Genomic DNA, 72,089 nt, shown 5'->3' on the forward strand with positions numbered 1-72,089 from the left:
TGTGAAGGGGTTTTCATCTATTGCATCCCCGATGACCAGGTTGACCCAGAAGGGTGCCCAGTTCAGCTGGTCGGACGAGTGTGAGGTGAACTTTCAGAAGCTCAAGACAGTTTTGACTATGGTGCTAGTGTTGGTTTTGCCAATAGGTTCAGGGCCATATAGAGTTTATTGTAATGCATCTCGAATTGGACTTGGTGCAGTGTTGATGTAGGATGGTAAGGTTATTGCATATGCTTCACGTCAGTTGAAGATTCATGAGAAGAACTATCCAGTTCATGATTTGGAGTTAGCAACCATTGTTCACGCATTGAAGATTTGGAGGCATTATCTATATGGCATGTCATGTGAGGTGTTCACGGATCACAAGAGTTTGCAATACTTGTTCAAGCAGAAGGAGCAAAATTTGAGGTAAAGAAGGTGGTTGGAGCTATTAAAGGACTATGATATCACCATCTTATATCATCCGGGAAAGGCCAATGTGGTGGCCGATGCTTTGAGTGGGAAGTCATCCAGAATGGGCAGTCTTGCGTATATTCCGGTCTGTGAGAAACCGTTTGCTTTGGATGTTCAGGCTTTGACCAATCAGTTTGTGAGGTTGGATGTTTCTGAGCCCAGCTGTGTATTACCTTGCATAGTCGCTTGTTCTTATTTATTGGAGCATATCCGAGATCGGCAGTATGATGATCCTCATTTGTGTGTCCTTAGGGACATGGTGTAGCACGGGGGTGCCAAGCAGGTTACATTAGGATATGATAGAGTTTTAAGGCTGCAGGGTCGAGTTTGTGTGCCTAATGTGGATGGGCTCCGAGAGTTAATTTTAGAGGAGGCCCACAGTTCCCAGTACTCTATTCATCCGGGCACCGTTAAGATGTATCAGGATTTGTGGCAGCATTATTGGTAGAGGAGAATTAAGAAGGACATTGTTGCACATATGGCTTGATGTTTGAATTGTCAACAGGTTAAGTGCGAGCATTAGAGGCCTGGTGGTTTGTTCCAAAAGATTGAGATTCCTAAGTGGAAGTGGGAGCGTATCACTATGGACTTCGTTGTTGGACTCCCACGGACTCAGAGGAAGTTCGATGCAATGTGGGTTATTGTTGATAGGCTGACCAAGTTAGCACATTTCATTCCGGCGGCAATCTCCTATTCTTCCGAGAGGTTAGCTGAGATCTATATTCGGGAGGCTCTTGGGATTAGTTTTTGCCTTTAGCAAAGTTTGCCTACAATAACAGCTACTAGTCGAGCACCCAGATGGCTCCTTATGAGGCTTTATATGGTAGGCAGTGTCGGTCGCCGGTTGGATGGTTTGAGCCGGGAGAGGCTCAGTTGTTGGGTACGGATCTAGTACAGGATGCCTTAGACAAGGTCAGGATTATTCAGGATAGGCTTCATACAGCTCAGTCCAGGTAAAAGAGTTATGCCGACCATGAGGTTCGTGATTTGGCATTCATGGTCGGTAAGTGGGTGTTGCTTCGAGTGTCGCCTATGAAGGGCGTGATGAGATTTGGGAAGAGGGGCAAGCTTAGCCCTAGATTCATTGGCCCGTTTGAGATTCTTGATCGAGTAGGAGGGGTGGCTTATAGACTTGCGTTGCTGCCGAGATTAACAGTCGTGCATCTAGTATTTCATGTGTCTATACTTCGGAGTATCATGGTGATCCATCCTACGTGTTAGATTTCAGCACTATCCAGTTGGACAAGGACTTGTCCTATGAGGAGGAGCCGGTAGCTATTCTGGACTGGCAGGTTTGCTAGTTGAGATCGAAGAGTTTCCCTTCTGTTTGTGTTCAGTAGAGAGGTCAGCCTGCTGAGGCATCGACCTGGGAGTCCGAGACTGATATGAGGAGCCGTTATCCTTATCTTTCCCCGACTCATGTACTTCCTTCTTATGTCCGTTCGAGGTCGAACCGTTATTTTAGAGGTAGAGAATATGGTGACCCAAAAGGTCATCACTTATTTTAGAAATAAATTCTGTGTTCCGAGGCCTTAAAAACCTCTTTTTGTCTCACCTCGATTTACGTGCGCAGTTCGGGCGCGTAGCCGGAAAGCCATTATGTGAAAATCTGTGAAAACTGATAAATTTTGCCTTTGAAATGAATTTAAGTTGACATCGGTCAATATTTTGGGTAAATGGACCCGGACTCGTGATTTGACGGTCCCGGAGGGTCCGTAGGAAAATATGGGACTTGGGCATATGCCCGAAAATGAATTCCGAGGTACCAAGACTTAGAAATCAATTTTTGAAAGAAATTGTTTTGCTAAATTATTTATGAAATAAAGAAAAGAATTAATGTTTGAAACCATTGGTATCGGGCCCATATTTTGGTTCCGGAGCCCGGTACAAACTTGTTAAAGTATTTAAATGATAACTGTGAAATTTAGTGAAAAATGGAGTTTATTTGACGTGATTTGGACCTCTAATTGAAGAGTTATGAACTTTAGGTGTTCTTGATGAAAATGATGAGTTTTGAGGTTAAATTCATAGTTTTACATGTTATTTTCATGATTTAATTGTACGAGCAAGTCTGTATGATGTTTTTAGGTTGGTGTGCATGTTTGTTTTGAAGCCTCGAGGGATCGGGTGAGTTTTGGATAGGCCACGAAGTGGAATTGAACTTAGGAAGTTGTAGGTTTTCAGCTGGTATGTTGCAGGTCTACAGGCTTCGCAAATGCGAAGCCTGGCTCGCAAGTGCGATACCCGACCTGGGCTGCCTTAGTCGCAAATGTGACTTCTTTATCGTAAATACGACATCGTATTTGCGAAAATTCTCTCGCAAATGTGAAGGTGACCGGAAATTAAACTGGGTTGCAAATGAGGCATTATCTTCGCAATTGTGAAGAGGTCAGTTTTCTGAGAGGTTCGCAATTGCAAACCCTGGTCGCAATTGCCATATCTACAACCTGCAAATTCATAACTTAGCCGAAAATCTTTCATTTTTCAAACCCTTTCAAAACCAAAACACTCTTGGGCGATTTTTCAAAGACAAGTACTCTTCCAAACCGATTGTAAGTCATTTCTAACTCGTTTTCTTCAATCCTTAACATCTTTTCTTATGATTTCAACTCAAATCAAAGGTTTTCATGGAGGAAATTGGGTGTTTTGGCTAGAACCTAGGTTTTTCAAATTTTGGGGATTTGGACCTCGATTTGAGGTCTGATTTCAAAACAAATTATATATTTGGGTTCGTGGGGGAATGGGTAATCGGGTTTTGGTTTGAACCTTGGGTTTTGACCATGTAGGCCCGGGGGCGATTTTTGACTTTTTGGGAAAAACTCTAGAAAATCTATTTTCATGCATTGGAATTGATTCATTTAGAATTTATTGATATAGTTAAGTAACGTGTTGCTAGATATGAGCGAATTGGTGGTAGAATCAAGAGGTAAAACGATAGTTGAGACTTGAATTGTGTTCGTGGCATCGAGGTAAATGTTTGGTCTAACCTTAGCTTGAGGGATTAGGAGTTGTGTCCTATTTGCTGCGTGTTATTTATTGAGTACGATGTATAGGCATGGTGGCGAGTATCCATATGTTGGTGTCAAGCATGCCCGTGAGTCTTATACTATAATTAATGTGATTCCGTTGTATTATTCCTGCCTTACGTGATGATTTCTATTGTTGAGCAAAGCTTGTGGAAGTAATACTGGTATTTGAATATTGAAGAGCGTTGGCTCAAGTTGTAAAATAAATTGTGGAAGTATAATTGGAAATTGAACCTTTTGTGAAGTAAGTTGTGAAGTAAATGTGATAAAGAGAAGATGATGGTTATATTGTCTCCCTTGCCGGTATGTAGTTGCTTTTAACGCTATCTCCCTTGCCGGGATGTTGATGCTTTTGATATTGTTCCCTCGCCGGGATTTGATTGTTGTACTATTGTTCCCTTGCTGAGATTTTATTGTGATTTTATTTATTTCTTTGCCCTTATTGCTTGTGATTGTTGTTTGGGTGAGGAAGAGTATTAAAGCACGAAGGGTGATGTCGTGCATTGTTTTGGTAAGAGAGTGTTAAAGCACGAAGGGTGATGTCGTGCCGCATGATGTACCATTTCGTGCCTTTATACGAGTGATAATGCACGAAGGATCATTCCGTGTAAAAACACGAAGTGTGATGCCGTACACTTGTCCCTAACTTTTCTGATTCTTGCTGATAATTGAGTTATGGCGTTCTTTACGTTTATTTACTGATTTTCTTTTGTTACTTGATTTTATCGTAATGTTATTGATTCCCTTTCCCTAATTGCTTTGTGATTGTTGCTTGGGGGAGGAAGAGTGTAAAGCACAAAGGATGATGTCGTGCATTATTTTGGTGAGAGAGTGTTAAAGCACAAAGGGTGATGCCGTGTATTATTTTGGTGGGAGAGTGTTAAAGCACAAAGGGTGATGTCGTGCACTTGTCTTTCATTTCCTGATTTTTATTGATAACTGAGTTATGGTTCTTTTACAGTTAATTGTTGGTTTTCTGTTGATACTTGTTGTACCCCGCAGCATGATTCCCCCTTCCTATTTTTAGTTGAACTGTGGTGATCCTCATATTTATTTGTTGTTCTTCTGTTATTATTCGATGTCCCCGCAGCATGTTTCCCCCACCCATCCTTAACTGTACATTTCTGCTTTATTTTCCACTATATATATTTAACTGCATAGGTTTATTTGGTAGTCTGGTCCTAGCCTCATCACTACTTCGCCGAGGTTAGGCTAGGCACTTACCAGCACATGGGGTCGGTTGTGTTGATACTACACTCTGCACTGTGTGCAGATCCCGGTACTGGATCATACAGACCGTAGCTTTGGGTTGCTGCCTTCAGTCCATTCGGAGATCCAAGGTAGTCCTGTAGGTGTTCGCAGCCCCTGGCGTCTCGCTCTATCCCTTCATCCTGTTTCATTTACGTATTTCAGAAGTAGTGTTATATTTATTTTTCGGACATTGTTTGTAGTATTCCTAGACCGTCTGTGAAGTTGTAACACCAGTTCTAGGTAGTCTTTGTTTAAGAAATTGTATTGGAAATATTTTTATGGTTTTATTTGTTTTCTTCCGCTTGATTAAATTCCGCTATTTATAAACCGTTGGTTCATAATTGTTAAAGGATTAAAATTGGGAAAATGGTAAATTGTTCAAACGGTTGGCTTGCCTAGCTTTCACTAGTAGGCGCCATCATGACTCCCAAGGGTGGGAAATCTGGGTCGTGACATTGATAGACTTGTGAATATCCTAATAATTAGTATATATAATTTATCATCAATATATTTATTTAGAAATTGATTCATCGGCTTATAACTTGCCCAGATGCATCATTGAATATTAAAAACAAAATGTCTGACCTATATCTATTAGTAGTAAAAACAAAACGTCTCGGCCTATATCGATTAATCTATGCATGCATTATTAGTGATAAATGAATGTGTGACGACCCGACTAGTCGTCTCATGAGCTACCGCTCCATTTCCCCCCCCCCATTTCTACTTCTTATTGCTTTGTCCATCGATTCTATATATAATCAGGTTGGTTGGCTCGGGTTCGGAAAGGATTTGGTAAGGTTTGAGACACTTAGTCTCTTTTGAGGAAGCTTAAGTTGGAAAAGTCAACCGGATGTTGACTTATGTGTTAGAGGACTCAAATGTGATTTCTGATGGTTTGGATAGCTTCGGGAGGTGATTTGGGACTTAGGAGCGTGATCGAAATGAGTTTTGGAGGTTCGGAGTAGATTTAGGCTTGAATTGGCGAAGTTGATATTTTGGCGATTTCCGGTTGATAGGTGAGATTTTGATATAGGGGTCAGAATAGAATTCCGAGAGTTGCAGTAGTTCCGTGGCGTCATTTGGGAGGTTTGTGCAAAATTTTAGGTCATTCGGACGTGGTCTGGTTGGGTTATTGATCAAAAACGTAATTTAGAAGATTTTGGAAACCTAGGCTTGAATCCGATGTGTTTTGGTTGATTCGAAGTTGTTTGAGGTGTTTTAAAGATTGGTATAAGTTATAATAAGATTTTAGGTTATGTTTGAGCTTTTTGTTGAGGTCCTAGGGGCCTCAGGGCGATTTTAGATGGTTGACGGAGAGTTTGAGATTTTGTTAAAGGTGTAGATTTTTCTGCTTCTGATATTTCTGCACCTGTGGATTGGGGACCACAGGTGCGATGCCGCAGGTGCGAGGAAGGGAGACGCAGAAGCAAAAAGGAGCTAGGGAGGCAAAAACCGCAGAAGCGGTTAGGAGGACCGCATCTGCGATGGCGCAAGTGCGGATATTGTATCGTAGATGCGGAAAATAGGAACATAAGTGAGGACCGCAGAAGCGGGAAATTGGCCGTAGATGTGAAAATGCCTGGGCCATAATGTATATATTTCTTCCTTTGCGATTTTCAGAGGGTTTCATGATTTTAAAAGCGAATTTCTGGAGTTTTGGGTGATTTTGATGAGAGAATTCAAGGGAAATTCATTGAGGTAAGGATTTTGGACCTAAAAACTCGTTTCTATGGTATTATTTCATGGATTAGACTTGTAACTAATGGAATTTAAGGATCAAAGTTTGGGGAAGCTAGGGCTTGGAAACTTAGACCTTTGATTGAGGATTTGAAGGACCATTTGAGGTCGGATTTCAGAACTTTTGATATGTATGTATGAACTCGTGGTGAGATAAGGAATCTATTGATGTAAAAATTATCGAATTCCGAGACGTGGGCCTGGGGGTCATGTTTTAGTAATTTTGGGATTTGTGTTGTATATTGATAATTTTTGCTTGGGCCTCATTCCCTTAGCATATTTTGACGCCTTGATTTTGATTTTGGATAGTTTCGATGCGAGTGGAGGCCGATTCGAGGGGCAAAGGCATCACGGGCTAGAGATTGATTGAGGTGAGTAATGATTGTAAATGATGTCCTGAGGGTATGAAACCCCGGATTGTACATCGTTGTGCTATATTGAGGTGACACACATGCTAGATGACGAGCGTGGGGTCGTGCACTGTTGGGGTTTGTGACTTTGTCCATCCTGGATGACTATTTTACCGCGTATTTGACTGAAAACTATTTGCTATCATCGTGTTTTGGGCTGAATGCCATATTTGGGCTTTGTGCCAACTATTCTAACCCTTAGGGGATTTTTATTGATATTTCCTCACTATTTTGACTTTATACTTGAACTCAGTCATGCTATATTCCACTGTTTTCATAACTCAGCCATGTTTACTCTGTTTTAACACTTAAATGATCTTTTAAATGATATTTTGGGCTGAGAATCTTGTTTTACTGTTGCTCGAGTGGCTTGTGAGTATTTTTGACTGAGTAAGGCCGAGGGCTTATGTTGTGAGGAAACATTGACTATGATTATGAGGCCGAGGGTCTGAGATTTATACGCCACGAGATGCCTTGTTGATATGTGGCCGAGAGCCTAGTCATGATGCCACGAGAAGGCTTAATATTGCGCTTGGGCCGTAAGGGGCCCCTCCAGGAGTCTGCACACCCCCAGTGAGTGCGGGTACCCATTGTGATGTGAGAGATAGCTCGAGGGGCTGGTGTTGTTCTGTGATATTTCCTGAGGGGCGATCCTTTATGTGTTTATATTTCCTATCTGCCTGTCATTTGCTTGCTTAAATTGTTAAAAAGTCATTTTTATGAAGCTTTAAACGGAACTCAATAATTTTGCACATCTTTACTGCTTCACTATCTTACCGGCTTTTACTACTTCCTTATAGTCTATAATGTGCCTTACGTGGTTTCTTACTTTCAGTTTTTATTTATGATTATTACTCACTGAGTTGGAGTACTCGTTTTACTCCCTGCACCCCGTGTGTAGATTCAGGCGTTGCTGATCCTGCTAGCGAGAGTTGAGAGCTCCAGGTAGATTTTGTAGTTCACGAGGTAGCTGCTTAGTGTCCGCAGTCCCATGCTTCTCCCCCTTATCACATTTCTTTATCTTTCTCAGTTATTCTGTAATAGCTTGGTAGACATTTCAGACTTGTAGTGTATCGATAGATTGCTCATGACTAGTGACACCCCGATATCAGGCTGTGTTGGGTTTTATTTCCGCAAACTGTAATGTTCACCACTTACTTTTGGATTATTTACTACGTTTTAGACTTAATTCTTATTGTTTAATTGCTTAAAATTGAAATGGGAAAGTGTCGGCTGGCCTTGTTTTCACGAGAGGCGCCATCACGACCGGGTCCGGGTTTAGGGTCATGACAAGTTGGTGTCAGAGCCTAGGTTACATAGGTCTCACAAGTCATAAGCAGGTTTAGTAGAGTCTCACGGATCGGTACGAAGATGTCTGTATTTATCCTTGAGAGGCTGCAGAACCTTTAGGAAAAACTTCATATTCTTGAAATTTTTGTCGTGCGACTTTGTTGATCGGAGTACTAAACTTCTGCTATTTTATTCTCTCACAGATGGTGAGGACACGTGCTACCGGTCAGGACGGACGACCACCAGTACCACCAGTTGTGGCCACTAGAGGCCGAGGAAGCGGTCATGGTAGAGGCGGAGGTGTGGCTCGCACAACAGCTCGGGCAGCACCTGCAGATCCACCAGCCGCCCTAGTTTAGGATCAGGTCCCATTTATGGACGCTCCAACAAAACCAGTTTAGGCACCAGCTGTGCCCATTGTGATTCCGGGTCTTCAGGAGGCCTTGGCTCAGATCTTATCAGTTTGCACTGGCCTAGATTAGGCGGTTTTAGTTACCACAGCCGCAACTACTTCTGAGGCCGGGGGAGGCACTCAGACTCCTACCGCTCGGACACCTGAGCAGGTCGTGCAGGGACTTCAGACGTCGGGGACACATCTAGCCCAGCCAATTGCAGCTGCTCAGGACTATGTAGTTCCTTCCATACCAGAGTACGAGCAGCGTAGGTTGGAGAGGTTTGGTAGACTTCAGCCTCCGACCTTCGGTGGTGCAGAGGGCGAGGATGCCCAGGGTTTCTTGGATAGGTGTCAGAGGATGCTTCGTACAACGGGTATTCTGGAGACCAGCGGGGTTGCTTTCACTACTTATCAGTCTTCTAGAGCTGCCTTCACTTGGTGGGAGGCTTTTGACAGGTGTAAGCCTGTTGGTGCAACACCCCTTACTTGGCAGCAGTTCTCCATACTCTTTCTGGAGAAGTATGTGCCGCAGTCTCACAGAGAGGAGCTACGTAGGGAGTTTGAGTGGTTGCGTCAGGGAGAAATGACTGTGACATAGTATGAGATGAGGTCCTCTGAACTAGCTCGTCATACTATTTGGTTGGTTCTGATAGATAGAGAGAGGATAGGGAGGCTAAGAGGCCTCGAAAATCTGGTAGTTATAGTGGTGCTCCTTCGAGAGGTTAGTTTCAGCACGGCAGAGGCCATCCATTCAGGCATGCTCATCCAACACGCCCAGGTTATCATGGAGCGTCATCGAGTCATGGTTCTCACAGTTCTCATCAGGGCCAGTCATCACTTAGTGCCCTTCCAGCTCAGAGTTCGTCCCGTGCTCCATTAGTTCAGGGCTCTTCTATGCCGAGTGCATCTGCTAGTCATTCCTGTGCGAGGGGTTCCCTTCAGTCCCCTTCTCCAGCACCTGGGAGTTGTTATAAGTGTGGAGAAATGGGTCATATGTGGAGGCAGTGCCCTCGTCATTTTGCGGGTTCATCTCATCAGAGAGGTCAGCCATCAGCTTCAGCGCCAGTACTTCATCACCACCCACCCAGCCAGCTAGGGGTGAAGGTCAGTCAGCTAGAGGCCGTCCTAGAGGGGGAGGTCGATCAGGTGGCGGTCAGGCCCGTTTCTATGCACTTCCAGCTAGACCCGATACTATTGCTTCTGATGCTGTTATTACAGGTATTGTTTTAGTATGCCACAGAGATGCCTCTATATTATTTGATCCCGGTTCCACCTTTTCTTATGTGTCATCATACTTTGCTCACTATTTGGATACGCCCTGTGAGTCTCTTGTTTCACATGTTCATGTATCTATCCCGGTGGGCGATACTATTATTGTAGACCGTGCGTACTGGTCGTGTGTGGTGACTATTGGGGGTCTGGAGACCCGAGTGGATCTTTTATTATTATGTATGGTGGATTTTGATGTCATTGTGGGCATGGATTGTCTATCTCAGTGTCGTGTTATTCTGGACTGTCATATTAAGACGGTGACATTGGCTATACCGGGTGTGCCATGGATTGAGTGGCGAGGTTTGACTGATTATGTTCCAGTAGAGTGATCTCATTCTTGAAAGCCCAGTGTATGGTTGGGAAGGGTTTTCTTTCGTATCTAGCCTTTGTGAGGGATGTCGATGCAAAGACTCCCAGTATTGATTCTGTTCCAGTTATGAGGGATTTTCCTGATGTGTTTCATGCAGACCTGCCGAGCATGCCACCGGACAGGGATATGAATTTTGGTATTGACCTGATGCCGGGGTACTCAGTCTATTTCTATTCTATCGTATCGTATGGCATCAACGGAGTTGAAGGAGTTAAAGGAGTAGTTTCAGGAACTTCTTGATAAGGGGTTCATTCGACCTAGTGTGTCACCTTGGGCGCCGGTTCTATTTGTGAAGAATAAGTGTGGCACTATGAGGATGTGCATTGATTATAGCCAATTGAATAAATTAAAGTAACAGTTAAGAACAAATATCATTTGCCTTGCATTGATGATTTATTCGACCAGCTTCAGGGAACGAGAGTGTTCTCCAAGATTTATCTCCATTCGGATTATCACTAGTTGAAGATCAGGGACTCGGATATTCTTAAGACGGCTTTCAGGACCCAATATGGTCATTATGAGTTCTTGGTGATGTCTTTTGGGCTGACCAATGCCCACCAGCATTCATGCATTTGATGAACAGCGTGTTCCGGCCTTATCTTGACTCGTTTGTCATAGTCTTCATTGATAATATTCTGATGTATTCGCGTAGTCAGGAGGAGCACGCGGAGCATTTGAGAGTTGTATCGCAGAGAATGATGGAGGAGAAGATTTACGCAAAATTCCCCAAGTGTGAGTTTGGCTCAGTTCAGTGGCTTTCGTGGGGCACGTGGTGTCCAGCGAGGGTATTCAGGTTGATTCGAAGAAGATAAAGGCGGTTCAGAGTTGGCCCAGACCATCCTCAGCCACAAAGATTCGCAGCTTTCTTGGTCTGGCAGGCTCTTATCGCCGATTTGTTCAAGGATTTTCATCCATCGCATCGCCCTTGACCAAGTTGACTCAGAAGGGTGCTTCATTTTTATGGTCGAATGAGTGTGAGGAGAGCTTTCAGAAGCTCGAGACAGTTTTGACCACAGCTCCAGTGTTAGTTTTGCCATCAACTTCAGATTCATATACCATGTATTGTGATGCTTCAAGAGTTAGTATTGGTTGTGTATTGATGTAGGAGGGTAGAGTTATTGCTTATGATTCTCGTCAGTTGAAGCCCCATGAGAAGAACTACCACGTTCATGATTTGGAGTTGGCTGCCATAGTTCACGCGTTGAAGATTTGGAGGCATTACTTGTATGGTGTGTCTTGTGAGGTGTTTACTGATCATCATAGTCTCTAGCACTTGTTCAAACAGAAATATCTCAATTTGAGGCAGCGGAGGTGGTTGGAGTTGCTTAAGGATTATGATATCACTATATTGTACCATCCGTGAAAGGCCAATGTGGTGGCCGGTGCTTTAAGCCAAAAGACAGTGAGTATGGGTAGTTTGGCATATATTCCAGTTGAGGAGAGACCTCTTGCAGTTGATGTTTAGGCCTTGGCCAATCGGTTCGTGAGGTTAGATATTTTGGAGCCCAGTCAGGTATTGGCTTGCGTGGTTTCTCGGTCTTCCTTATATGATCGCATCAGAGAGCGCCAGTATGATGATCCGCATTTGCTTGTCCTTAAGGATAGAGTTCAGCATGATGATGCCAGAGATGTGACTATTGGAAATGATAGGGTGTTGAGGATGCAGGGCAGGATTTGTGTGCCAATGTGGATGGGCTTCGGGAGTTAGTTCTGGAGGAGGCCCATAGCTCGCGGTATTCCATTCATCCGGGTGCCGCGAAGATGTATCAGGATTTGAGGTAGCACTATTGGTGGAGGAGAATGAAGAAAGACATTGTGGAATTTGTAGCTTGGTGTCTCAATTGCCAGCAGGTGAAATATGAGCATTAGAGATTGGGTGGCTTGCTTCAGCGGATGGATATTCCAGAGTGAAAGTGGAGAGGATCACTGTGGACTTTGTAGTTGGACTTCCACGAACTTTGAAGAAGTTCGATGCTATTTGGGTGATTGTGGATCGGCTGACCAAGTCCGCGCACTTCATTCCTGTGTGTACTACCTATTCTTCAGAGCGGTTGGCAAAGATCTATATCCGGGAGATTGTTCGTTTGCATGGTGTCCCAGTTTCCATCATCTCAGATAGGGGCACTTAGTTTACTTCTTAGGTTTGGAGGTCTGTGCAACGATAGTTGGGTACTCAGGTTGAGTTGAGCATAACTTTTCACCCTCAGACGGACTAGTAGTACAAGCGCACTATTCAGATATTGGAGGACATGTTGCGTGCTTGTGTCATTGATTTCGGAGGGTCATGGGATCAGTTTCTACCGCTTTCAGAGTTTGCTTATAACAACAGCTACCAGTCGAGTATTCAGATGGCTCCATCTGAGGCTTTGTATGGGAGACGATGTAGATCTCCAGTTGGTTGGTTTGAGCCGGGTGAGGCTAGGCTATTGGGGACAGACTTGGTGCATGATGCCTTAGAAAAGGTGAAGGTGATTCAGGAGAGGCTTCGTACAGTGCAGTCGAGACAAAAGGGTTACGCTGACAAGAAGGTTTGATATGTGTCCTACATGGTTGGCGAGAAGGTTCTGTTGAAGGTTTCGCTCATGAAAGGTGTTATGAGATTTGGGAAGAAAGAGAAATTGAGTCCGCGGTTCATTGGGCCTTTTGAGGTGCTTCAGAGGATTGGGAAGGTGGCTTATGAGCGTGCTTTGCTACCCAGCTTATCGAGTATGCCCCCGGTATTTCATGTTTCCATGCTTCGGAAGTATATTGGGGATCCGTCTCATGTTCTGGATTTCAGTACGGTCTAGTTGGATGGTGGTTTGACTTATGATGTGGAGCCAACAGCTATTTTGGAGCATCAGGTTCGAAAGTTGAGGTCAAAAGATATAGCTTCAGTGAAAGTGCAGTAGAGAGGTTGGCCCATGGAGGAGGCTACCTAGGAGATCGAGCAGGAGATGCGGAGCAGATATCCTCATCTGTTTGAGGCTTCAGGTATGTTTCTTGACTCGTTTGAGGACGAATGTTTGTTTAAGTTGGGGAGGATGTGACGACCCGACCAGTCGTCTCATAAGTTACCGCTTCGTTCCCCCCTCCCATTTCTGCTTCTAATTGCTTTGTCCATCAGTTCTATATGTGATCGGGTTGGTTGACTCGAGTTCAGAAAGGATTTGGTAAGGTTTGAGACACTTAGTCTCTTTTGAGGAAGCTTAAGTTGAAAAAGTCAACCGGATGTTGACTTATGTGTTAGAGGGCTCGAATATGAGTTTTGATGGTTCGGATAGCTTCGGGAGGTGATTTGGGACTTAGGAACGTGATTGGAATGAGTTTTGGAGGTTCGGAGTAAATTTAGTCTTGAATTGGTGAAGTTGATATTTTGGCGAAGTTGATATTTTGGCGATTACCGGTTGATAGGTGAAATTTTGATATAGGGGTCGGAATGGAATTATGAGAGTTGAAGTAGTTCTGTGGTGTCATTTGGGAGGTGTGTGCAAAGTTTCAGGTCATTTGGACGTGGTTTGGTTGGGTTTTTGATCAAAAGCGTAATTTGGAAGATTTTGAAAACTTAGGCTTGAATCTGATGTGTTTTGGTTGATTCGGTGTTGTTTGAGGTATTTTGAAGATTGGTATAAGTTTGAATAAGGTTTTGGGTTATGTTTGAGATTTTGGTTGAGGTCCCGGGGGCCTCGGGGTGATTTCGGATGGTTGATGGAGAGTTTGAGATTTTATTGAAGGTGTAGATTTTTCTACTTCTGGTATTTCCGCACTTGCGGATTGGGGACCGCAGGTGGGATGCCGCAGGTGCGAGGAAGGGAGCCGCAGAAGCAGAAAGGAGCTAGGGAGGTAGAAATCGCAGAAGCGGTTAGGAGGACCGCACCTACGATGGTGCAGGTGCGGATATTGTATCGCATATGCGGAAAATAGGAACTTAAGTGAGGACCGCAGATGCGGTGGTTTTGACCGCAGAAGCGGGAAATTGGCCGCAAATGCGAAAATGCCTGGGCCAGAATGTATATATTTCTTCCTTCGCGATTTTCATAGGGTTTCATCATTTTAAAAGTGAATTTCTGGAATTTTGGGTGATTTTGAGGAGAGAATTCAAGGGAACTTCATTGAGGTAAGGATTTTGGACCTAAAAACTCGTTTCTATAGTATTATTTCACGGATTAGACTTGTAATTAATGGAATTTAAGGATCAAAGTTTGGGGAAACTAGGGCTTGAAAACTTAGACCTTTGATTGAGGATTTGGAAGACCATTTGAGGTCGGATTTCAGAACTTTTGATATGTATAAACTCGTGGGGAGATAAGAAATATATAAATGTAAAAATTATTGAATTCCGAAACGTGGTCCCGGGGGTTGGATTTTGGTAATTTTGGGATTTGTGTTGTATATTGATTATTTTCGCTTGGGCTTCGTTCCCTTAGCATATTTTGACGCCGTGATTCTGATTTTGGATAGATTCGACGCGAGTGGAGGCCGATTCGAGGGGCAAAGGCATCGCGGGCTAGAGATTTGACCAGATTGAGGTGAGTAATGATTGTAAATGATGTCCTGAGGGTATAAAACCTCGGATTACACATCGTTGTGCTATATTGAGGTGACGCACACGCTAGATGATGAGCGTGGGGTCATGCACTGTTGGGGATTGTGACTTAGTCCATCCCAAATGACTATTTTACTGTGTATTTAACTGAAAACTATTTACTATCATCATGTTTTGGGCTGAATGCCATGTTTGGGCTTCGTGCCAACTATTTGAACCCTTAGGAGATTTTTATTGATATTTCCTTTATTATTTTGACTTTATACTTGAACTCAGTCATGCTATATTCCATTGTTTTCATAACTCAACCATGTTTACTGTGTTTTAACACTTAAATGATATTTTGGGCTGAGAATCATGTTTTACTATTGCCTGAGTGGCTTGTGAGGATTTTTGACTGAGTAAGGTCGAGGGCCTATGTTGTGAGGAAACATTGACTATGATTATGAGGCCGAGGACCTGAGATTTATACGCCACGAGATGGCTTGTTGATATGAGGTCGAGAGCCTAGTGATGATGCCACGAGATAGCTTGATATTGCACTTGGGCCGTAAGGGGGCCCTCCAGGAGTCTACACACCCCCAGTGAGCGCGGATACCCATTGTGATGTGAGAGATAGCCCGAGGGGCTGGTGTTGTTCTGTGATATTTCCCGAGGTGCAATCCTTTATGTGTTTATCTTTCCTATCTGTCTGTCATTTGCATGCTTAAATTGTTAAAAAGTCATTTTTATGAAGTTTTAAACGGAACTCATTAATTTTGCACATCTTTACTACTTTACTATCTTACCGGCTTTTACTGCTTCCTTATAGTCTATAATGTGCCTTACATGGTTTTTTGCTTTCAATCTTTATTTATGATTATTACTCTCTGAGTTGGAGTACTCACTTTACTCTCTGCACCCCGTATGTAGATTCAGACGTTGCTGATCTTGCTAGCGAGAGTTGAGATCTCCCGGCAAATTTCGGAGTTCACGAAGTAGTTGCTTGGCGTCCGAAGTCTCGTGCTTCTCCCTCTTATCTCATTTCTTTCTCTTTCTCAGTTATTTTGTAATAGCTTGGTAGACATTTCAGACTTGTAGTGTATCGATAGATTGCTCATGAATAGTGACACCCCGATATCGGGCTGTGTTGGGTTTTATTTTCACAAACTGTAATGTTCATTGCTTGCTTTTGGATTATTTACTACGTTTTAGACTTAATTCTTATTGTTTAATTGCTTAAAACTGAAATGGGAAAGTGTCGGCTGACCTTATATTCATGAGAGGCGCCATCACGATCGGGTCCGGATTTAGGGTCGTGACAGAATGTAATCTCTGTTATAATACAACTAATGAATACAGTAACATATACAATAACATGCTATATATGTAGTTAAAGTATTACAATGAAGTGGTTGTGTGTGTGTGTGTGTATACACTTTGATAGTCGTATATATATAACATGAAGCGCTAGGAACACAGGGCCGAGTTCTTTTAGGGATTGATAGACTTGTAAATTGATTCATCGACTTATATCTTATTTAGATGCATCGATGACTATTAAAAACAAAATATTTTGACCTATATCGATTAATATAAAAAACAAAACGTCTGGACCAAAAATAGAATAATATTATATTGGTTTATCAATTGATTAATTATTCGTATGTACGTAATAATGTATAAGATTGATCATCAATTACAATATAGTTTATTTGTGTGTGTTAAATTACTCATATACTTAAATATAACTTAAAAATTTACTTACATAGATGTTATTATAATCTATTAAAAGTAATTATCTAGTTAATATAAATTTTTGTAAAGATTTTGCTTATAGTTTATAATTATTTAAAATAGTTGTAGTTAAATAAAATAAATATTTATAGTACAGTTGACATTTTTTATAGTTTATAATAATTTTTTATAGCTTATAATATTTTAAAAAATAAAAACGAAAAAAAGAATTTAGTTTTTTTTTTAAAACCGACCAAAGTTGGTCGGTATTTGGTCAAACGGTCAACACTTTATGTACCGACCAAATTACCGACCAATGTTGGTCGGTAATTCTGAAAAATAGACTGAAATACGGGTTTTCCCCCCATTTCTCTTATTTTCTTCCCCAAAATTTCCCTAACTCCTCCCTCAGTACCTTCCCCTCCCCTTCTCTATTTCCCTCACACAAATCCCATTCCCCACCCCATGTAGCCACCGCCCGTCGCCATCGCCGGAGCTGCCGCTGCCACTGCTTTTAGGACTGCTGCCCCTCTCCTTCTCCACCTAAAAATTCTAGGTTTGAATTACAACCCATTTCTTTGTTATTTCTAGTTGTTGTTTCAATTAGTTGAACATTGTATTTTAGTGTTTCAATTCTTTGAACATTGTATTTTATTGAGGACTGGTGTTTAGGTCTTGTTTTAATTAGTTTTGTTTATTGATTTTATTAACTAATTAGTTTAATTAATCTTAAATAGTTTAGTAAGGTTGGAATTATACTTTGTATAGTCTTGAATAGTTTAGTTAGAATGTAGGGTTTAGGATTTGTAGTTGAACTTTTAGTTTATGAATTGGACCTTTTGGATATGAATTAAATTTTTAGTTTATGAATTGAACTTTTTGGATATGAATTGAACTTTTAGTTTATAAATTGAAATTTTAGGATTTGTAGTTGAACTTTTAGTTTATGAATTGGACCTTTTGGATATGAATTGAATTTTTAGTTTATGAATTGAACTTTTAGTTTATGAATTGAACTTTTAGTTTATGAATTGAAATTTTAGTTTATAAATTGAAATTTTAGGATAGGAAGTGAACTTTTAGGATTTGTAGTTGAACTTTTAGTTCATGAATTGAACTTTTAGTTTATAAATTGAAATTTTAGGATCTGAATTGAACTTTTAGGATATGAATTGAACTTTTAGGATATGAATTGAACTTTTAGGATATGAATTGGACTTTTAGTTTATAAATTAAAATTTTAGGATATGAATTGGACTTTCTAGGATAATAATTAACTAAAAAAAGATTATGATATGAATTAACTAAATTAATTAGTTCTTGTTTTATTTGTATAGATGGAACATCGTACTTGGATGTACAATAGGAATTATCCTAATCATCGGGGATTGCAAGAGGATTTTTTAGAAGGAGTTGATAACTTTATTAGACATGTAATGTCACTTCCACCTTACCAAAGTGAAGGAGTAATTAGGTGCCCTTGTGTCAGATGTGACTGTATGAAGTTTGAAAAACCGAAGGTAGTTAAGCTTCATTTTTATAGGAAGGGGTTTATAGAGAATTACTTTGTGTGGACTAATCATGGAGAGATCGCTGGTATCCATGGGATATTTCATAACATGATTATTGGTGAAAGTAGTTGATCGGTGGAGAATACAAATCGTGATTCTAGAATTCATGATATGGTTACGAATGCTTTTGGGATGCACTTCAGGGGTGAGCCCAATGAAAATGTGAACAAACTCCTAATGATGACGTAAAATATTTTTATGAACAGTTAGAGGGAGCTAGCCGTCCACTATGTAAAGAAAGTCCGCACTCCGAGCTGTCTGTTGCAGTTAGATTACTAAGTATAAAATCTGATTGGAATATTTCTCAAGCCATGGACTCTTTCATTGACCTTATGATGAACTAGTTGACCCTAATATCAAGTTATCTGGTGATTTCTTTAAGGCAAAGATATTGGTTTCTAAGTTAGGACTTTTGTCAATGAGAATTGATTGTTGTGAAGATGGTTACATATTATATTATAAAGATGATGCAACTTTAAACAGTTGAAAATTTTGCAAAAAGCCTCGTTTCAAAAGGCTTTCCAGCGGGAATATGGTCGCTATCAAGGCGATGCATCATTTACCTCTTATACCTAGGTTAAAGAGGTTATATGCGTCGATGAGTTCTGCTCCCCATATGATATGACACTTTGAAAATAGAAGACAATCTGGTGTAATGTATCATCCTTCAGATGGAGAAGCTTGGAAGCACTTTGATAGGACATATCCAGATTTTGCTAGTGAACCAAGGAACATTCGGTTAGGTCTGTGTGCGGATGGCTTCACGCCTTTTTCTATATCTGCGACACCATATTCATGTTGGCATGTCTTTCTTACACCTTATAATCTACCACCTGAGTTGTGCATGACTAGTCCATATATATTCTTAAATTGTATTATCCCCGGTTCACGTAATCCGAAAATTTTGATTGATGTATATTTCCAACCTTTGATTGATGAGCTAGAACAATTATGGTATGATGGTGTTGAAACATATGACATATCAACCAAGCAGAATTTCAATTTGTGTGCTAATTTAATGTGGACTATTAACGATTTTCCTGCGTATGTAATGTTGTCTGGGTGGATGACTGCCGGAAAACTAGCTTGTCCTTACTGCATGGAAAATAGTAAAACGCTCACTTTGAAACATGGCCGAAAACAATCATGGTTTGATTGTCATCGTCAATTCTTGCCTCATGATCATGAGTTTAGAAGGATGAAAAATGCATTCAAAAAAGATGAAATATGATTCCCCCCTCCGATACTTTCAGGTGAGGAAATTTGGGAGAGGTCCAGAACTTCAGTAAAGTTACTAAAGCTCCACCTTATAGATTCTCCGGATACGGTGTTACTCATAATTGGACGAAACAGAGTATATTTTGGGGGTTGCCTTATTGGAAGGATAATCTTCTTCGTCACAACCTTGATGTCATGCATATTGAGAAGAATTATTTTGACAATTTGTTCAATACAGTGATGGATGTTAAAGGTAAGACAAAGGATAACCCGAAGGCTAGAATGGACTTACAAGAATATTGCAGGTGGCCTGAATTATACTTGCAGACAACAAATAATGGTAAGGTGTTCAAGCCCAAAGCAAGTTACACATTCACTTTGGAGGAAAGACGGCAAATTTGTGATTTGGTTACGAAATTGAAGATGCCTGAGAGTTATGCATCGAATGTTGGAAAAAAAGTAGATAAGGAGATAGGGAAGTTGAGCCATTTGAAAAGTCATGACTGCCATATTTTCATGGAGACCTTAGTGTCTATTGCATTTTGTGGTTTGCCTGAAAGAATCTGGAAACCCATCACAGAGATTAGTTTATTTTTCAAAGACTTGTGTTCTACCACATTAAGGGAAGAAAACCTACTCCGGATGGATCAAAACATTCGTGTAACTTCTAGTAAGATGGAAAAGATATTTCCATGTGATTTTTTTGATGTGATGGAACACCTTCCAATCCACCTTGTACACAAGGCATAACTTGGAGGGCATGTTCAATGCAGATGGATGTATCCCTTTGAGAGGTAATATTATAAGTTTGATGTAAGTTTCTGTTTTATTTGAATGTTTTTGGCTAACATGACATTGTATAGGACAATTGGCAAATGCAAACAATTTGTTAAGCAGAGGAATAGGATTGAAGGATCTATATGCGAAGCTTATCTTGCAAAGGAAACTGCTCATTTTTGTTCTTATTATTTTGAGAGTAACGTGCCATGTTCTAGGAATAGGCCCAATAGGCACACAATCAAATGTGTGAATGATCCATTATATCCGCCAATGTCCATATTCAATTAACCAGGCCGATGTTCTAAGGATAAGAGAAGTTTGAGTGATATGGAGTACAAGTCAGCTACACTTCATGTGTTGCTAAATTGTCCCGAAGTTGTACCATTTCTCAAGTAAGTATTGATTTATTAGTTATATAAAATTTACTGTGATTACATCTCGATGCAACTACTAAAAATATTTGATGTGTCACAGTCACTTCGTGGGTCAATTTGGCCATGATGCTGTATATACGAGATTTGATACGTGGTTCAAACAATTTGTAAGTTTATCTAGATAATGTTCTAATACTATGTAGGTAAATAATGTTTGTAAGTTATGCTAACTTATGATTTTTTTAATACTATGTAGGTAAATGATCCAAATAATGGTGCAAATCAATTTTTGATAGATATATCTTGGGGACCTAGGCTTCAGGTCACAACAATGTCTAAGTACGTAGTGAATGGTTATAAGTTTCATATAGAAGATTGCTCTAAAAATAAAAATAACAACAACAACGGGGTGTGGGTTCAAGGTGGTGATGGCAACCAAGTTGGAGATATTGATTATTATGGTGTGCTCAAAGAAATAATAGAACTAGAATATACAGGTTGGCCATATAAGAAATTGATACTCTTTAGATGCAAGTGGTTTGACCCAAATCCAACAAAAGATAAAAGAGTACACAACTAATACAACATAATTGAGGTTAATCATACGAGGGAGTATGATCGCTATGATCCTTTCATAATTGCACATAATGTTAGACAAGTGTATTATGCTCCCTATCCATTGTGGCAGAATAAGTTCGATTGGTGGGTTGTAATAAAAACTAAGCCTTTAGGTAGGGTGGTAGTCGAGAATGTGTTAGATGTTGCATATTAAAAAAATATCTCTAGTGTTCATCAAATAGTGGACGATCAGCTGGAAAATAATTTGGACCATCCTGAATACATATTGGAAGAAGTTGATATAAATGAAGTAAGAATTATAGAAAATGAAGACGAAGAATCAACTGATGAAGCTCAAACAAGTGAGGACGATGAATTCTCGAACGAGGAAAAATACGTCGATGAGCTTTAAAAAGTTGGTTTTTTAAATAACTCTCGTTTTATAGCTAGTTTATTATATGTTTCAATCTAAATATGTATTATATTATGTAGATGGCAATCAAGGGTTAAGGTAACAATAACCCTAGTGGTTCTCGGGGTCGAGAAAAGGGTAGGAAGGGAAAGAGAAGGGTAGAAAATAATACTCCATCTGCTCCACCCTCTTCAGAGATGCCTATGCCTATGTCTTATCCTCCACCCGATGGCTATACTGAGCTGCCATAGCATCACGAGCCCTACAACTTCATGGAGACACCAGGTTTTTCATCACAGGGCCATAGGACTATACGTCCAACATACAGTCCAGCTTCCTCACAACCACGTGGATCACAGCCATCTACATCGCATGGATCACATCCATCCATGTCACAGCCACATGGATCATAGCCACTCGGGTCACAGCCATCAGTATCACAGCCACTTGGGGTCCATCCAGCTATATCACAGTCACAGGGATCGCATCCATCTTCATCATCGACTCCATCTATTTCAGGCCTTCGCCTGCGAGGTAATAGCTCTAACTCCCTACACCGTCCACACATGCCTCTCATATACATTCTTCGGACGATGATGCTGATGATGACGAGGAGGTGAATTATGATTGATATGGCAGGATCATCATAGTCCCTGAGGCTGATGGGTAAGAGTTATTTGTTATTTTTGTTTTTATTGTTTTGTAAAGTTTTTACTAAGATATTAATGTGTTTTTATTGTTAAATTGCAGGTTCATCCCAAGTAATAAGACTATGAGGATAATCACCAAAGCCTTCAGAAAGCTTTATGATGGTCCTTATGCAACTTGGACTGATTTTCCATTCTCGCTGAAGGAGCAAATTTTCAATCAATTTAAGGTATAAATATTTTTTTAAGCAGTTTAATAATTTATATTTATGATATTTTCATATAATATTTAACTTTTGAAATACAGAGCAAGTGTGTATAGGAACACCGCTATAGCGTGGAAGTTGCTGCAAATTTCCATCACAAAGCTCGCAAGCGATTGTCGCATACTTTCTCCGAAGCTAGAAATAAGAACAAGAAGCCTAACTGGTTACTTCAAAATTTATCAAATGATACGCAAAGGCAATAGCTTACCGAAAAGTTCTTAGAGAACAGCGAAAAAGGAAAGAAAGCTCGTGCATCTGAGAAGGGAGGCTCCTTGCACACTGGAGGTGCGATCAGCCTAGAGACAATAAAAAGAAGATTGGTACGTAATTTCTTAAATTATTTTAATTTTCAAACTATATCTATTCTGTTTATTAACTAAATTAATTATATTTTCAGGAAAAGAAGTTGGGGCGTCCAATGAACCACGAGGAGCTATTCAAGGAGACGCATATTGTAAAGAAGAAGAAAGAGACGGATCAAGAAAGGTAGGTCGAGGACCGGGCCTCGACTGTATATGTAAGCTTTCACTTTTCTTTAAGTATTTTAATTTACTTTTATATAAATTTTGAAATACTAATTCAATTTAAATCTTTGTATAGGGTCGCTACCAAACTAACGTGGAGGAATTCATCCGCACTCAGCCAGCTGGTGAATCGGACGAGCCAACCCAACCTTCGGACGAGGATGCTGAAAGAATATGGATAGAGTCTGCTGGTGGTCCAAAATGAGGGGAAGGTATACGGGCTTCCTACTAAGAAATTCCATTGCTATAAGTGTGGAATGCAAAGAATAGGGACTGCCTCGCAAGGCGAGCAACTTGATGGGGAGAGCCTTTCCGCTATGCGGGAGACTGTGACAAAGCTAACATCCGAGCTAGAAGCGGTCAAGGAAAGAGAAAGGGTTAGAGATGCTCAGTTCCTTGGCATGCAAGCTCAGATCAGAACTCTCCTATCTACTGGAGCTTTTCCGTTGTCCCGGTCTCGTGAGTTATTGCCAGAGGCTCGACTTGAACATGAGCATTCCTTCCGTCATCCCCATGATCGTTCCTCCCGTCCTCCCTGTGGTCGTTCTTCCCGTCCTCCACAAGACCTTTCTCGACACTGTCTTTTAGATGAAAGTTCATCAGACGGTGATGATGATGTTGTACAAAACACTCCTTGACTTTTATATACTTTAAATTAGACAAATAGAATCGGTTTTGAACTAGTTGTAATAAGTTTTAACTTGGTTTTGGATTTTTTTAGTTCTGTTGAACTTTAATTTGTTAGTTTTAATGTATTTATTGAATTGTGTTGTTGTTGTTGTTGTTGTTATTATTGTGATGTTGTTGTTGTTGTGATGTTGTTGTTGTTATTGTTGTTGTTGTTGTGTTGTTATTGTTGTATTGTTTTTGTTGTTGTTTAGGAATTTTAGTATGTTGGCAGGTGGTGTAGCTGCCAAAACAGGCATTTTATGCCAGAATTAAAACCCAGAAAACCGACCAAAGTTGGTTGATTCTTAATTAAAAAAAATAATCTGCTGATTAGCAACCAACCTTGGTCGCTTAAGTTTAAAAAAAATAAAAAATAAAAAATTACCGACCAAAGTTGGTCGGTTATTGGACAAGGATTACCCAGATTTCAATTTTACCGACCAACTTTGGTCGGTATGGTTAAATTTTAATTTTTTTAAAAAAATATATATTTTACTTTACCGATCAACTTTGGTCGGTAATTTTTAAATTTTAATAATTAATAACATAACGTAATTTAAATATACCGACCAACTTTGGTTGATAAAATTAAATTATTAAAATATTATTACCGACCAAAGTTGGTCGGTATGTGCTTTAAATTGCACAGTTAGTCCTTTTACCTTTGCGACCAACCTTGGTCAGTAATTAGCGATCAACCTTGGCCGGTATACTAGAACGGCCACCAAAATAGCGACCAAGCGTGTTTGGACGTTGGTCACTTTTTTGGGTCGCTAATTACCGGATTTCTAGTAGTGGAAGAAAAACTAGTTAGAAGCCTCCTCCCAGCGTGGTGTGTGTTCCTCCACATGAATTCTCCTTCAAAGTATGTTAGATCCCCATCAAATTAGGTTTAGAACCTCTTTTGTACGAGTTGGGGTCGTTTAGGACCGAAATAACCTTGTCCTACACGAATTTGGACAAAATTCACGTACCCAGCGTCAGTGGCGGAGGCAGGATCTCCACGAAGGGGGTTCAAAAAAAAATTGTATCTAGTGGGAATTGATGTAGATTTTGAACCCCCTTGACCACTAAACTACACTTTTAGATTGTGTTAAGGGGGTTCAAAACTTAATATATAGAGGTAAAAAATAAATTTTGTCTTATATATACAATGTATTTTTTCGGCGAAGGGGGTTCTAGTGAATCCCGTGCGCCCCCTAAATCCGCCCCTGCCCAGCGTCCAGGGCGCTGGCGCTGGCGCCGGAGGCAGTAGCGTTTCAATTCTTTCCGTCTCCAATTCTTTCGATTCTTCTTTTGAATTGTAAAATTTTCCTTTGTTGTCTCCACTTGGGGGACAAAACCCAAGGGTGTCCCCTTTTTTTATTATTTTAATTTTCTTTCTTTTTCTTTCGTGTTTTATTCAATTTTGCTCCACATCTTTTTATCTTCACACCGTTTTATTTATATACAGTTAAAACATAATATTAAGCACATAAAACGATAATATAACAATACTCAAATGACGATTAAAAGTACTAAAATATAAGATAATAATGGGTAAATATATGTATTTTTGGCCGAACATTACTTGTTGACATATTTTCATGGGATATGACGTGACAACTAGTTATATTTTACTTCCTTAATTGATATTTACTTTGCAAATTTAGATTAGTTGGATCATTAAATTTTAGATATTGAATGTTTAAAGAGGAAAAGAACATGACTAGCTCACTCAAATAGTCAACTTCATTTGAACTAATTATATATTAGAACCTAAAAGAATAACATATTTAGGTAAATTGGAGATAGGATCGTGCTAGCTTTTCGTTTTTGAATAAACTCTAAAACAAATTGTATATGAAAAGGTAAAATACAAGTATCATTTTGAACAAAAGGAAAAAGTAAGTCTCACATATAACTTTCCTCTTGATAGCTGAGTTTCATATTGGGCCTATGAAATGGGCTCGACAATTTTGAAGGGAAAATTATACAGTATAACCTATGTAAATAAGGGCAAATATTAAAAGAAATTATTCATCTGTTAGCTGCAAAAATATATAAAATTTGTATATAACATATAAATATATATATATATATATATATATATATATATATATATATATATATATATATATACACACACACACACACACACACACACATACATTCACACATATATATACATATACATACATACATACATACATACATACACACACTTTTTTCTACTATTATTTTGAGAATAGCTATACAGTATTATTTTTTTTAAAAATAATAGCCGAAAAAATGTATATAGTTTTGTATATTAATGTATAACATGCAAAAAAAAATACATACTTGCTAATAGACTGGCCAAATATGTAACTTGCTTAATTGTGAATGTATCTTTGTACAGCCTTTTCAACAGAAAAGCCCACACAAAAGCCCATTGGAGATGCTGAAAGCTTTGTTCTGGACCAACTTATCCCTTACTTCTTCTACATTTCAAAGACTGCTAAAAAATTATATGGGACAGCCATATTGTGCGATGGTATTTAAGTTGTAGCCAGTTTTGTAAAAGATTTGCACAGCGTTAAAATTATATAGGATAACTTTAACTTTCGATGAGATGGTCACACCTTGAACATAGTGGCAAAACCAGAAATTTCAACAAAGGTGTTTAAATTTGAAAGACGTAGAAAATAATTCCCCGACAAAGGGCGTTCAATATATATTATATACATCTAAAACCTAATCTTATATATATCTATATATATAGTGTATTTTTCGACGAAGGATGGTTAATTGACCATTCTTAGCATAATATAACAAAGTTGAAGCATGAGGCAAACTGTATGGACCAAATTGGTATTTTTTTACGAAGGACGGTTAATTGACCATCCTTAGCACAATGTAACAAAGTTGAAGCACGAGGCAAACTGTATGGACCAAATTGGTATTTTTCGACGAAGGATAGTTAATTGACCATCCTTAGCACAATGTAACAAAGTTGAAGCACGAGGCAAACTGTATGGACCAAATTGGTATTTTTCGACGAAGGATAGTTAATTGACCATCCTTAGCACAATGTAACAAAGTTGAAGCATGAGGCAAACTGGACAAAATTGGTACCAAAAAAACATCTCTATATAATACTATTGATTGAAATAGATTCAGTTTATAGAATAGGCAAAACAAAAATTAGAATGCTACAACATTATTATCGTTTTGGCAAAGAAAATGAAGTCAAAGATGTTAAACTACTGTAGAACAAGCTGCATCAAATAGCCTTCATTCCACATTAAGGTAATTAGCACACATTAATTCACACAAACATGATTTGGAATATATATACAACACAAGCCTCCTTCTCTTTTGTGCATATAATTCCATATCATGACATGCACCACCAATATAATAAATAGTTGGCCCCTCCAACTCTAATTACGTACGACGAGGAGGTAAGATTTTATGTCCCCTCCTTCATGCAGAAGGTGGTTTTTTTATTGTAATCCTCGTACATGTGAGGTTTATTAGTAGATATTACGCGAAATACTTAGCTTTATAGTGATACAAGAGATGTTAATGATACTTCATTTCCTCTTGTTTGCATGTTCATCACAATCAAGAAGTTCCTCGAGCAACTTATCATCCAGATACTCAAGTTCAAGAACTTGCTCGTTTCTTTCCTGTACTGAAGATGAAGCCATTGAAGAAGAACCCGTGTTGAAATGAGAAGAACTACTAGGCAAATTATACTCCTCAGGAAAATTAAGAATTGCCAAATTTCCCCTCATAGAATAAGCAGCTTTATCATAAGCCCTAGCTGCTTCTTCTGCAGTAGTAAATGTCCCGAGCCAAACACGAACCCCTCCTTGTCGCGAAGTATCGCGAATTTCAGCAGCAAATTTCCCCCATGGCCTCTTTCTAACACCTCTATATTTCACCTCTTCAGTATTGTCCTTAATTTTGCCTCTTTCGTCCATGTTCAGTGTTTTTTCATGCAATAATATGGTTTAATTTTCAAGGTGGCTAATTTATAAAGGGTACATTTTTGCAAAAAAGGTGTTATAGTTTGGCAAAAAGAATGGCTGAGAATGAAATAGGTGGAATATCTGAGGGACCAAATGTGTTCAGATTAGAAAAGAACCTTCTATAGAGACCAAAAAGTTATGATGCAGTGTATCTGATTTGGTCAAATGATGGCTATAGAAACTGATCGACTCTACTTTTTATTCTTTTGCATGTCTTAATTTCATGTTTCTACTTTTGTTTCAAATAGTATATATAAATTTTATACACAGATAACGTATATTTTTTTTTTCGGTTTCCCATTCGGTGTCTGTACCGCATTGGAGCCTGACTATATCTGGATTCGCACCGCGTAGGGTCCCATTCGGGGGGAAGCGCTCCCTAATAAGGATTTTTCAATACCTAGGGCTAGAATCCGAGAACTCTGGTTAAGGGAGGAGCAGTCTCATCCACTACACCACATCCTTTGGTGGTACGTATAGTTTTATATACATATAATGTAATTTTTTTTTACACTTTCAATGTAGTTAACCTATTATACCATGATCGTTATTGTTTTATCAGTGACCGATTATATGTTTTTTTTCTTCTCAATTAATAATACTTGTTGAGAAAAAGTGTAAAAGTAATATTTAGTACAAAAATTCACATGTAATTGTATCGTTTGATGAATACAATATTTGGATAGATTGTATCATTTGCCGTTATTTCATGATATCATGCACCAACAATATAAAGAATAAATTTACAATATTATAAAGAAAGATTATTATACGGGAAAAATTTATTATATAAAAAAATAGGATAAATGATAAAATAACGTTATTTAATAATAGTGAACGGTGAGATGAGAGAAAAAGATAAGATAACGATGCAACCACACCAAATTGGTCGTTACATAAAGTGGCACATTTCGTCGTTATGTAACGACGAATTTAACGATACGATACAATAAAATTTAAGTAACAACCAAAACAAACATCGTATTTAATGTAATAATACGATACAATAAAATAGGTTACGACCATCCAAACAAGCGGTTAGAATATTAACCACGATCCGATCCTCTTTGTTTAACTTTATGCGACATTTTTTTTTCTTTAATAGTTTGGTCCAAAAACAATAACATTGTTCTATATTTAAAAATAATTTCACCTTAAATTTCTGTAACCATAAAAATGTCATAGTATCATAAGTTTCAAAAGTTTTTCTACTTAAATGAAACAGGTTCACGTAAAATGAAATTAACGGAATATATTAAAACACAAAACAACTGGCTAGGAGTATAACATTGTTCAGTTAATTAGAATATGATGCACATTCAGGTTAATTGTACATTGCATTGATAGTGAGGTCATATGCCTATGCACTTAGCTCTTACGTATAGTAAAAAAAAAAAAAAAAATACTAGCCTTTTTCCCCCTACAAAAAGCAAAAATAATTTATAACTGTTGTGCGCATATATTCATAGTTATACCTTATAACTATATAATGAACTAAAATAGGGAAAGGATCATTAATGGGGAAGCATTTTAGTTATTTTAGTGGATTTTAATGGTAACGTGCATGGAATAAGATGAATTAGTACATAAACTGTACACTAATAATCAAATATTAAAATTAGATTCGTTTATATGTGAGCTATATATGAAGTCTTGGCTTACACAAATGCTATAAAAGAGTTGTGGAGTAGGGTGAATTATTTAAATTATAATGCACTTACGTCAATTAAAAAAATTGTACCATATGGAATCCCATTGATGGAACAGTCATATGATTTATTCGAGCTCTTTACATTGAATTGCACATATCTATATGTAGCTAAGCTTGTTTCAGTGTATTAGCGTGATTTGCTTAGTTAGGAGTTTTTCTTTTATTTCTTATCATATGTTCGATACATGTTCATATTCGACTTAAAGTATGTATATTTATATGCACATTGCTTCGTATTTTAATATTTTGTAGATTTCGGATGTTTAATATAATGATTTGAGCTAATTAGTGATATTTTTATGTATAGGAATCATCGCAAGCAATTTGGGACGAAGATGTGCGAATTGAAGCGAAAAGGGGACTAAACTAGAAAAAGCCATAATGTAGCATCACAGGCATCGTGGAGCGCTACCTGTGGCACACAAAACAAATCCTCCAAATTTCCAGCACCGGGGCTAGCGCCCCACACTGCCTTGGGCGCTGGTGGCGTGAAGTTGTCCTATTTCGTCCAGGACTTGGTTATTTCGACCCCAAGACGCTCCCAACTCGTATAAAAGCAAACCTAAATCTATTTTGGCAGGAGGGACGCGACTTTGAGAGAGAAACACAAGTACGAAATTTTCAGGAGCATGGAATTCATCAATTCTTCCATTCTTCCTCTAGTATTCATAGCTTTTATGTTTGAAAACAATATTTTGATGATTGTTTTGAACATGAGTGGCTAAGAACCTCATTATTCTGGGGTTATGGGTTGTTCTTGACTATTGTAAATTGACGGTTAATTGTTTTTCTTGACTTTATCATAGTAATTTGTTTATTCAATCTTGCACTTAATTATTCTATTGCGTAGCTAACAATAGAGTATTATCTACGAATTTATAGTTGAACTCGAAAATGAAAACTATAAATTGCATATATGATTGAATAGAGTAAGTTCTTGAATCCGAGCATCAGAGAATAGATTCGTGATTAGGATAGACATATTCTAGTTGCCTTACTTGGTTATTTTTGCAGAAAATATACATGTGTTCTTGTCAAGTTTCATTCTATAGACATTTAGTCTTTGGTTTGCTTGAATAGGCGAGCGAAGCGTCGAAAGAACTTCGTGAGCATAATAAATACCCTGCTAATCAACAAATTAGATAAGTCAAGTGATTATATCAACCCAAAAAACGCAATAGGAGATACACGAATCCCATAACCTTGGAATATCCCCATTTCACTGAATTCTTTTGTGACGACCCGGCCGGTCGTCTCATGAGTTACCGCTCAGTTTTCCCCATTTTCAGCTTCCTTATGTTTCATTATCCATATCTTGTGTAATCGAGTTGATTTGAAGTGATTTTAATAAGAAATAAGACATTTAGTCTCTTTTAAGAAGGCTTAAGTTTGAGAAATCAACCGGATGTTGACTTATGTGTTAGAGGGTTCGGATGTGAGTTCCGATGGTTCGGTTAGCTTCGGGAGGTGATTTGTGACTTAGGAGGGTGATCAAACGTGGTTTTGGAGGTACGGTGTAGAATTAGGCTTGAATTGGCGAAGTTAGTATTTTGGCGAATTCCGGTTGATAGGTGAGATTTTGATCCAAGGGTCGGAATGGAATTCCGAGAGTTTCTGTAGTTTCGTTATGTCATTTTGGACTTGTCTGCAAATATTTGAGGTCATTCGGATGTGGTTTGGTTGGGTTTTTGATCAAAAATAGAATTTGGAAGTTCTTGAGATTCATAGGCTTGAATTCGATGTGATTTGATGATTTTTGGTGTTAGTCGAGGTGTTTTGATGATTGGAACGAGATTAAATAATGTTTAGGATGCGTTAGTACTTTTGGTTGAGGTCCCGGGGACCTCGGGTATGTTTCGGGTGAGTTTTGAGCTAGTACGGACACCCCAGAACTTAGAAAAATGGAGGGAGCAGCAGTTGTGGCGCGGACCGCGCTCCTTTCCGCGCTGGGCGCGCTGACCAGCGCTGACTGCGTCAAAATGGCCGCGGCCGCGGTCACTAAAGACTGCAGGCTGCTGGTTCTACTCCAGAAGCTCATATCTTTTGATCCACAAGTAATTTTGAGGTGATTCAAAAACGAAAGTTGTATCCCTTCGTGTCTAGTTTTCAGAAAGGTAAAGATATTGCAATTTGGACACCTGTAGCGAAGGTTATTACTGAAGCCTGTCACTGCAGTCAAAAAGCTGCGCGGCCGCATTCATTTTTGCGCGGACCCCGCTGATTTTGCACGGACCGCGGTCATTTGTATGCGGTCAGTGGTGTCGGAATCCGAAGGGTACTATATAAATACGAGGTTTTGAGTTTTATTTAATGTTTTGACCTAGAGAGCTCGGATTTTGGTGATTTTTCGAAGGTTTTTCAAGGAACTCATCGGGGTAAGTGATTTTAACTCAGATTTGGCTAGAATACATGAATCTATCACTGAATTCATCATTTAATTCGTGATTTGAGATGGAATTTGGGAAGAAAATTGTGAAACCTTTCAAAAGTGTAAAATGATGATTTGAAGGACCAAATGGTATCGGAATTGGATAATTTTGGTATGGTTAGACTCGTGAGGGCATGAGGATTCTAAAAATGTAAATTTTACCCGATTCCAAGATGTGGGCCGGGGCTCGGGTTTTGCTAATTTCGAGATTCTTGATATTTTTCGATTGTTTTCGATTGGGTATTGTCCCCTTAGCATATTGTGATGTATTCGCTCTGATTTTGGTTAGATTCGACACGCGTGGAGGCCGATTGGAGGGGCAAAGGCGTCGCGAGCTAGAGATTTCACCGGTTCGAGGTGAGTAATGATTGTAAATGATGTCCTGCGGGTTTGAAACCCCGGATTGCACATCGTAGTGCTATATTGAGGCAAGATACGCGTTGGATGATGAGCGTGGTGTCTTTTACTACTGGGGGTTGTGACTTGGTCCATCCCGATTGATGATTTTAACGAATATTTGACTGAAATTTATTTGTTATCATCATGATTTGGGCTGATTGCCATATTTGGGCTTCGTGCCAGCTAATTGAACCCTTCGGGAATTTTTTTTATCATTGTTTCCTCACTATTTGACTTATTACTTGAACTCAGTCCTGTTTATATCTACTCTTTTACAAACTCAGCTACTTTTACTCAGACTTGAAACTTAAATGATATTTCTAAATGATGTTTTGGCTGAGAACTACTGTTTTACTAATGCCCGAGGGGCTTGTGATGAGTTTCGGACTGAGTGAGGCCGAGGGCCATATGTGAGGATATATTGAGAGACATGAGGCCGAGGGCCTGTGATACTTTATATGCTGATGTGAGGATATGCTGAGTGATGATGTCACGAGGTGGCTTGATATAGCGCTTGGGCCGTAAGGGGCCCCTCCGGAGTCTGCACACCCACAGTGAGCGAGGGTACCCATGTGATGTGAAACAGTGGTAACAATGACACTGTATGATGCAATTTGGTCAGGTAACAATGGCTGACCATTATGCTGAGTGATGATTTGAAACAGTGGTAACAATGACACTGTATGATTCAATTGGGTCAGGTAACAATGGCTGACCATTATGCTGAGTGATTGTGAGGTAGTCTGATGGGGCTGATACTGTACTGAGAGTGAGCCCGAGGGGCTAATACTATGCCGAGCGATTGATACTGTGCCCGAGGGGCGGATTTTTTTTACTTGTTATTTACCTGTTAAATCACCTGTTTTACTTGTTTTCAAAAGGAATACCATTTGATTTCTTCACTGACTTGCTTCTTTAAGTGATTTTTACTGCTCGATATGGAATTGTTTTGTGCCTTTATGTGTTTTCATACTTTCAGCCATTATTTGTAATTATTACTCACTGAGTCGGAGTACTCACATTACTCCCTGCTCCATGTGTGCAGATTCAGGCATCGCAAAGTCCATTCCTGAGCGCTGATTCCTTCCAGGCTAGGTAGTGATTTGGAGTTACGAGGTAGTTGTTGACGTCCGCAGCCCCTTGTCTCTCTTATCCTCTACCATTTATGTTTCCTTCAGACTGTTGTATCGAATTTCGTACTTAGTAGACCTATAGCAGATTCTGTAGTAGCTCATGACTTGTGACACCCCGGTTTGGGCTATGTCGGGATGGTTTCTACTGCTATTTTCGTTAAATTCCGCAATTTATGAAGATTATAATATATGTTATTACTGTTTATGAAACTTAACTGTTTACAAAAGGTGTTTTGTTTGGTCTGGTTGGCCTTGTCTTCGCGAGAGGCGCCATCACGACCGGGTTTGGAAATTAGGTCGTGACAAGTTGGTATCAGAGCCTAGGTTACTTAGGTCTCACGAGTCATGAGCAGGTTTAGTAGAGTCTCGCGTATCGGTACGGAGACGTCTGTATTTATCCTCGAGGGGCTGCAGAACCTTTAGGAAAAAAAAATTCATATCCTTGAAACTCTCATCGTGCGAACTTGTTGGTCCGAGTACTAAACTTCTGATATCCCAATTTCTCACAGATGGTGAGGACGCGAACTACCGGACGAGGTGGATGACCACCAATGCCACCCACTGAGGCCACCAGAGGCCATGGGCACGGTCGTGGACGTGGCAGAGGTAGAGCAGTGAGGGCAGCACCTGTTGATGCACCGGCTGCCCCGGCTCTGGATCAGGCTCCCACTATGGATGCTCCAGCAGCACCAGTTCAGGCACCAGTTATGCCTATCATGGTTTCGGGTCTTCAGGAGGCCTTGGCACAAATCTTGTCAGTTTGCACTGGCCTGGGTCAGGTAATTTCAGCCACTACAGCAGCAGCTACTTCACAGGCCGGGGGAGGCAATCAGACCCCCGCTGCTCGCACACCTGAGTAGGTAGTGCAGGGACTACAGACACCGGGGGCACCTCCAGCTCAGCCGGTTGCACCAGCTCAGGAGTTTATTGTGCCAGTTATGCCGGATGACGAGCAGCGTCGTCTTGAGAGGTTTGGTAGACTCCAGCCTCCGTCATTCAGTGGTACCGAGGGCGAGGATGCCCAGGGTTTTCTTGATAAGTGTCAGCGGATGCTCCGTACAACCGGGATTCTTGAGACTAATGGTGTGGCATTTACCACATTTTAGTTTACTGAGGCTGCCTTCACATGGTGGGAGGCGTATGAGAGGCGTAGGCCGGTTGGAGCAGCGCCCCTTACTTGGCAGCAGTTCTCCACTCTCTTCTTGGAGAAGTATGTGCCGCAGTCCCGCAGAGAGGAGCTGCGTAGACAGTTTGAGTGGTTGTGACATGGGGATATGACTGTGTCACAGTATGAGTCGAGGTTTTCTGAGTTGGCTCGTCATGCCATCTGGATGGTTCCGATAGATCGTGAGAGGATCAGGAGATTTGTTGATGGCCTCAACTATTACCTCCGTATTCTTATGACCCGAGAGAGGGTGTTGGGTGCTACATTCGAGGAGGTGGTCGATATCGCTCGTGATATTGAGACGGTTCGCCGTCAGGATCGGGAGGAAAGGGAGGCCAAGAGGCCTCGAGGATCTGGCAGTTACAGTGGTGCTTCTTCGAGGGGCCAGTTTCAACATGGTAGAGGCCGTTCTTTCAGGCATGCTCAGTCAGCCCGCCCAGAGTATCGTGGGGCATCTTCGGGTCATGGTCATCATGGATCTCAGCGGGGCCAGTCATCACTCAGTGCCCTTCTAGCCCAGAGTTCATCTCATGCCCCGTCAGCTCAGGGTTTTTCTATGCCGAGTGCATCAGCTGGTCACTCCAGTGCGAGGGGTTCCCTTCAGTCCCCTTCTCCAGCACCTAGGAGTTGTTATGAGTGTGGAGAGTTTGGACATGTGTGGAGGTAGTGTCCTCGTCGTATGGCTAGTTCATCTCAGCAGAGGGGTCAGCCCTCGACTTCTGCTCTAGTTACTTCACCACTCGCCCAGCCAGCTAGGGGTGGAGGTCAGGCAGCCAGGGGTCGCCCCAGAGGGGGGAGGTCGATCAGGGGGCAGTCAGGCCCGTTTCTATGCACTTCCTGGCAGGCCAGATGCTATTGCTTCAGATGCTGTCATTACAGGTATTGTTTCAGTCTGCCACAGAGATGCCTCTGTATTATTTGATCCCGGTTCTACCTTTTCTTATGTGTTATCATACTTTGCTCATTATTTGGGTACGCCCCGTGAGCTTCTTGCTTTACCTATTCATGTATCTACCCCAGTGGGCGATACCGTTGTTGTGGACCGTGTGTACCGGTCATGTGTGGTGACTATTGGGGGTCTGGAGACCCGAGTGGATCTATTGCTATTGAGCATGGTGGATTTTGATCTCATTTTGGGCATGGATTGGCTATCTCCGTGTCGTGCTATTGTAGACTATCATGCTAAGACAGTCACTTTGGCTATACCGGGTGTACCGCGAATCGAGTGGCATGGTGTGACTGATTATATCCCTAGTAGAGTGATCTCTTTCTTGAAGGCCCAGCGTATGGTTGGGAAGGGTTGTCTTTCATATCTAGCATTGGTGAGGGATGTTGGAGCTGAGACTCCTAGTCTTGATTCTGTCCCAGTCGTGAGGGATTTTCCCGATATTTTTCCTGCAGACCTACTGGGCGTGCCACCGGACAGGGATATTGATTTTTATATTGACCTGGTGCCGGACACTCAGCCCATTTCTATTCTGCCGTATCGTATGGCTCCAGCAGAGTTGAAGGAATTGAAAGAATAGCTCCAGGAACTCCTAAATAAGGGGTTCATTCGGCCTAGTGTGTCCCCTTGGGGTGCACCGATTTTGTTTGTAAAGACGAAGGATGGAACAATGAGAATGTGCATTGATTATAGGCAATTGAACAAAGTAACGATCAAGAACAAGTATCCTTTGCCTCGCATTGATGATTTATTTGATCAGCTTCAGGGATCGAGGGTGTTCTCCAAGATTGATCTCCGTTCGGGATATCACCAGTTGAAGATCAGGGATATTCTTAAGACTGCTTTCAGGACCAGATATGGTCATTATGAGTTTCTCGTTATGTCCTTCGGGCTAACCAATGCCCCACAGCATTCATGCATTTGATGAACAGTGTATTTTGGCCTTATCTGGATTCGTTCGTTATTGTATTCATTGATGATATTCTGGTGTACTCGCATAGTCAGGAGGAACACGCGGAGCATTTGAGAGTTGTGTTGCAGAGATTGAGGGAGGAGAAACTTTATGCAAAATTCTCTAAGTGTGAGTTCTGGCTCAGTTCAGTGGCTTTCTTGGGGCACGTGGTGTCCAGTGAGGGTATACAGGTTGATCCGAAGAAGATAGAGGCGGTTCAGAGTTGGCCTAGACCATCCTCAGCCACAGAGATTCGTAGCTTTCTTGGATTAGCAGGCTATTATCACCGGTTTGTTCCGGGATTTTCATCCATTGCATCACCCTTGACCAAGTTGATTCAAAAGGGTGCTCCATTCGTATGGTCGGAAGAGTGTGAGGAGAGCTTTCAGAAGCTCAAGACAGCCTTGACCACAGCTCCAGTATTGGTTTTTCCATCAGCTTTGGGTTCATATACTGTGTATTGTGATGCTTTAAGAGTTGAGATTGGTTGTGTGTTGATGCAGGAGGGTAGGGTTATTGCTTATGCTTCTCGGCAGTTGAAGCCCCATGAGAAGAACTACCCCGTTCATGATTTGGAGTTGGCTGCCATAGTTCACGCATTGAAGATTTGGAGGTATTACTTGTATGGCGTATCTTATGAGGTGTTCACTGATCATCGCAGTCTTCAGCATTTGTTCAAGCAGAAGGACCTTAATTTGAGGCAATGGAGATGGTTGGAATTGCTTAAGGATTATGATATCACTATTTGTACCATCCGGGAAAGGCCAATGTAGTGGCCGATGCTTTGAGCCAAAAGGCAGTGAGTATGGGGAGTTTGGCATATATTCCAGCTGGGGAGAGACCTCTTGTAGTTGATGTTCAAGCCTTGGCCAATCGGTTCGTGAGGTTGGATATTTCAGAGCCCAATCGGGTGTTGGCTTGTGTGGTTTCTCGATCTTCTTTATATGATCGCATCAGAGAGCACCAGTATGATGATCCGCATTTGCTTGTCCTTAGGGACAGAGTCCAGCACGATGATGCCAGAGATGTGACCGTCGGTGATGATGGTGTGTTGAGGATGCAGGGGCGGATTTGTGTGCCCAATGTGGATGGGCTTAGAGAGCTGATTCTGGAGGAGGCCCATAGCTCGCGGTATTCCATTCATCCGGGTGCCGCGAAGATGTATCAGGATTTGAGGCAACACTACTGGTGGAGAAGAATGAAGAAAGATATTGTGGGATTTGTAGCTTGGTGTCTCAACTGTCAGCAGGTGAAGTATGAGCATCAGAGACCGGGCGGCTTGTTGCAGCAGATGGTTATTCCCGAGTGGAAGTGGGAGAGAATCACTATGGACTTTGTGGTTGGACTTCCTCGGACTTTGAAGAGGTTCGATGCTATTTGGGTGATTGTGGATCGGCTGACCAAGTCTGCGCACTTCATTCCTGTGTGTACTACCTATTCTTCAGAGCAGTTGGCAGGGATTTATATCCGGGAGATTGTTCGGTTGCATGGCGTTCCTGTTTCCATCATCTCAGATAGAGGTACTCAGTTTACTTCGCAGTTTTGGAGAGTCGTGCAGAGAGAGTTGGGTACTCAGGTGGAGTTGAGCACCACGTTTCATCCTCAAACGAACGGGCAGTCCGAGCGTACTATTCAAATATTGGAGGATATGTTGCGTGCTTGTGTTATTGACTTTGGAGGTTCATGGGATAAGTTTCTACCACTTGCAGAGTTTGCCTACAACAACAGCTACCAGTCGAGTATTCAGATGGCTCCATATGAGGCTTTGTACGGAAGGCGGTGTAGATCTCCGGTTGGTTGGTTCGAGCCCGGCGAGGCTAGACTATTGGGGACAGATTTTGTTCAGGATGCCTTAGAGAAGGTTAAGGTGATCCAGGAGAGGCTTCGTACAGCGCAGTCACGTCAGAAGAGTTATGCGGACCGGAAGGTTCGAGATGTGTCCTACATGGTCAATGAGAAGGTCTTGCTAAAGGTTTCGCCCATGAAGGGTGTTATAAGATTTGGTAAGAAAGGCAAGTTGAGTCCTCGGTTCATTGGGCCTTTCGAGGTGCTTCAGAGGATTGGGGAGGTGGCTTATGAGCTTGCTTTGCCACCTAGTCTGTCGAGTGTGCATCTGGTATTTTATGTTTCTATGCTCCGGAAGTATATTGGGGATTCGTTTCATGTTTTGGACTACAACACGGTTTAGTTGGATGATGATTTGACCTTTGATGTGGAGCCAGTAGCTATTTTGGGTCGCCAGGTTCGGAAGTTGAGGTCAAAGGATATAGCTTCAGTGAAGGTGCAGTGGAGAGGTCGGCCCGTGGAGGAGGCTACCTGGGAGGCTGAGCGTGAGATACGGAGCAGATATCCTCATATGTTTGAGGCTTCAAGTGTTTCTTGACTCGTTCGAGGACGAACGTTTGTTTAAGTTGGGGAGGATGTGACGACCCGGCCCGTCATCTCATGAGTTACCGCTCAGTTTTCCCCATTTTCAGCTTCCTTGTGTTTCATTATCCATATCTTGTGTAATCGAGTTGATTTGAAGTGATTTTAATAAGAAATAAGACATTTAGTCTCTTTTAAGAAGGCTTAAGTTGGAGAAATCAACCGGATGTTGACTTATTTGTTAGAGGGTTCGGATGTGAGTTCCGATGGTTCGGTTAGCTTCGGGAGGTGATTTCTGACTTAGGAGGGTGATCAAACGTGGTTTTGGAGGTACGGTGTAGAATTTGGCTTGAATTGGCGAAGTTAGTATTTTGGCGAATTCCGGTTGATAGGTGAGATTTTGATCCAAGGGTCGGAATGGAATTCCGAGAGTTTCTGTAGTTTCGTTATGTCATTTTGGACTTGTCTGCAAAAATTTGAGGTCATTCGGATGTGGTTTGGTTGGGTTTTTGATCAAAAATAGAATTTAGAAGTTCTTGAGATTCATAGGCTTGAATTCGATGTGATTTGATGATTTTTGGTGTTAGTCGAGGTGTTTTGATGATTGGAACGAGATTGAATAATGTTTAGGATGCGTTAGTACTTTTGGTTGAGGTCCTGGGGACCTCGGGTATGTTTCGGGTGAGTTTTGAGCGAGTACGGACACCCCGGAACTTAGAAAAATGGAGGGAGCAGCAGTTGTGGTGCGGACCGCGCTCCTTTCCGCGCTGGGCGCGTTGACCAGCGCTGACTGCGTCAAAATGGCCGCGGCCGCGGTCACTGAAGACTGCAGGTTGCTGGTTCTACTTCGGAAGCTCATATCTTTTGATCCACAAGTAATTTTGAGGTGATTCAAAAACGAAAGTTGTAGCCCTTCGTGTCTAGTTTCCAGAAAGGTAAAGATATTGCAATTTGGACACCTGTAGAGAAGGTTATAGCCAAAATATCGAAGTCTGTCACTGCAGTCAAAAAGCTGCGCGGCCGCATTCATTTTTGCGCGTACCCCGCTGATTTTGCGCGGACCGCGGTCAGCGGTGTCGGAATCCGAAGGGTACTATATAAATACAAGGTTTTGAGTTTTATTTAATGTTTTGACCTAGAGAGCTCGGATTTTGGTGATTTTTCGAAGGTTTTTCAAGGAACTCATCGGGGTAAGTGATTTTAACTCAGATTTGGCTAGAATACATGAATCTATCACTGAATTCATCACTTAATTCGTGATTTGAGATGGAATTTGGGAAGAAAATTGTGAAACCTTTCAAAAGTGTAAAATGATGATTTGAAGGACCAAATGGTATCGGAATTGGATAATTTTGGTATGGTTAGACTCGTGAGGGCATGATGATTCTAAAAATGTAAATTTTACCCGATTCCAAGATGTGGCCCGGGGCTCGGGTTTTGCTAATTTCGAGATTCTTGATATTTTTCGATTGTTTTCGATTGGGTATTGTCCCCTTAGCATATTGTGATGTATTCGCTCTGATTTTGGTTAGATTCGACACGCGTGGAGGCCGATTGGAGGGGCAAAGGCGTCGCGAGCTAGAGATTTCACCGGTTCGAGGTGAGTAATGATTGTAAATGATGTCCTGCAGGTTTGAAACCCCGGATTGCACATCGTAGTGCTATATTGAGGCAAGATACGCGTTGGATGATGAGCGTGGTGTCTTTTACTACTGGGGGTTGTGACTTGGTCCATCCCGATTGATGATTTTAACGAATATTTGACTGAAATTTATTTGTTATCATCATGATTTGGGCTGATTGCCATATTTGGGCTTCGTGCCAGCTAATTGAACCCTTCGGGAATTTTTTTTATCATTGTTTCCTCACTATATGACTTATTACTTGAACTCAGCCCTGTTTATATCTACTCTTTTACAAACTCAGCTACTTTTACTCAGACTTGAAACTTAAATGATATTTCTAAATGATGTTTTGGCTGAGAACTACTGTTTTACTAATGCCCGAGGGGCTTGTGATGAGTTTCGGACTGAGTGAGGCCGAGGGCCATATGTGAGGATATATTGAGAGACATGAGGCCGAGGGCCTGAGATACTTTATATGCTGATGTGAGGATATGCTGAGTGATGATGCCACGAGGTGGCTTGATATAGCGCTTGGGCCGTAAGGGGCCCCTCCGGAGTCTGCACACCCACAGTGAGCGCGGGTACCCATGTGATGTGAAACAGTGGTAACAATGACACTGTATGATGCAATTTGGTCAGGTAACAATGGCTGACCATTATGCTGAGTGATGATTTGAAACAGTGGTAACAATGACACTGTATGATGCAATTGGGTCAGGTAACAATGGCTGACCATTATGCTGAGTGATTGTGAGGTAGTCTGATGGGGCTGATACTGTACTGAGAGTGAGCCCGAGGGGCTGATACTATGCCGAGCGATTGATATTGTGCCCGAGGGGCGGATTTTTTTTACTTGTTATTTACCTGTTAAATCACCTGTTTTACTTGTTTTCAAAAGGAATACCATTTGATTTCTTCACTGACTTGCTGCTTTAAGTGATTTTTACTGCTCGATATGGAATTGCTTTGTGCCTTTATGTGTTTTCATACTTTCAGCCATTATTTGTAATTATTACTCACTGAGTCGGAGTACTCACATTACTCTCTGCTCCATGTGTGCAGATTCAGGCATCGCAGAGTCCATTCCTGAGCGCTGATTCCTTCCAGGCTAGGCAGTGATTTGGAGTTATGAGGTAGTTGTTGACGTCCGCAGCCCCTTGTCTCTCTTATCCTCTATCATTTATGTTTCCTTCAGACTGTTGTATCGGATTTCGTACTTAGTAGACCTATAGCAGATTCTGTAGTAGCTCATGACTTGTGGCACCCCGGTTTGGGCTGTGTCGGGATGGTTTCTACCGTTATTTTCGTTAAATTCCGCAATTTATGAAGATTATAATATATGTTATTACTGTTTATGAAACTTAACTGTTTACAAAAGGTGTTTTGTTTGGTCTGGCTGGCTTTGTCTTCGCGAGAGGCGCCATCACGACCGGGTTTGGAAATTGGGTCGTGACATCTTTCTAAGTGTTCGTTTGCTTTACTTGTGATCTTATTTCATTGCTTGCTTATTAGTTCATAGTAATTTAGTTACAAAAGTCACGATCATCTTCTTCATATTCGCTTGAGCATTAACTTTATAAATAGGTTGGATTGGACAATAGTTGATCATAAATCCTCGTGGGAATGATACTTTCTTATCACTTTATTACTTGTCGGCCGCGTATAATTGCGTGTATGTTTAGACCCAACAAGTTTTTGGTGTTGTTGCCGGAGATTTAGAAATTAGTTATTTGTCTAAAATAAGCTCTTATTTATTTTTGTTCAAGTGTTAATCTATTTGGGGTATTTCTGACTCTATAGGTGTTCACCTTGAATGCTAAGAAAAAACAATAATTTGAACAACCTTTCTTCTCCTGATCCTGAACCCGAAAGTCTTTTCCACAGGTTAAGGAAGGAGACGGAAGAAAGAGTAAGAATTGCAGAGTTGGATTTTGTAGTCCAACCACAACCAATCGAGATAGCAGAAAATAAAGAAAGAGTGGTGATTAAGGCAGCAAGGCCTAGTCTCGCGAATATGACTCAAGCTATCGTGAAGCCTGATATAACTAGGCACTTTGAGTAGATGCAATACATGGTGCAACTGATTCAATCCACAGGGCTATTTGTGGGGTTGTCAAGTGAAGATCCCCAAAGGCATATAATTTTTTTTGGAGATTACGGATACTTACAACTATCCGAACGTCTTTAAGAACTATGTCAGTCTGACTTTGTTTCCCTTTTCTCTAATGGGGGAAGCAAAGGAATGGTTAAATAAGGAGCCCGCAAACTCGATCCATACTTGGGATGATCTGACACAAAAATTCCTAATATTTTTTCCTACTAAGAAAACAAAGGCACCGAGGAGCCAGATTCTTGGGTTTCAACAACGAGATAGTGAGACTCTTCGACAAGCTTGGGAAAAATATAAGGAACTACTCATATATTGCTCACATCATTGTCAGACTGATAAGGTGTTGGAACATACTTTTGTAGATGGATTAAACGAGACCTCCAAATTAATCTAGACTCAGCTTGTGGAGGAAGTTGCATGCAAAAGCCATACAGTGAGATTCAGACCATGCTCAACAATTTCACTGCAAATGATCATAACTGGCATGGTAAAGGATAGAAAGTAGCAGGTACACTCGAGCTAGATAAGATGTCAGTCGCGAGCAGAGATTGTAAACTAAACAACCAAATGGCTAAGATGGCAATGGGTCAAGGGTATCAGATGCAACAGGTTTAGAGGATGACCATATGTTGTAAAATTTGTGGAGATGGTCATATGAGTGACCAATGTCCAGTGACTCCTGAATCTATTTATTACGTGGCCAACAAGGTAGAGGTCCAATGAACCAGAATAATCAATATGGGAACACCTATAATCTCAACTGGAGGAATCACCCAAATTTCTCATAGGGAGGGAACCCGACCACTCAAAATCAATATAGGCCTTAAGGGAACTATAATCACCCTCAAAAGCCACCTCAACAGGTAGATGAAAGCACTAATGATATGTTGAAAAAGCCATTGGTTGACAACCATCAACTTCGAACAGATATAAGCAATTGAAGACTGAATTTTGAAATATAGAAGGGTGGATTGGGCAATTGGCCGCACAACAAAACACTCAACTGCAGGGGCCCTTCCCATCGATACAAATAAGAATCCTCGGGTAAATGTTGTAACTCTAAGGAATGGCAGACAATTAGAAGAAGTTCTAAAAATAAAGAAAGAACAAGTCACTCCTACGATTAAACAGATCACCAAAATTATGGGGGAAGATGAGAAAGAAACTCAAGAAAGCGAAAAGACTCTAATTGCAAGGCCACCACCTTCTTTCCCACAAAGATTGAAGAAGAAAAGTGATGACAGGATGTTCAACAAAAATTTTGATATGCTGACCCAAATTCAATTGAATCTTTCATTGGTTGATGTGTTACGTGAAATCCTAAAATATGCAAAGTACATCAAAGATATTGTAGCTAACAAAAGGAGGTAGACAAATTTTGAGACAGTGGCACTTACTGAAGAGTGCACCTCGAGAATTCAAAAAATATTACAGCAAAAGTTGAAGCATCCGGGGAGTTTCACCATACTTGTTCGAATTGGTACGGTAAACGTGGATTCATTAAAGGAGGAAGAAGATTTTTATCATAATATTTTACATTCTCACGACTAAACCTATATTGAGTTCTCGATTAATTCAGATTTGTATGACGTAAGATTCATTAAATTTTTCACCCGATATTCGATATCTATATTACGCTCTGACTAATTCGGATTCGCACCATGTCAGACCCATAAAAACGAAAGCATTTTCTACAAGAAGTTTTTCATTCCCACCACATAAACTTTGTTTGCATAGTTTTTGTACAAATATTCTATTTATTTTTTATTTTTTATTTTTGCATTTTCTGCAAAATACACTCAAAGTTTCTTAATGTTTCTATAGTGGTGTTGTAGCACAAGATAAGCATATTGCCATTCCAATGCTTGCAAGAATTTATTGATGTTTCTATAGTGGTGCTTTAACACAAGGTAAGTATGCTGCCCATCCAAAGTTTGCAAGAATGTTAGGCATCAAACGCTGTTAGGACAGATAAATTAGAAAGTTAGAATGTCCAAGTCTGGCCTAAAGTTTAGAGGTTATTTTTTTGTAAAAATTGCACGGGGTGCCCTATTTGGTCTCCCTCATTTAACCTATACCCATTTTTTTTAAACTTTTAACTTGTACCGACTTTTTAAATAACTTCAGCCCTCTTTCTCCTCCTCCTTCCCCTTTCTCCTCCTCCTTCTAACTTTTACCTTTTATGTAGTACGTATTTATTTTTGGTGCTCAGCACACATTGAAACAATTTATGTTTGCTTTAAATGTACATCTGTATTCTGTAATATAATACCTTTGAAGTTGTTGTTCTACTCATAATAAGAATTTATGCTGAATACGCTTGTATATTGATAGTTCTTTATCTTTATCAGGTAGGTTTAGAAGGGAACTTGTTTAAAATAAAATTTGAATTCAAGAGTATTAATAATTCAGTAAGCAAGAAATAACTGGAGTTTAAAATTACAAAACGAAAGACACAAAAGCAGAAGCTGAAGTAGAAAGAAAAGATCTGGAACACACAAGCACTAGAAAGAAAAGAGAACTAAATAACTTCAGCTCTAGAGCTGAAGTTCGACAGTTACAAAACAAAAACTTCAGCTATAGAGCTGAAGTTATTTAGTTCTCTTTTCTTTCTAGTTGATCAACCGCGAAACACCAAAAACAGTAGTGATTGCCTCAGACTTCAGCTCTAGAGCTGAAGTTTCCCAGTTACAACACAAAAACTTCACCTTTAGAGCTGAAGCTTACAAACAAAAACTTCATCTCTAGAGCTGAAGTTCAATAGTTACAAAACAAAAACTTCAGCTCTAGAGCTGAAGTTATTTAGTTCTCTTTTATTTCTAGTTGATCAACCGCGAAACACCAAAAACAGTAGTGATTGCCTCAGACTTTAGCTCTAGAGCTGAAGTTTCCCAGTTACAATACAAAAACTTCAGCTCTAGAGCTGAAGTTTCCTAGTTATAACACAAAAACCTATCTTACACTAAATAACTTCAGCTCTAGAGCTGAAGTTCGACAGTTACAAAACAAAAACTTCAGCTCTAGAGCTGAAGTTATTTAGTTCTCTTTTCTTTCTAGTTGATCAACCGCGAAACACCAAAAACAGTAGTGATTGCCTCAGACTTCAGCTCTAGAGCTGAAGTTTCCCAGTTACAATACAAAAACTTCAGCTCTAGAGCTGAAGTTTCCCAGTTACAACACAAAAACTTCAGCTCTAGAGCTGAAGATTTCCAGTTACAACATAAAAACTTCAGCTCTAGAGCTGAAGCTTACAAACAAAACTTCAACTTTAGAGCTGAAGTTCGACAGTTACAAAATAAAAACTTCAGCTCTGAAGTTATTTAGTTCTCTTTTCTTTCTAGTTGATCAACCGCGAAACACCAAAAATAGTAGTGATTGCCTCAGACTTCAGCTCTAGAGCTGAAGTTTCTCAGTTACAACACAGAAACTTCAGCTCTAGCTGAAGTTTCCTAGTTACAACACAAAAACTTCAGCTCTAGAGCAGAGCTGAAGTTATTTAGTTCTCTTTTCTTTCTAGTTGATCAACTGCGAAACACCAAAAACAGTAGTGATTGCCTTAGACTTCACCGAAAACAGTAGTGATTGCCTCAAACTTCAGCTCTAGAGCTCAAGTTTCCCAGTTACAACACAAAAACTTCAGCTCTAGAGCTGAAGCTTACAAACAAAAACTTCAGCTCTAGAGCTGAAGTTCGACAGTTACAAAACAAAAACTTCAGCTCTAGAGCTGAAGTTATTTAGTTCTCTTTTCTTTCTAGTTGATCAACCGCGAAACACCAAAAACAGTAGTGATTGCCTCAGACTTCAGCTCTAGAGCTGAAGTTTCCCAGTTACAATACAAAAACTTCAGCTCTAGAGCTGAAGTTTCCCAGTTACAACACTCAAACTTCAGCTCTAGAGCTCAAGTTTCCCAGTTACAACACAAAAACTTCAGCTCTAGAGCTGAAGCTTACAAACAAAAACTTCAGCTCTAGAGCTGAAGTTCGACAATTACAAAACAAAAAACTTCAGCTCTAGAGATGAACTTCAGGCCCGGCTACTAGAATGCTGAAGTTTTGCGTGATTGCCTTTGCTACTTCAGCCTCGTATGCTGAAGTTATGCGAAAAAGCGGGTACGTTTGCAATTTTTTTTGCAAAGCGGACACAAGTTAAAACGTGACACAAAAAGCGGGTATAGATGCAAATGCCTCTTTTTTTTTTTTTACTTTTAGCTCGTGTCAGAAACTATTTATATTCGGTAGCCAAAAAAGTATATAAAATTTATATAATTTTTGTATATAACATACAGAATGTGTGTGTGTATATATATATATATATATATATATATATATATATATATATATATATATTCGATTATTATTAAAAGCGGCTATACAATATCATTTTTCAAATTCAGAAGTGGGTTTGGTCAATCATTTTTGCTGCCCTAGCTTCTTGGTGAATGTACAACTCAAAGAACAACTTACTCTGTTAACAATTATATATATGTATATTGCACACGATTTTTCCTGTTTCAAAATTCTCAACCTGTGAATACTTCTAGATAAATATACATGATTTGTGGTTTTAATTAATTTCTCGAGTATTTTATCGACCTATGAATGCATCTAGAAAATATAAATTTTTGTTTGGGATATATTTGGCTGAGTGGTTTGAATTTAGTACTACATATAACTTGTGGTTATAATATTTTCTAATTAAATTATTAAGTTACCAGTTTCAGTGAAACTGTTTCACATAAACTTCGTGGAGATCTTCAACAATTTTATGGATATGTTTGATAAATAGATATTCTTAAATATTCTGTAGAACCAATTAAATCATTTTGATTGGGAAAATATTAGAAATAACCAGATTTATAACTTATAATTGAAAAATAACCATAATTTTAAAAGTAATTAAAATTTAGCCACTTTTTTATGTAAAGATAAAATCTAAACAAAAACATCCTTAAATATCGGGAAAAATTCCGTCATAATATGTTTGAGTTCGAATTTTATACACATGAGATTCTAGCATGATGTGTTGGAGTCCTAACACAATATGCTGGAAGTTTATATGCAGTAGCTCCATAATCCAGCATATTATGCTGAAATATGCTGGAAATTTATATGCAGGAGCTCCATAATCCAGCATATTATGCTGAAACTTTTCGTGTGCTGGAATTTCAACATAATATGTTGGAAGTTTATATGCAGAAACTCTATAATCCAGCATATTATGCAGGAATTTTCTGTGTCTTAGCAAAATTGTAGCTATTTTTAAATGACTTTGCAAACGCTGACTGTTTTTCAATTATCAGTTCGAAAACTGACTAGCCCGTACTATTTTTACACGTAAATGGTTATTAAATAAGTGATAAAATAATTCTTTTCCAAGAAGACATTTTTCAGGAAAATATTTTTCAAGGAAAATATTTTTTTTTTTAACCAAACACACCCTTAAACCCCGCGTCAAAAAAAATAATCCAAATGCATCTTTCAAATTTCAATTAATCGGTTCAGTGAGTCTAGCATACCTGATAATTTTCAGAAAGCGGTGATTAAATTAAAATTCTAATTTATTAAATTAGTGTCGTCATATATATATATATAAAGACGTCATATATATATATAAAGAGAGGGGGGTTGATGTAAGTGCACTATAATTTAAATATAATTACCCTACTGCTGTTACATCCAGATTTTAGACAGTGTTCCACATCGGTAAAATACAAAAGGAATGCTGGGTGTATAAGTTAACAAGACTTAGACCCTAGTGATGCGTTTTAAACTCGTGAGGGCCTAGGCCCATAGCAGACAATATCTAGTTACAAATACAAGATCCAAACAGAACCTATTGAGTTCGTCCGAACCTGCAACTAATGATCATCTAGCTTCGTCTATTTGAACTTTATGAGTTATGAACTTGTCACTTAACCAGGGGCGGATCCAGGGTGTAATATACGGGTTCCAGGGAACCCAGTAACTTTTGCGTAGACCCTGTATTTTTGTTAAAAAAATTATTAAATATCTATTTGTGAACCCAGTTATTATTGTATATTAATTTAAAATTGCGACAGGAACCCATAAACTTAAAATCCTGGATCCGCCTCTGCTTCCTTCCACTGCAGCATAATTATATTTGTGGTATTTCTCCACTGTCTTGGACATACTAGAAAGGCAAGTTACAGAACAATAAGACATTGAATCAGATGTATATATAACAACAGTCACAACTATAAATAGACTAACAAAAAACTTTATACTAATTACTCTTATTCCTTGCACGATCCTAGTTCCACTATAGAAAACTAAAATGCACCCCATTTGATCTTTTCCACATTTTAGCTCATTATACAGTCTATAGGTATATACGCACAATAGTTAAATTATTTTTGCTTTTTGTAGGGGAAAAAAGGCTAGTTTTTTGGTGTTTCACTATACGTAAGAGCTGAGTGCATAAGCATATGATCTCACCATTAATAAATGCATAATTAACCTAAATGTGCATCAAATATCAATTAATTGGACAATGTTAAAACCAATTCTTTGAGTTTTAAAATATTCCTCTTTTTTCATCTATATGATGATCAACTTGTTTGACTAGACGTAAAAGTTTTTTTTCTTAAAAAGCTTTTAAATTTATGGTACATAATTTTTTTGTTACTATAGAATCATTTCAGTAAAGATAAAATAAAAAATTAAAATTATATTACTTTTAAATATAAAAAGGTGTCGCGTTGCTTAGAACAGACTAAAAAGAAAAAACCGTTACACAACGTGAAACAGAGGGAACACCTAGTATCAAACCAGTTCTATCCAAAAAATAAAAGGTTTTAAATCTAATGCGTTGATTGATTAAAAAGTATTTTCATAATTAGAATACTTAAAAGGTAAATTTCTATAATAAACATTAATTAACATCAGGGAAATTGCAAGCAACTTTCTAACTACTACTATAAAATATAGATTAACATTTAACTATACTGTATTGAGTGTGTGTAAACAAAGCCCGCATGGAAGAAAGAAAAAGATTCTACTTATAAGGAGTTGGATACTCTTAATGGTTTGAGGCCTTTTAGGAAAAATCGATGTCCAAAGCGGACAATATCATACCATATTAAGAGTATTTTCGGGTCGTTTTAACCCAACAACTGGTATCAAATGCAATAGTTTGGCGAGACTATGGAGATGGCAGAGTGGCGTGAGAGTCCGGCTTAGTACCTTTGCCCGTCTATATATAGGGTTTACGACCTTCATCCGTAGCTTTGAAGATGCATACGCAACCTTTGAGTTTCGGTATGTGGAACTTAGTTCAAGGGGAAGATTGTTGGGTATGTGTGAACAAAGTCCCACATGCAAAGTAGAAAGGAAAAAGATTCTACTTATAAAGAGTTGGACACTCTTAATAGTGTGAGGCCTTTTAGGAAAAACCGTGTGGGCTTGACCCAAAGCGGACAATATCATACAGTATTAAGAATATCTTCGGGCTGTTTTAGCCCAACATACTGATAGTATAAAAAATCTTAAAAATGACGGGAGAAATTTAAAAATAGCCAGATTTACAAGTGGTCATTCAAAAATAGCCACAATTTAAAAAATAATCGAAATTTAGCCACGTTTCATGTAAAGATAAATCTGAACGAAAACACTATTCAAAATCCGGAAAATACTCCAGTATATTATACTGGAGTTCCGGCATAAGTATACTGGAACTCCAGTACTGGAGTTCCAGTATAATTGGAAGTTCATACACATGTGCTCCAATCTCCAATATATTATGTTGGAACTTTTCGCGTGTTGGAGTTCCAGTATAATATGCTGAAAGTTCATACACATGTGCACCGATCTCCAGTATATTATGCTGGACCGGTCCCTGTTGCAGCAAAATAGTGGCTATTTTTCAATGACCTTGCAAATGCTGGCCATTTGTGAATGACCAATCCAAAAACTGGCTAGCCCGTGCTATTTTTACGAAAATGACACAAGGTAGTCACTTTTAAGCACATTGTATGCACAATTTACAATGTATTTAAATATTAGCCAGTTCGCTCAAACTTGAGGACACGACGTCCTGAAGTTAAAACCTCAAAATTCAAACTTTAGGACATCTTGTCCTAAAATTCGAAAATTATGTCCAGAATTTCTAATCTTACGTCCTGAATTTTAAATTAGCAGTTTAGAAATTTAGGACACTTAGTCCTGACTTTCAAATTAGCAGCTCAAAATTCAGGATAATAAGTCATGAATTCCAAATTCAGGATACTTAGTCCTTAAGTTTGGGTGAATTGACTAATCTTTAAATACATTGTAAATTGTGAATATTTTTTAAATAGCGAGCTTAAAAGAAGCTAATGACGCACTTCGCTCTAAAAAATATTTACACTATTAGTATATATAACTAATTTCCAAAATAAAACATGAAATAAAAGCATGCAGATTAAAGTAGATGAAGGAAAAGAAGAATCGAGTTTCTATATAGCCGTCATATGATCAATCAAATACACTGCATAATAACTTTTTGGTTTCTATAAAAAGTTCTTTTCAAGTTTGAACACATTTGGTCCCTCAGAAATTCCACCTATTTCATTCTCAGCCATTCTTTTTGCAAAACTATAACACTTTTTGTGCCAAATTGCACCCTTTATAAATTAGCCACCTTGAAAATTAAACCATATTGCATGGAAAAAAAATTAAGTTCTTGAGAAACTTCTTGATTGTGATCAAGATGCAAACAAGATGAAATGAAGTATCATTAATTAACATTCCTTGTGTCATTATAAAGCTAAGTATTTCACGTAATATCTATTGATAAACCTCGGGGTTATTAGGATTAGTGAGGTAAGGTCTAGTCCTTGTTACGACATTTCCGTTTGAGGTTTTATTAATAAAGTCTACACAAACAACCCCGTTTTTTCGGTGGTAGAATTTTTTTACTTTTTTTTTCGAAAAACTTTTACTTTTTTTTTCGAAATCGGTGTTTGGCCATAAAATTTTCAATTTTCACTTGAAAATGAATAGAATTTTTTGAAATTTTGAAAAACTCTAAAAAGTTGTTTTTCAAAATTTTCACTCAGATCACTCACCAAAATTCAAAAACAACCTAAAATTATATTCATGTCCAAACACAACTCTAATTTTCAAATACCATTTTCACTTGAAAAAAAAATCAATTTTTCTTTTTTTGGAATTTTACGATTTTTTTGTCCAAACGCCCACAAAATCTTACCTCCTCATAATCTGATTTGTTGTGTCTTTCTAAAAGGTTGTGTTCATTCTCATATGGAAAAAACTTCTTTTTAAATTTTGTTTCAACCAGTTACAATTAGCTCATTGAATAAATAGTCGCCTATTCAACTACCTACGGTATAATTGATACATAATCTATATATATATATATATCGATCAGAAAAAATAAATAATGAATTCGACCGACATTTTTGTAGATCCCATTGAGAAATGGACTTATGTAGTTATGTTGTATTTTATGTACAGATTAATTAATGAAAACTCAAGATTCACTATTTGTTCTAAGATTCTTAAGACATCGATCGAGATTTCCTCAATCCATTAAAAGCAAATATCATAGATTTGTTTATTTATATTCGCTCTTAATACTTACACCAAACTAAAGAATACAAGACATATTCTATTATATATTTTATCATAATTAAGTATTATATATTCTCACTTTAATTTTATCCGATCATGGTTAAGAAGTTAATTTTTATAAACACTAAGTACATGTAATTTCTTTTTACCAAAATCATAAAGCGTCGGGTCACCTCTCAGGGAAGGATCCATTGTGTAACATAATATGGGCTCACGTGCATTCAGTAACTTTTGCTCAGACTCTATATATTTTTAAGAAATTTATTAAATATTTATAGATTTTCTTAGTATGAACCCAATAATTTTATTATATATTAATTTAAGGTCATAACAGAAACAAATAAATTTTAAATTTTGGATTCGCCGTGCCATGTCCTTCTATCGTGTGATAAACGGTGGAGTAATAATCAAAGTAATCAAATTTTCAACTTCTTGAAATATTTTTTCTTCTAACATGTGATTAATTGAAAAGTAAATTGTAAATTTAACCTAATTTAGCAGTATCACACATTTAAAAATATCTTTAAATATCCTCAATGTAGAGATCATCGGGTGGAATACTACTTAAATCAGTGACAAATTTGCTATTATATTCTCTAATTATAAACAATGAACTGTTTTTTCGTAATCCTTTTTACTATTTTAATAACTTTATATCCAAAATATTATATTCCTATATTTTCTTATTCTCCGTGTTTGTGGAAGAAAAAAAAAGAAAAGAAAATCACGTGCTAATATAAAGCAAGATCCTTTGACTCATTTTCGTCACTATCATCGTACCCACACTAGTTTTGGATAATATTATTCCACAAAAATATTCAAAATGTAACACGTACGCCTTACTTCTAAATAAATTGAGATTGGTTATATGAATTTTCATTGATAATATTATTATCCGACCATTTAAATTCGATTCAGGCCACATATTACAAGATAAAAATAAAAATTAAAAAATATGAGAAGTTCTCTATATTTATTACTGACATACGAATTTCTAATAGAGAAAAAATTATTTAGAATCCAACAAAAAAAAAAAAAAAAAAGAAGTTCAACAACATTTTGTCGCATCCTTATATATTCTGCTAAACCAACTAACCAAATTCAATTTCTTTTTCTTACTTGACTTGACAATTCCATTCTAAAGAAATACCTAAGAAGTAACTTATAAAAAATTAGTGGCCCCCAATTTTTGCATTATTTATCAATTATTACAATTAGCATGTGGACAAAATGTTTGCAAAAAAATGTCAAAGAATCTCTTGTATAAAATTAGTGGCCCCTAATTTTTGCATTATTTATCAAATTCAAATAACATGTGATCCTTCTTCATGCCTCATTCTTTGTCCTTCTTTTAGTTTCATTGACAATTAATTAGGAGAATTGTCAAATTGATACTATAAAAGGGACAATTAGAAAAGTTTTTTTTTTTTATGGGAAAGAATGCGAGAATTAATGATTTTTAGATATCAACCATGTTGTATATGTTTTAATAGATTATTCAACTTTTTTTTTTGTTACAATATGTGCTACCTAAATAAAACATGTCTTTATTAGTTTTATTGTTTTAATAATATTACATTGTTGTATAAAACACTTCATATAAGAATTTTATATGAAATTGCTTATATTCTCAAGGTGAAATTGCTTTTAACAGAGTTTTTCCTATTTCTTAAATCTTTTGAAACGACTTTGATTATATTGATGGTCCCACCAATATTTGCTAATCTTTGTTACTTACTTCCAATATTTGCTATTCTTGAGTGATATTTTTCACTCTACGGGAAAACTAGTTGTTATGTAATTTTTAAATTATTCGTTTTTTATTATTGAAAAGACAAAGTAATTTAAATTAACAAGCGCAAAAGAAGATAATAGGGGTAAATACATTGTTCAATGTAAGTTTTAAAAGCAATTATAAGTTTATCTTAAGTATACAACAACAACAACAAAAAAAAAATTAGTGTAATTTCACATGTAGAGTCTGGGAAGGGCAATGTGTACGCAAGTCTTATCCTACCTTGTGAAGGTAGAGAGGTTGTTTCTGGTAGACGCTCGGCTCAGTAAAAGCATAATCACAATATGGTTGAAAAGAAATACAGTAATGGAATTAGAAAAGACACAGTAATAAAAAGCAGTAACAACAACAAGAAATAAAATAACCGAAGCCTCCTAGGTATACGTATTATGATAAGTTGGTATTTTTGCTAACTTAGTCATACCTTTTTCTTGAGTTTTAAGGTTCTTTAAGTAAGATTTAATAGCCTTAACTAACTTAATGTGGTTGATTTCATGTGCGTGAGCTTAAATGATATAGTTGATGAAAGAGCGAGTCAAAAAAGATGAAAAGAGATGAAATTTGAAGCACAAGATTGAAGAAATTGAAGATTGAAAAGTGAATAACAATGTCTCCACGAAGGTCAATCGTGAAGCCGAAACTAGGGGTGCAAAAGTGCATGAAAAATGTTCTAACTCAGGAAAGTTTGGAGCAAAGTCTGCCAAATTGTACGATCTTGAACGTTTCTACAAACTACACCACGATCTTAAAGGGCATTTGAAGCAAAGAATTGTGCAGGTTCTGCCCAGCTCCACGATCTAAATCGTGGAGCCATTTCAGCCCACGAACATCATGGTCTCCATGAACAAAGCCACAGCTGGACACAGTAGGGGCACTTCTGTCAGATATAGCAAACGATTATAAATAGCAATTTAGGTCATCTTTTAGTTCATCTTTGACCCCTTTGAATGTGGGAGAGAAACTTTTGGAGTTTCTCTTAAGAGTTTTGGGTGATTTCATCATAGTTTGTTCAATCTTTCTCTGCTCTCTTAGCTAATATGTTTAGATTATCATTTATCTTTGTATTTTCTTTCTTTATTATGTCCAGCTAAGCTCGTTAAGCTAAGATTGTGAACCCTAAGTGTGGTTATATTTTTGGGTTATTAATATTAGTTCTATATTCGATTAAGTTTTGTGTTATCTAATTATTCCATACTTTATTGATTGATTTTGTGGTTTCAAACACTAAATTCATGCTTATTTTGCTTGTTCTAACTTGGAAGAGTGGAACTTAGCTTAGATATAAGGTAATTAACAATGAATTAAGTGGGTTAATCACTTGATTAATGAAATCTAATTTGGAATAGTGTGATTTCTACTTCGGCTAATCAATTGCTCATTATTGAACCTTAGTTGTCTTGAAGATATATTAAGTTGGTAGAATAGAAATTGAGGCCATAATACATACTTAATTAACTAGAGTTGAACATTTGTGTACCCAAAAGCATAACCTACATGAAGGGAACCAATCCTAGAGCCTTTCTCTTATTTGTTACAGCTACATCTTTACTCGCACTCCAAGTGTTCGATAAAATTCCTAGACTAGCTTTTATAGTAATTCTAGAAGTAACTTTAGAAGTAATGAATAACCAATGTTTGTTTGAAGATTACATTAAGAATTACCAAGTTTACACATATTTGAACACTTTCATATACCTACTCCTTGTGGGATTCGACCCTAATCTTGTTGGGTTTATTATTACTAACGATCGTGCTATGCTTCCTTCGGAGATGTAGGATTGGACGTATGGAGTGCTATAACTCAAATGATTATAATGAGGCAATTATTGACATTTATATACATACTATACGAAACAACATCATGCATGTGCAAATTATGATAGTAATTGTTTTTTGATTTTTCTATTTTTTTCCCTTCAATTTCATGTCTTAAAGTACAGAATTATGTTACAATTGTACACTAGTTTCTTCATTTTAAGGCTCTAAACAAACCTACAAAAGTGTGTTTTAGTCTTCATTTTAGTATTACAGTTGATGTTATGTTAAAGAAAGAATTATATGAGTGTCAATTTTGCATCCCTAAGAATCATTATATGTATACAATCAAACCTCTCTATAACAGCCTCGTTTGTTCCGATATTTTCTGGCTGCTATAGTGAAGTGTTATTATAGAGAACATATATTATAACGTAATATTAAAATCGGTTCCGAAAAAACTTGGCTTTTATAGTAAATGATTGTTATATAGGAATGTTGTTATAGAAATGTCTGACTATATTTAAATTTATCATAGTTAAATTTTATCTAAAAGTATAAACTATACTTTAATTTATATCAGTCTTCTAACTAAGCTGGACAAATCTTCCTAAAGTAAGATCCAAATAGATTTTGAGAATCTTATCCAAATTCTTGCCAGGTAATCTCCTAAGATATTTTTTTTTTTAAATTAATTTTTTTTTTTTGGCCTTAAACACAAACTATATATATCTTTTTGAATTTGGAATATTTCATTACCACCTCACAATATTCACGCAACTTCACTATTAATTAGTTTGAGCAACAAAATATATCTCTAAGAAAAACTTTCAACCAAAAACACTATATAGATATAAAGTTTTAGCAGTAAAAGCAGCTTCGTCACCTATCTCTTTGAATATTGCATGGTGATTTGATAGAATAATCGAATTTCAATATAAAGACAAATGAAAACGTAACATTCATTCTACATTCTTACTAGTCACTATCTTATGTGCTCAATATAAATAGAGATTGATATGTCCAAACAATGTCAATTCACCATCCAAATTTGAAACCTCAAACTTAATTTTTTTTTTCTTTTTCATTAAATCCATCCACCCAGACTTTCATCTTTTTCGCGTTTTTTTAGAACTCGATAATTAATATGGAGGGTAGTAGTTCTAAGGGAAAGAAGGCCATGCAAGAAAAGGAAAGTGGAAACAAAGGGAAGGAAGAGATCAAATATCGAGGCGTCCGAAGGCGGCCATGGGGGAAATTCGCGGCGGAGATACGTGATCCGACGAGGCAAAGCGCCCGACAGTGGCTCGGGACGTTTGACACGGCGGAGGACGCGGCGAGGGCGTATGATAAGACGGCATTTAACCTAAGAGGCCATCTTGCTACCTTGAATTTCCCTAATGAGTATTATTCTCAGCTTTCTAATCCTCCTTATCACTATCGTACTACTTCATTTAACATAATTAATCCAATTAGAAGAGGATTAGATAAGGGAAATTCATCAATTGGAATTCAAGATAAAGAAATAATTGAGTTTGAGTATCTTGATGATAGTGTGCTAGAGGAGCTTCTTGGATCAGAAGAGCCAAAATAACGAGAAACTAAGGTTGAGTTGCATTTCCCTTATATATATATAAGTTGCATTTCCATTTTCTAGAAAATGAAAAAAAAAAAAAAAAAAAAACTTATGTTGGGGGAAGAGGCGGACCCAGGATTTTAACGCGAAGGGGGCATCAGTATTCTACTCAACCAGTGCCCCTTAAAAGTTTTTAGTGTTCAGGGTGCCAAGTGATTTGAATTAATCATTTAAAGATATATTTATACATATACGTGATCTCTCCGAAGTTTACGAGGTCCCATGATCCTTCAAGTTTATACCTAAGTCCGCCTCTGGTTTGGGGTATAGTTTAAAATAGTCCGTTAAAGATATTTCAGTTTTAATCCTTTAAGTTTGATAAAAGTGAGCACTTTTAGATCTGTAAAATATTTAACAAACTCTGGTTGTCAAATTTATCGATAATTGCAAGAAAGAAAAGGGTTTAACGGGAACTCACATTTGAAGGAGCATTTTTTTGCAGTTTCTGCTATTGTTGATTCATTTCTGGCACAGTTCTAATTTTGGTGTTTCTTCGTGAGATTTAATTGGACTTTCCTGACGTTTATACCTTCTCGGTTATTCAGTTCCCATATTCTTTTTGTTATGGAAAATTAAAGAATAAAACATATTTTATGCCTCGTAAGATAAAGTTTAGCCCGGTTTGTGTTACCTTGGTCCTATACCTTTGGAAATTATCCACACGGCTATGAGATTATATGCCTTCATGAGACTTTGCAGACAGTTGCACCATGAATCCTCTACATGAGGTTGTCATAGGCTTTGTGAGGCGCAGAGGAGTGATTATATAGCCAAGACATATGGGTACCAATACCGGTGCTATTGTCCCCCTTATTGGTACTATGCCTATTTGTTGTATTTCTTTTCTTTTTATTAATAAAAAACTAGCCTTAGGCGCTTGCCTAGCGGATTGCGGAAAAAAAAAATGCCGATATCACATATATTTGGTGAGAAACCAAAGAAATAAAGTTTAAAACCAAAGAATAAGTTGCACTGTTCTGGTATCTTTCTAGAATGAGAAAATGGTCAAATGCTAGAGTTGATTGGAATATTTATACTTTTCTGTTGACTTATTACTATTAAAAGAAGATGCAGCATTGAACTAATTAGACCAAAAAGAAACCCCAAAAATAAATAACGGAAACGAAACTAACATAAAATAACGAATTTGAAAAAAGGTGTCTCTTCCACAAAAATATTCATTCAATTGAAATTTTTGTTAAGCACTGTTCAACCGCAAATTACATCGAAGTTCTTGACGACGGCACGATGCTTATTTTCTTCTCAACTTTTTACGAGCTAGAAAAAAATATTTTTATATATAATCACAATAATATTCCTCTTCCTTTCCGACGAGGAACAAAGTTGCTTAGCAAAACTTTTATAAGCTTTTGATTTCCCCCTACATTTTTTTCCTTACATTATATTTTCCATTTACACCTCAACTAAAAATGCAATAGACAATTCAGCTCATTTTCCCGCACAAAGGAGAAAGTTAATTAAAATCCAATAATATATTGTTATTCTTCCGTTGTTCAAGTTCTGATATGTGCATTTCAAAACCTTCATGTAGGGAAATATCACAAGAAAATAACAACAATACTGCAATAATATTATATGTGAGTGAAAATACACGAATTAGCTTGAGTCATGTTGGATATTGTCCTAAAAAACTATTTCAGTTATGTGAAATATTTCTTCAGGATTAAACAAACCTACCTTTATTTATTTAGAGGATATATGAATCAGAAAAGTTAAATAATACCAACAAGTTTGGAATAAAACGGAGGGAAAAAATAATAACAAGAGATGATGATTTGGTCAATAATAGAAAGAATAATTATAGTAATGATTAGCTAAAGAAGAAAATAATGATTAGCTAAGAAAAGTGTAAAAAGATCAATTTTTGTTAATATCTCTTACGGATGAACAAAAAAGCTATTTATAGAGATGTTATGAGTCTTCTTAAATTGCCAAGTGTTTAATTACATGAAAGATGATTGCCACTTGTTTTTGACTTAGTTATTTGGCCACAAATCTTCACGCAAAAGGTCACATACGCAAAAGGTCACATGGTAGATTTGCATAGCCACTTGAAAATAGATAGTACACTTATAAAATAAAAAGACATGTAGCTATTTAAAATTTTAAAAATACTGCCACAATCCCCACATATTTTTAAAATTTATAAGAGAAGGTTAAAGTAATGAAAGAATTGACTTGCTGGATTTGTATGGTCCAAATGTAATGGATTTGGTGTCTTCAAGAATATGAACCAAACTTAGACCAATAAAACTTAACTCACAAAATTACTGGTGAAATATAATATTTCTATGAACCAATAATTCTTATTGTAAGTCAGAGATTTTATCAATCACATTTCGACCCTCACAATTTAGTTGTTCGACGCAATTTTGCGCCACTAGGCCATGCGCGTGCCTGATTATTCATGAAAGCTCTAAAGACTAGGCCAAAATGTCATAGGAGCAGCCCACTCCACTCTCATATAGGTGAATCCATCGAGTGTATACTGCTTTTAAATACACCATCCATAAGAAATATGAATTCGTTAAGAGTTATAACTCAGTCTCTCAATTAGTAGCAGTCAAGCATTCTCTTTTAGTGCTTCAGTGTCAATATTGACTTGTTATTACCCATATGAACCTACTTCATGAGATATCCAATCACATAGGTTGTGTTACCATCTCTATTGACAGCATGTCAGCCTTAACCCCATCTATTTTGAGGTTTGAAGAATTAATTTTCTTCCTACAGGTTTAGTCAGAGGATCGGCCAAATTAACTTCTGACTTCACATAATCGATGGAAATTATTCCATCTCTCAGCAACTGCTTTATGACATCATGTCTCAATTTCATGTGTCTATTTTTACAATTATAATATTTATTCTTTGCAATAGTTATTGCCGCTTGACAATCACAATGCATAGACACAAGAGGCAATACGTCATTTATTAATGAATATTAGCTAAGAAGTTTCTTAGCCACTCAGCCTCACAACCAGCTAACTCTAGAGCTACAAACTCTGATTTCATAGTTGATCTAGCAATGATCGAGTTGATTTCCACGGTACTGCACTATCTCCAAGGGTGAATACATAACCACTAGTGAATTTTATCTCATCTGAATCAGAGATCCAGTTTGCATTATTGCACCCTTCTAAAGTAGAAGAAAATCCACTATATAGGATACCATAATTCATAGTTCCTCTCAAATATTTCATTAGTTTAGCTAATGTAGACCAATGTTCATTGTTGGGATTATGAGTATATCTAGTGAGTCTACACACAACATAGGTTATATCAGGTCTTGTAAAATTCATTAAATGCATCAGACTCCTAATAATCTGAGCATATTCCGACTGAGCAACTGGATCACCATTATTCTTTTTCAACTGAGAGTTAGCATCAAAAAGAGTGCTTACAGATGTGACATTAAAATATTCAAACTTCTTTAGAAGTCTTTCAACATAATGTTCTTGTGATGAGATTATGCCATCTTCACTCCTTACAACTTTAACTCTCAATATTATATTTATTTCACCCAGATCTTTCATATCGAAATAAGCAGATAAAAATAATTTAATGCTTTGCACAATATTTAAACTTATACCAAACATAAGCATATCAATCAACATATAGGCATATTATCATATAATCATTGTCTACCACTTTAGTATATACGTATTTATCCACCTCCATTGAAGAAAAATCGTTTCTCAGTGAGACTTGTTCAAATTTCTCATACCACTGCTTAGGATCTTGTTTAAGGACATACAGAAATTTAATTAATTTATAAACTTTATTTTCTTGTCCATGAATAACACAACGTTCAGTTTGAACCATATAAATTTCTCCTTCTAAATCACCATCTAGAAAAGCAGTTTTGACTTCTTCGTCACAGCCGGTTACCTCTCTAGTACTTTCGCAATCCATGTTTTTGTTTATCATTTGCTATACACATTCTTATATAGATTTGGTAGTTGTTGATTATTTTTCTTTATTCAATTTTGGCATGAATAAGCTTGAGATAATGAGGCTATCAATGCTAGTAGGAGGTTTATTTAGGTTCATGGGTTGGTTCATGTACAACCAAAAAAATGTTCAAACTACCATATGCTACCAATATGCAGGGGCGGACCCACGTGGAGTCAAGTGGGTTCATATGAACCCGCTTCATCGAAAAATAACACTGTATATATAGGTATATTTTTGCTGTTTTCAGACAAGTAAAGGTATAAATATAATTTTAAACCCACTTGAAACAAGTAAAATGCCTAACTTGTTGGTAAAGATGGTTCCGCCACTGGAGGAAGGTATGTAGCTAAGTACAAGAAATAATTATTGTATTTGTGTTTTTAGTTTAGTGTTTGTTTGATGCTCATTTTGTAATAATAGGAGTATGGGCTTACTTCTGATTCGTTTGTTTTTACTATATTGCTTGTCATCGGGTTTGATTTTGATTCATTTGCTTATACAATATTACTTTTGTGTTTGCTACTCGAACACAAATTTAAGAAGCATATGAATTGTTTGATAAAATGTCATATAGAAATATTATCACTTGGATAATAATGATTTAGGTATGGTATTTTACTTGAGATAAGAGGGGTTGCTCTGATGGTAAGCAACCTCCACTTCCAACCGAGAGGTTGTGAGTTCGAGTCTCCCCAAGAGCAAGGTGGGAAGTTCTTGGAGGGAAGGATGTCGGGGGTCTATTTGAAAACAGTCTCTCTACCCTAGAGTCGGGGTAAGTTAGAAGGTTGAGAAGATTTAATGTTTTTTTATCATTAGTTAAATTAGAGTCGTTTCAAATGTTAAATTTCGAAGAACAATAGAAGTACCTCTGAGCTAGTGAGGCTTCTAAGTTGTGAGGTTACTCATTATCAATATTTTATTTGAAAATAAAGATATTATATTGAGGATATTTAAACTGGTTGGAAGATTATAATATAACATGTTCGCTACAAAAATAAAGAATATGTCTGGATGTGTGCTCTTTGTTCTTCTAAGGCCAGTCTATTATCTTATATTGACTTAAAGTACAATAATTCATTGCTCCTATATTTTTTATTAGAAATATCTAATTCAAGTTTATTAGATTATGAAATGGAGTACTGATGGTTCTTGAAACTAGACGAGAAGTGGATGTTGTATTGGGAAAAAACTGAATTTACATTGTAGGTGACGTGGCATGACACGTGGACTGGTCAAACGGTCAAAACACAATAAATAGCCAAGAGGCACGGGTGACAACAGATAAGGGAAAAAGAAAGCAACATTGGTGCGGACCGTTACTAAAATAGGTACGAGTCTCGTACCTATCCAAGTCATCTAAAGACCGAAGATCGGAAGAAGTTGAAGATACGAATCTGATGACGTAAAAGAGTTTAAATATAGCATTAAATATCAAATACGTTAGAATATTTGTTTTAAAAAGAAATGATTGTGTAACGTTTCTTTTAATGTCATTTATTGCTCATAATTGCCTCATTAAGACAAAGGCATTACCTCTTCTCCTAGGATTAGCTGTAAAAGGAGAAGAACTCACCATCTGTAAGGGGGGAAAAGATTATTGGGATCTTACTGAAATACAAAACTATTTACTGTTTTACCATCATTCTCAAAAGTATTTTGTTTTCGTCTCCTGATTATCAGTAACCCGAATTTCTTTTTAGCTTTGACCAAAGACTCAGATTTTTGGTTAAACAAATTGGTTCCGTTGCCGGGAATCTGATAATCTTTTCTTTTAAGTTATATCTTGTCCATTGTCGTCACCATGTCAAACAACAACACCGACAATAACAGTAATAACACATTGGGAAACCATAAAAATCAAATCCATCAAAATCAAGGTGACGTGGTTCCCTCCCCTCCAGATTCACCACGTCAATCTCGTGAAGGCACTCCTGTTACTGAATCCCGTGCTGATCAGCAAGAACAATCTGAACACTTTGAAGGAGTTACAACTGAAGCTTTACAAAAGCTAATTGATGCACACGTCGGCAAAGCTCTTCAGGCACTTGTTAGTCGATTGCCTGCTGCACCACCCACACCAACTCCTAATAATAATATATTGGAGAATCCCCGTTCTGGTCTTGATAATTCTGGAAACGGAGCAACCCCCAGTGAACCACAGGAAGGGGGACCAGGTAATTCAAATAATTCATATTTGCAAAATTTAGTACTAACTTTGCAGAAACAGATTAAGGAACAAAATGAGCGTATTGAGTAAATCCCTGGAGTTCCGCCTATAATAAAAGGAGTAGACATGGACAAATACTCACAACAACCATGGAAGCCAAGTGTTGCTCCCCTTCCAATTCCAAAAAAGTTCAAAATGCCTGACATCCCGAAATATGATGGTACTAAAGACCCACGTGACTGCATTTACAACAGGCGTGAAAGGCAACGACTTGACCAAACAAGAAATTGAATCAGTACTGGTCAAGAAATTTGGAGAAACACTCACCAAGGGTGCATTAACCTGGTATTCTCTTTTATCTGAAAATTCTATTAATTCTTTTGCTGAGCTTGCAGATTCTTTTATTAAAGTACATTCGGGAGCACAAAAGGTTGAGAAAAGAATGGAAGTTATTTTCAAAATCAAATAAGGGGATTTGGAGTTGCTTAGAAATTTTGTTGATAGATTCCAGCGTGAAAGAATGACTCTACCTCGTGTGCCTGACAACTGGGCTGCAATAGCCTTTGCAAGTAATTTAAATGACAAAAGTTCTGAAGCCACGAGATGACTCAAAGAAAGCCGTCGAGAATTTCCTGCAACCACGTGGAATGATGTTTACAACAGGTATAGTACGAAGCTGCGAATTGAAGAAGATACCGTACCTAAGTTTCATCATGAAGAAAGGGGTGGTCCCCGAAGATCAGAAACCGAAAAAAGATCAGGTAAAAACAGGTACGATCCATATATGGGACCTGCAGGAAAAGACCCACGGTCGAAACAAGATAGCCAGCAATATGATCAAAAATCGAGGAACAGGGATTCTGGTTCTTCTTCAAAGTTCAGGAATGATCGGAACAGACAAGAACCACGAGATGATGACAGAAGTTTAAAGGCACGATTCGGCGGATATAATTTTAATGTCTCTACCTTCGAGCTCGTAGCTGTTTTAAGAAGCATGGGAGATAAGGTACGGTGGCCGAAAGAGATGCGGTCAAATCCAAATAGACGCAATCCAAATCATTGGTGCGAATTCCACAATGATCACGGGCACAAAACTTCAGAATGTAGATTCTTGCAGAGTGAAGTGGATCATCTATTGAAGCAAGGGTACCTCACTGAGTTATTTAGCGAGAAAAGAAAACAAGCTTATATGAAAAACAGGCAAGAGCCACCACAACATCCTTTTACCCAAGAGGACAGTGAATGTGATAAGTGGGGGACAATTACACACGGGAAACGGGTGCGGCAGGTCCTAGAAAATGAAAGTATTTCGTTCGATGACGCAGATACCGAAGGAGTGACAACTCCACATAATGACGCACTGGTAATATCTTTACTTGTACATGATACTAATGTAAAACGAGTTTTGATTGATCCAGGGAGTTCTGTAAATATTATACTACTAAGGGTATTACGTGAAATGCAAGCTGAAGACAAAATGATACCCAAGGCGCACACCTTGTCAGGCTTCGACAATTCAAGTGTGGTAACAAAAGGAGAGGTAATTCTAACAACTTTTGCTACGGGTGTTGTTAAAGAAACTAAATTTCAGGTAGTTGATATGGAAATGGCCTACAATATGATCATGGGGAGACCATGGATACACGATATGGATGTTGTCCCATCAACTCTACATCAAGTTATTAAATTCCCATCACCATGGGGAATTTTCCAAATTCGCGGGGATCAGCAGATGGCTAGAAGTGTCAACGCTGTAACAAGTATGAGCACCGTAAATAAAGAAAAATAGCAATTACAGGAAACAGTTGAAGGTAAAAAAGATCAAACTTCAGCTGAACAAGAAAAGACAGATTTGGACTCAAGGCCTGACACTATTCAGGAACCTGAAGAAAATGAAAGCATCAAAACGACAATTGAAGAGCTCGAGGCAGTGATATTATTTGAGCAATGGCCTGAACGGAAGGTTTATGTCGGAGCCAATTTAAGCTTAAACATGCGAGGTATGATAATCGAATTTTTAAAAGCTAACTTAGACTACTTTGCTTGGTCCCACACTGATATGATAGGGATACCACCGGATATGATGACTCACAAACTCAATGAGGACCCTTCTTTCACACCAATAAAGCAAAAGAAAAGAAAGCAAGGTGCTTTCAAGAACCAGGTGATTCAGGATGCGGTCCAAAAATTATTAAAAATTGGATCGATCCGTGAGGTAAAGTATCCTAATTGGCTAGCTAACACGGTGGTCGTACCCAAGAAAAATGGTAAGTGGCTCGTTTGTGTGGATTATACCGATCTAAACAAAGCCTGTCCAAAAGATTCCTTTCCTTTACCGCATATAGACCAACTAATTGATGCAACCGCAGGCCATGAACTTTTAAGTTTTTTAGATGCATACTCGGGATATAATCAAATTAAAATGGATCCTGGTGATGAAGAAAAAACTTCTTTCATCACAGACAGGGGGACTTACTGTTATAAAGTAATGCCATTTGGTCTCAAAAATGTTGGGGCAACCTATCAAAGGTTGGTCACCAAAATGTTCCAAGAATATTTAGGGAAAACAATGGAGGTATATATAGATGATATGCTCGTCAAAACCCAGTGATCTCATGATCATATTTCTCATCTATCTGTTACATTTGAAATTTTGCGAAAATTTAATATGAAACTCAACCCAGAAAAATGTGCATTTGGAGTTGCATCAGGTAAGTTTTTGGGTTTTCTTGTTTCTAACCGTGGTATTGAAGTGAATCCTTCTCAGATCAAAGCAATATAAGAAATCCCTGATATCCTTACTAATAAAAAGGAAGTACAAAGATTAACGGGAAGAATTGCAGTTTTGGGGAGATTTATTTCCAAATCCTCATAAAGGTGTTTTAAGTTTTTCTCTGCACTCAAAAAGCAAGATCATTTTGAATGGAATGAAGATTGTCAATAAGCCCTTAGAAATTTAAAAGCTTATTTGTCAAAACCACCGTTGTTGGCAAAACCAAAGGTGGGGGAAAAACTTCTCATCTATCTGGCCGTATCTGAAGTCGCGGTAAGTGTTGTTTTAGTCTGCGAGGACCAAGGTAAACAATCTCCTATTTATTATGTAAGTAAGTCCTTATTGGATGATAAGACACGATACCCACAGCTAGAAAAATTAGCATTAGCTTTGATCATGACATCTAGAAAATTAAGACCTTATTTTCAATGCCATCCCATTAATGTAGTTACTGCTTTTCCGCTTCGAAATATTTTGCATAAACACGAACTTTCAGGAAGATTAGCAAAATGGGCTATAGAACTAAGTGAATATGAAGTTGTTTATCAACCCAGGACCGCTATAAAATCTCAAGTACTAGCTGATTTCGTGGCTGATTTTAGCGAGGGGATGCATTTAGAAGCAGAAAAAGAATTACTAGTTTTTAATGGTGCAAACCCAGGGACTTGGGTTTTATTCACTGATGGTTCATCTAATGTAAAAGGGGCAGGCCTAGGGATAGTCCTCGTACCACCTGCGGGTGAGACTATTAGACAGGATATAAAATGTCATTCTATAACTAACAATGAAGCAAAGTATGAGGCTGTAATTGCAGGTTTAGAATTGGCACGAGAACTCGGCATAACACAAATTATAATCAAGAGTGATTCTCAACTCGTGGTTAATCAAATGCTGGGGACTTATACAGCCAGAGAGACGCGAATGCAAGAATACCTCGCAAAGGTACGAGAGTTAATAAAGCAATTCCAAACTTGGAAAGTAGTGCAGATCCCAAGAGATGAGAATGTAGAGGCAGATGCTTTAGCAAATCTCGCATCTGCAGCAGACGTAGCAAACGATGCAAATGCTTCAGTCATACATTTATTTTATTCCGTTCTCGAATCTGATAAAAATGAGGTAAATTTTAATCATTTAACATGGGATTGGAGAAACGAAATTGTTGCCTTTTTACAGCACGGTACCGTGCCTAATGACAAAGGAAAGGCTCACGCGCTTCGCAACAAAGCTACTCGATATTGTTTATATCAAGGAAATCTTTATCGAAAGATGTTCATTGGACCACTAGCAAGGTGTCTCGGACCCTCTCAAACAGAATATGTGATGAGAGAAGTGCACGAAGGACATTGTGGGAATCACGCAAGGGGACAGTCACTGGTAAGAACATTAATTCACACAGGATATTATTGGACTAAGATGGAAGAAGAAGCAACCAGTTTCGTGTCCAAATGTGATAAATGTCAAAGGTACGGCAACAATATGCACAGACCAGCTGAGTTACTACATCCTGTTATAGCCCCGTGGCCCTTTATGAAATGGGGAATGGATATCGTAGGTCCACTTCCACAAGCAAAAGGTCAGGTAAAGTTTCTACTTGTACTTACAGATTATTTCACTAAATGGGTAGAAGCAGGGGCATTTAAACAGGTACGAGAGAAGGAAGTTAAAGACTTCATATGGCGAAATATAATATGCCGCTTTGGAGCACCAAAGGAGATCGTGTGTGACAATGGACCACAATTCATTGGAGCTCAAATCACAGAATTTCTTCAAAGTTGGCAGATCAAAAGGATAACGTCTACGCCATACCATCCAGTAGGTAATGGACAAGCGGAATCTACTAACAAAGTCATTATCAACAACTTGAAGAAGAGGTTACAGGATTGAAAAGGTAATTGGCCTGAGGTGTTACCTGGAGTATTATGGGCTTATCGTACAACAACCAAAACAGGCATTGGAGAAACACCATTTTCAATGGTTTATGGTGTGGAAGACTTAATTCCAGTTGAAATAGGTGAGCCAAGCACACGGTACGATTAGGAAACGGAGGAATCTAATGATGAAGAGATGCGGGTCAACCTTGATTTACTTGAAGGAAGAAGAGAAGCTGCATTGATAAGGATGGCAGCACAAAAGCAAGTAATTGAATGATATTACAATAGGAAAGCACGCCTCAGATTTTTCAAAATTGGGGACTTCGTGCTTAAAAAGGTGTTCCAATCTGCAAAGGCTGCTAACTCAGGAAAGCTAAGTCCAACATAGGAAGGACCGTACAAAGTCCGTGACATTGCGGGAAAAGGAGCATACCAGTTGGAGACAATGGACGGCAAAGTTTTACCCTCACATTGGAATGACGTCCACTTAAAAAGATATTACTTTTGAGAAAGTACTTACGGTCAGGTATCACCATGTTAAAATTTCTCTCTTGGATTATTAATGTTTTACTAACGATTTTAGATGCTAGGCAAAACACCCTAACTCGTGCCAAATGATGAGTCACAACCTGCAAGGCAAAATGGAGTATTCTTAAATTCCCAGCCCAGGGTTACAATTAATCTGATGGAAATACACACGAGTTAGGCAGTCTTCATCTATAATCGCACCTCCGAGTCCCGTATATCTTTCTGTTTCAGGAAAAGGGACAAAGTAAAAGAAATAAACAAGTGCTCGAGGCTTCATACTTCACCGGTCAAATACTTGGGGGACTACATATTGTACACAGATACGTGTAGAAGTGCAGATACGAATATTGAACAAAAGTCGGCCACAAAGAGACAAGTGTTGAGAAAAAGTTACGAAGTCTTCAGCATTCATGAGAACAACAGAGTCATCTCTCAAAACGCATAAACAAAGTCACCTCTCAAACCCTTCTTAATATATAAAGATAGGGTCATGACTATGTACTGAAACGGGTTATGAAGAAAAACCTTGTTTATTCTATGTTATGTACAAATCTGTTACAAAAAAAAATAGTTACGAGAAAGTTGTAGATGTATTGTAATACATGTAATAGTCAAACACTTGTTAAAGTTCATAAATAGAAACTTGCCAAAGTTGTTTCATACAAAACGTGTGTATTCCTATTTCTTTCATCGTATTATAAACACCATTATGAAGTTGAGACGTCTTCTTCATTAAGTGTCGATAAAATAAAAGGGCCCTCTTTTATAAGCCTCATGTTGATAATCCATGAGAAGAATCATAAAGCATTTTAAAAGAATAAAAATGCTAAGCTATTCTATAAGTCCTAGATAAATGGGCAAGAATAAAATATACGGAAGTACCAATAAAAACTTCTTAATATAAAAGACTAAGTACAAACTTAGTCAGCAAAATATTTATTTTTTACAAATGCCCCATTATGATAACTGGGGACTTCGTCAAAAGATCCCTTAAAGTTGCCAAGGGATAACACCACCAATTAATAAAAACAAAAACAGCAATTTCATTTTCTGCTAGTCACTGAAGGGGTTGGAACATCAGAAGTTGCAATTTCATTTTCAAGAGCAATTTTAATTGGGCTTGGAATATTGAAATCACCGAGGGGAGCAAGAATCACAGGAGCTTCAGCTTCCATGGAATGTGTCATAGAAGTTTCACCCTCGGGAGCCGGAATTGCAACCTCAATTGCTGCAGTAGCTACTTCTTCATTTAAAAGCTCTTCCGTTCCAGGAGCTTCAAGTGCAGGAGAAGGAGTATCAACAGGTTGTTGACTTTTCTCAATAGTGTCTAAGACTTTGGCTAATTCAGATTGCAAATCGAAGCTTTCCTGATCAGCTTCCATCACAGCATCACGGCGAGATTTCAGGAAAGCCCAACTCACCTCTATGTTGAAATTCTCCTCCAGAAGTTCATACTCCCTTTCCCACATAGCAAGATCATTCTTCAATATTTGATGTTCAGCTAAATGGGAATCAAGGGAAGCTTCAAGGGAGACATGAGAGCTCTTCAAAGCTCGAATCTCGTCAGAGGAGGTATGTAAGTCAGCTTGAGCTTGAGTCAAGCTTTGCACTAATTCTCCTACATATTCTTCTTTCTTGGCTAAAAGTGCCTTAAGCTCCCTGACTTCTTCACTAGCCTTTGATAATTGTTCTGACATTGAGCACTCCAAAAGCTTTTTATCTCTTTTAAATTGGCTTGAAGAAGCCTTGGCAGTCGCTAGTTCAGAAGTCAAACCACGCTTTTGCTGCTCCAGGAGATTTCTACTTTCTTGCAACTCCTCTATGGTCCCCTGAGCATTCTCAAACTGTTCTTTCCAATTAGCTGCTTCAAGCTGGGCTCCCCTGGCTATTTCCTCGGCCTCATGGATGGATTTTTCAGACTCACGGGTTTTTCTTTCTAGAAGGAAAATTCTTCCCATCAATTCGGTACCAATAAGGTTAGCCTATAGAGACAACTCATAGAAATGAGGATTTGTAGATCGAAAATAAAAAACTTGTTGGTAAAGGAAAAATACCTTCAAAGTAGAATGAACTATGTCATTCATCAGAGTCAGGCAGCTGTGGCTCTCCATCTTCTTCTTCTCAATATCACCGATTAGAGGCTCGAGCCAAACATCAGCTCTACCAGTCTTTCTCAAAAGGCTATGGTTGGCAGGAACTTCAAGAGTAACACTTCTCATAGCCATGGTTCTACTGCTAGAACCCGCCTCTGTATGCTGAACGAAGGGAGGAGGAGCCATGGAAGGAGGAGTAGTAGAAAAGGAAAACACAGCAGCAGGAGCCATAAGAGTCAAAGAAGGGATGGAAGGAGAAGATGAAGAAACTGACACAGGAACGGAAGCAGGTGCAGTTGAAACTAGCAAAGGAATGGAGGAAATAGGAACGAATGAGGAGATAGGAGCATCATCAAAAACAGGGCCGAGCTCGCCACTCTCAAAACCACTATCAAAAAGACACTGAGTTAATTCATTAGTATCTTTTGGCACGGTGTCCTCGTCAGAATGAATCAAAACAGGCTCGGTGGACGAAGTTTGAGCAGGGGTATCCTCAATTTCATCACTATTAATGACTCGTCTCCTAACTCTTGGCCTGGCAATTAAAGAGGTATCTTCCTCTTCCTCATTCTCAGAACTTTCTCCTATAGCTTTCCTTTTGGGAAGCGAAGCTCGAGCTTTGTTCAAATCAAGTGCAGCATTAGCAGACATGCGAATGGCCATAGCTACTTCAGCTGTCATTCCTCTAACACCAAATCCTGATCAAAAGAAGGATACATAATCAACATTGAAAAAAAGGTGCTTGGCATGTAAAAAAACGTGTAAAAAGGGACATACCATGTGTTTTCACCTTCCAGTCATGTAAAGAAGAAATTAACTTCCAAGTTCTTTGATCCTTAGGAACAATCTTCAAAATTGAATCTACCCAACCACGGAAGTTAGGAATAAGTTCCACATCTCCCATGGTTGCTACAAAAAACCAAAAAGAGACGAAGTGAGAAAAAGAATCAGAATTCTCAAAAATAGGTGCGGTAAATAAAAGGAAACTTACGTGCAAAATTTCACTTCTCAGGGAAGGGAATATTTGTTTCACCAAGCAAGTCCACCGTACGTACAACAACGTAATGGTGTACCATCCACGATCCCTGTCATCTTCAGGGTTTACCAAAACCTTTTTGCTTCTTGCAGTTAAGGTAAAAAACCCATGGCTTATTAAATTGGGATGGTATAAATGAATAAGGTGAGAAAGGGTGAAGTCGACATTGGCTTTGGCAGATAAGTATCTCAGACAAGCCACTACTCTCCACACTAGGGGACCGACTTGGGCCAAACAGATTTTAAAGAAACGACAAAAGTTAATAATGACTGGGTCAACCGGAGGATTAAAACCCAAAGTAAATGGGTAAGTATAAACGAAAGAATAACCATTTCTAAAGGAAGAAATTCTTTGATTTGGGGAAGGAATTGACATTCGTAGACTATTGCTCCAGTTACAATCCCTTTTGATAGTAGGGATTGTAAGCTCGGTTACTAATGAAGGATAAGTGTCAGTTTTTTCTAAATTTGCAATTTGCCTTTGAAGAGACGTTCTATCACTCCCAAAAGACAAATCACTGGGAACAATTTCATCGACTAAAGGTTCTTGAGAAGAATCAAGGATTTTTTA

At 38.3% G+C, this 72,089-nt stretch overlaps 3 protein-coding genes across 3 annotated transcripts; 1 reads left to right on the plus strand and 2 right to left on the minus strand.

Annotated features, from left to right (window-relative positions):
• Positions 1-27,023: 27,023 nt before the first annotated feature.
• On the minus strand, positions 27,024-27,416 carry LOC107759034 (ethylene-responsive transcription factor ERF096-like). Its single transcript, XM_016576900.2, has one exon. The coding sequence runs from the start codon at positions 27,414-27,416 to the stop codon at positions 27,024-27,026; it is 393 nt and encodes a 130-aa protein (XP_016432386.1).
• Positions 27,417-56,587: 29,171 nt separating this feature from the next.
• On the plus strand, positions 56,588-57,034 carry LOC107759054 (ethylene-responsive transcription factor ERF098-like). Its single transcript, XM_016576922.1, has one exon. It carries the CDS (start codon positions 56,588-56,590, stop codon positions 57,032-57,034), a length of 447 nt encoding a protein of 148 aa, XP_016432408.1.
• A 3,071-nt stretch (positions 57,035-60,105) lies between these two features.
• Positions 60,106-60,630, minus strand: LOC142175073 (secreted RxLR effector protein 161-like). The gene has a single exon (XM_075241480.1). It carries the CDS (start codon positions 60,628-60,630, stop codon positions 60,106-60,108), a length of 525 nt encoding a protein of 174 aa, XP_075097581.1.
• Between the last annotated feature and the right edge of the window lie 11,459 nt (positions 60,631-72,089).

The sequence above is a fragment of the Nicotiana tabacum genome, chromosome 21 (genome assembly GCF_000715075.1).
Source record: "Nicotiana tabacum cultivar K326 chromosome 21, ASM71507v2, whole genome shotgun sequence".
Classification (NCBI taxonomy): domain Eukaryota; kingdom Viridiplantae; phylum Streptophyta; class Magnoliopsida; order Solanales; family Solanaceae; genus Nicotiana; species Nicotiana tabacum.

What these genes read in the sequence shown, in the direction of transcription:
- LOC142175073 (XM_075241480.1), bottom strand. Translation starts at nt 60,630, where the DNA reads ATGAAAGATCTGGGTGAAATAAATATAATATTGAGAGTTAAAGTTGTA.
- LOC107759054 (XM_016576922.1), top strand. Translation starts at nt 56,588, where the DNA reads ATGGAGGGTAGTAGTTCTAAGGGAAAGAAGGCCATGCAAGAAAAGGAA.
- LOC107759034 (XM_016576900.2), bottom strand. Translation starts at nt 27,416, where the DNA reads ATGGACGAAAGAGGCAAAATTAAGGACAATACTGAAGAGGTGAAATAT.